Raw genomic sequence first — 69,102 nt, forward strand, 5'->3', positions numbered from 1 at the left:
GTTGTCATCTCTAGTTACATCCTTTCGCATGTGTCAATGTAAGACGTACTTAGAGGATGGTTGTTTCCTTTTTGTAAAAAAATTTTCTAACATGACAGCAACGTATGTACTAGTACGGGTTGAGAAAATGAGGACCCTAGCTAGTATGTAAAAAGTCTACCGAAATGAAAGTCGTTGAAACTCTAATTACTACTTGGTGTTTGTGACAGTGTGAGGAATGGATCCACTCGCCAACAATCTCCTACCGTGCTAGCTACTGGTGGTGCTGCATTCCCACCAACCCACAACCAAAGCAAACCAGGCCCCAACTTGACATACTAGTACAACTGCAAATGCTCTATCGATCCAATTGTTACGGTTGCAATCCATCCACACGAAGAGGGGCACTGCTGCAGTCTGTTAGTGTCAGTCTTCTCTGCAACTGCTGATGCTGCTCTACAAGAAGAAGATCGATCCATAAGATTCAGATTATTCTTCCGTCTTCTTCTTCCCCGGCCAGCCGGCGGTCGATCCAGATGATGCGGCCCTGCGCCGCCATCTGCGCGCTCCTGCTGAGCCTCCTCCTCCCTCCCTCCCTCGCCTTCCCGCTATGCACCGACGCGAGTCAGTTCACGCACTTCCCAACACCCCTGCTGTGCTGCTTCTTCGTCGTCTTCTTCTTCTTCGCCTGCTCAGCAGTCAGCTCAATGATGGATTGCATACATGCAGGGGCGCCGGTGCTGCTCAACACCACGCTCAAGTTCTGCGCCTCCTCCGGCAACACAAGCAGCAGCAGCAGCTGCTGCGACGCCGCCGCCGACGCCGCGCTCAGCACCCAGTTCAACGCCATGAACGTCTCCGACGCGGCCTGCGCCGCCGTCCTCAAGTCAATCCTCTGCGCTGTAAGCGACCATCCGTCCTATGCTTTTTTTTTTCAGTTGAGTTGGATTTGTTACTTTGCTCCTTGCTGTTATTCACCTTCGCATATAGATTGAACCTTTGCTTTCACTGACACATTACTCCACTAGTGGTAATTAGCAGAATGTTTACCGCAGAAATGCCATAATATTCACTTCAAAAAAGCTTCGAAATTCGCATGCTCACTTTGCTGAGTGCAAAATGCAATTCTACAATATGAAGAACAAAACTACCTGAGTACTGTACAAATTCTTATCTGTAACAATCATAGCATCTTTTCAAGAGGAGAACTGAATTTGGTTGCCAATACCATCAGACCTGAAATTTAGATGCCTCACTCAGAGGACTGAAATTTAGATGTCAATACACTTAATGAATTGAATGACTCCACTTTCAGAAATGCAGTCCATATTCTGCTGATCTATTTGATGCTGGGCCAAAGATTCGGACAATTCCCTTCCTCTGCAACTCCACCTCCTCAGCAACTTCTGCCCAGTCCAAGGAAACCACTCAGGACTACTGCGAACATGTCTGGGAAACTTGCAAGGATGTCAAAATAATGAACTCACCCTTTCAACCACCCCTGCAAGGCAGTGCACCGCCTCCCACCTCATCACCATCGAAGCTGACTGATGCCTGGCAATCTGAAAATGACTTCTGTACCTCGTTTGGTGGTGCATCGAATGATCAGTCTGTATGCTTCAGTGGCGACACGGTTTCATTCAACGCCACCCAACCTTCGCCCTCTCCTAAAGGGATATGCCTGGAGAGGATTGGTGACGGATCCTACCTTAACATGGCTCCTCACCCTGATGGATCCAATAGGGTCTTCTTGGGCAGCCAAGCTGGGAAGATATGGCTGGCAACTGTCCCTGATCAAGGATCCGGGGGTACTCTACAATTCGAAGAAGCTAGCCCATTCGTTGATCTGACTGATCAGGTGCACTTTGATTCAGCGTTTGGACTCATGGGTATGGCGTTCCATCCTGACTTTGCAACCAATGGCCGTTTCTTTGCCTCTTACAACTGTGATAGGACCAAGTCACCCAGCTGTACGGGGAGATGCTCTTGCAATTCTGATGTGGGCTGTGATCCCACAAAGCTAGGTACCGACAGTGGTGCTCAACCATGCCAGTATCAAGTGGTGATTTCAGAATATTCAGCAAAAGGTTCCTCGGCAAACGTTTCCGAGGTTTGCTCATCTCAACATGCTCTTCCGATCCATTCAAGTCTTGTCTTGGTATTCCCTAAACCTCATACGCACACATTCCTCTTTAAACATTTCCTGTTAGGCTACGTCTGCTGATCCATCTGAAGTTAGAAGGATTTTTACTATGGGGCTGCCTTATACATCACAACATGGAGGCCAGGTACTTTTTGGACCTGATGGCTACCTCTACCTCATGATGGGGGATGGTGGAGGAAAGGGAGATCCTTTTAATTTCGCTCAGAACAAGAAGTCACTCTTGGGAAAAATCATGAGGCTTGACATTGACAGTACGCCGAGTAAGTCTTTGAGCCTTGATGCCATTTGTCTACTTATTTAAACTGCTACTTTGTTTCTTTACTCGAATCAGCATTCCAACCTTTATCACTTTCCTTTAGTCGCTTCAGCTTCCACGGTTATGTCTCCATAAACTGCTCTTGCATTTCCTCTTAGTTAGTTTGCATGAAAACTTTGGCATCAGTACCAAAGGACGAAATGGCATCAACCACCACCTCCAGTGAGAATATGAGATTATTCCAATGATGCATCTAATTTTGGCCCTTAGTATCAGCAACTTAAGTTAGCAAAATATTAGACACATCTTTTATATCTTTCCTGTCCTGAGAACGGATTAGTCAAAGATGCTAGATGATGACTAGATGAGACTATGATCTTCTGATTTGGCAGCATTATTAGCTGCCATTTTTATACTGAACTAGGTGGAAGGTTGCGGCTATAAAATCTTGGAGGCACTTGTCACTTATAGAACTGATATAAGCAATTCAATTCATCAGCTTATAAAAGTATGGCTAACTGGTTTCTTTTGCATTCTTTCACACAAAGTTTTTTTTCCTTCTATGTTGGTATGGAGAGCTGCATCATGCACATGATCTGTCAATTTTTGTTCCTAAAGCTTTCTGTTTTTTTATCTGTTTCATTTTTAAGGAGCAAGTGAAATCAGTAACACGAGTTTGTGGGGAAATTATTCTATTCCAAAAGATAACCCGTATGCTGATGATAGCGAGTTACAACCAGAAAGTTGGGCACTGGGTCTTAGAAACCCGTGGAGGTGCAGTTTTGATTCTGAGAAGCCATCCTACTTCTACTGTGGAGATGTTGGGCAGGTACTATGCAAGACCATACGTAATAAATGTTTAATTTTCCAGTGCTAATTTGGGTTACTTCGTTCATTAGATAGCCATGTGTGCTCAGACTTAGTGTTCCATGCATTACTTCTATTCATCGATGAGGAACTGAGTGTGTGTATTTTGTATGCAAACAACACTTCATTTGTGTCTGTACCTTAATCCTGTAGGATCAATATGAAGAAGTGGATTTGATCTCCAAAGGCGGGAACTACGGATGGCGTGCGCTTGAGGGTCCTCTTGTTTACCATCCACCATGGGCACCAGGAGGCAACACATCACTTGACTCCATAAACGCCATCCCACCTATCATGGGTTACAGCCACTCTGATGTGAATAAGAACATCGGATCCGCATCGATCATAGGAGGTTATGTCTATAGAGGGTCCGCTGATCCCTGCTTGTTTGGAAGGTATATCATCATCGATCACTCGATATTACTAGCTCGACGCCTCCTGTACATTTTCATTTGGAACTTCTCTTGTGCAGTGCAGTGCAGCTCTGAATTGTTGGAATTTCAGCTGTAAGGTGTATATCTGTTAACGTGTTTTCAGGTACTTGTACGCTGACCTGTACGCTTTGGCCATGTGGACCGGCACAGAAACCCCAGAGAGCAGCGGGAACTACACCTCCACTCTGATTCCCTTCAGCTGCTCCAAGGATTCTCCGATCGCCTGTGAGACAGCTGCCGGGAGCTCTCTCCCGTCTCTTGGCTACATATACTCCTTTGGCGAGGACAACAGCAAGGACATCTATGTGCTGACGAGCAAAGGCGTCTACCGAGTTGTCAGGCCCAGCCTCTGCAGCTACACCTGCCCAACAGAGAAACCCGCGACAAACAGCGGGAGAACGCCTCCTGGTTCTTCATCAAAGGCGCCAGCCATGGCACTGAGCAATCAGCAGATGGGAGTGCTTTTGCTGTCTGTTATTATGTTTTGGGTCTTGATAAGATAGGATCCTGCTCTGAGTCAGTCATGTGCAAGGATGGATGGTACGCTCGTCGCTCCATATGTTACGAAGAAACCGAAATAAGAATGTTTCAGCTAGAGATCCGATGTGATATACTAGTACATAGCATGTAAGTGTTGGCCTGAACCTGCAGGTTACTCAAGCAGGGTCTTTAGTGGTATAAGTACATAGTCAGATATTGTTTGCAAGGAAGAAAACAGAGTGAGGGTGAAACTTTATTCATATATAGTATAGGACTATAGGGTGATTGCTGGAACATGTGTATATATGTAGCACATACATGTAACGAGTACTAGTAGCAGCAGGTGCCGGTGGTGGCGATGCTGCAGTACCTGCTTGGGTCCATCATGTTGCAGATGTAGGGCAGTCGTTGCCATCTCCATGACCTTGCTCATCATCTGATGGTGATCGGAGCCCGGCAGGCCGCCCTGCAGCTCCTGTACCGTGCTTCTGATCGCCCTGCACCTGCAGCTCGGTGGCATCTGCTCTGCTCATCCGCCATTTTCCAGGGCCAAGAGTGATGAGCATCGCCGCGACGGCGCCGTGCACTGGTGCTTCAGGTAGTCCCTCCACGCGTCCATGGCCTCCAAATGTGGGTGTGCGAGCGCGAGGAGGAGGAAGGACTTGAGGGCAGTCCCAACCCAGACTCTACTATAGAGTCTAAATCTCCTATTTATTGTGTTTTGCTGATGTGGCAGTATATTTATGGAAGAGAGAGGGAGAGAAATCAAGACTCCAAGTCTTATTTAGACTCCAAGTCTTCACGCAAATCAAGAATGAATGTGAGAGATAGTCATATAAATCAAAGTAACACAATTTGCATTGAGAAGTATAGTTTTTTGTGATGGAGTCTTTGAGGCTTAGACTCTAATAGTAGAGTCTGGGTTGCCACCAATGCTCTGTCTTGTGTATCATGAATTACGCGGCACAGATGCCGTGCAAGCTGTTAATTAAAGCTCTCCAACTATATTAGATGATGTTTCTTGTAATGAATCTGTGCCTTTTCGATGATGATATTATTGATCTATAGTACATGCCGTAGAACACCGGTAATTGTGGAGGCCAGTCGTCTCCTCTTTGGATTTGTTTCCACTCAGCAGTCAGAAACATGTGGTGGATCAAGCTAACAAGATGCATATGCCAAATCTCACTCTCTTTTCTGAAACTGAACCCCATTCTGTGCAACTTCTTTCTCAAGATGGGCAACAGAGCATCTCCAACAGTTTGGCGAATGGAGTTGGCATCCTTGATTTTTGGCAAAAGCCCTTAAAACACCCCTCCAACAGTTTGGCAAAATATGACAATTTGGCAAAAACCCTCTCTCACCGCGCATATATGGCAACTTAGAAAAGGGCTTGGCAAATCCTCTCTCTACTTGCATGCTGGGTACTGACCACGAAAATAAAGTTTTCTTCCTGCTTGCATGCTGCCTATTGCCTTTTTTTTTTCATTTTGCCAAGTTCCAAATAGCAAACTATTAGAGATCGAACTGTTTTTTTACTAGGCAAATAGTTTTGAGAGTTGGCAAATCACAAGATTTGCCAAGTAGAATATGACAAACTTTTGAAAATGCTTATCTCTCTAACAAACAAGTTCCTGAAAAGTAATTATAGTACTTTTTTTAGGGGAGTAATTATAGTAGTTGGTATTTTGGAAGGAAATAACTTAAAAAGGCCCATTAATATTGGGGAATGGCCCAATGAGGATGTTTGTTTGGTTGGCTAGTAGCCCATCATCATTGGGCACATCTGGTTCCGTAAATACTTTATTGTTTTCTATCTACTAGAACAATACAATGCATTGTTACGAGTAACATACTTTTACCCAGGCCTATACGAGATACTCTTTCATTGTATGTACAGGTCGTGCCTCGCGCGAGGCATTACTTCCAGATTTCGATTGATTTGTTCGAATTTCAATTAGAATTCCAATTAATTTGTTTTCTGATTAGGATTATAATTGACAGCTAAGAAATTATTACTTGCTTTGCTTTAGAAGTAGCAAGAGATAGAGATTATATAGTAGTAGTACATATCGTGATTTGTTCTAATGGAGCCGCGGGTCTCTGCTAAGAGTTTGTTTGACAGAGCTCTAAAACCGGCTCCAGCTAGAACTTACCAAAAGGTCTATTTTGGAGCAGCTAGAACTTACTAAAAAAAATAATAGTATTGTGGTCATTTGATATGTTCTTTATATTTTAACAGTTAGATGAAGCCGTTTTGCCAATTTTTTTCCAAAACAGTTTCAGTTTCAGTTTCATCGGAGAATCCGCTCCAAACAAATTCTAAATATTAGTTTTTTTTTTAAAGATTGCCTTGCCGGCACTAAAATGAAATAAAAAATGTTGACAGGTCAACCACCCCCCGTCGCTGCCCCACTACAAAGCGAAGTGCCCGCTGGCTGCCGGGCCGCCGGCTCGGTTCTTAGCCTGAGTCGCTGCCCGCTGGGGCCCACACCCACATCCACCGCCGGCGATGAAGGCCCTCATCTCCCAGTCCTTCCACGCCGCCGTCGACCGCCGCTGGCTGCTCCCCCTGGCCGTCGGCTCCGCGCTCTCCCTCCTCCTCCTCGTCGCCCTCACCACCTTCCCCCTCCCATTCCCCTCCTCCTCCTCCTCGGCCGCCTCCGCCCTCTTTGTCGAGCACAAGCTCGCCCCCACCCCGCCGTTCCCCGCCGGCGCCGAGCTCCCCCGCATCGCCTTCCTCATCTCCGGGTCCGCGGGGGACGCCTCCGCTCTCCGCCGCGTCCTCCTCGCGCTCTACCACCCCAGGAACCGCTACATCCTGCACCTCGATGCCGAGGCCCCCGTCTCCGACCGGACGGACCTCGCCGCCGGCCTCGCCGCCCACCCGGTCCTCGCGTCCGCGGACAACGTCCGCGTCGTCAACCGCGCCAACCTCATCACCTATCGCGGCCCCACCATGGTCGCCAACACGCTCCACGCCGCCGCCGCCTTCCTGTGGGGCCACGCTGGCGCCGGTGGCTCCGACTGGAACTGGTTCATCAACCTCTCCGCCTCCGATTACCCGCTCGTCACACAGGATGGTAAGCGCCCTTCCTTCTACATTCATCCGAAAATTTCTAATCCATAAAAACCCCGCCTTGGATTTGTAAATGTAACTCTTAAGCTTCCTGCTGCAGATCTGATACATGTCTTCTCCAAGCTACCGCGTGATCTCAACTTCATCGATCACACCAGCGACATCGGATGGAAGGAGTACGAGCTTCCTTCATCATGATTTTATTCGCTGACCACTGCATTCTGACAGGGGCCAATTCCTACCTTGTTGTTTCTCATGATGTACAGGTTTCAGAGGGCCAAACCCGTGATCATTGACCCCGGTCTCTACATGAAGAAGAAGGCTGATGTCTTCTGGATACCGCAGAGGCGGAGCGTGCCGACAGCCTTCAAGCTCTTCACTGGTATGTTCCTAACTGATAGTATGACCTACTAGTCAAAATATTCACATTCAAGCGTTAACCCATAGATGTGTAGAATTCACCATGCACGTTGTGCAGATTAGTATACCTCGTAACCTAACCTTGCCTTTGTTGTTTTCGGTGAGAATTGTTGATTTGCCCTTGCCAAGGTGGATGGAATTTCTTAAATCAATTTTCTTTTTTTGTAATTGAATGTGGTGTCAAATGCTTCAAACTGTAAACTCTCTCTGCCACGTCTTGCAACAGTGCTGGCTATTTTGATGTGTGAATTGTTGATACGTGGGTTTGTCACCAACTTAAATTAATATATCTTTTTTGCAAAGTACTGCATATAAATGCACTGTTTTTCTAGCTTCGTGATTTAAATATTGTATATTGTGGAAACTCCTCTAGGTAAAGTTTCCGTTCATACGTAATTTATTTTTTGTGATCTGATTGCTGTAACAAACATTTGGGATTCTGTTTATTTGTTGCCTGTAGCAGCAAACCAGCTATGCATCTCTTGCTTGCCTACTGCATATACTGGCTGTAATTAATTTTAAAGCTTATCCTTGTTTTATGTGTCGGTTATTAAGTTAGAAAATTGTGTCAATGAACTTGCCATAAAAGTATACTTTTTCCTTAATGTGATGGTCTACTGTTTCACATCCATTATCCATCATGTTTTTAATAGCATGAAATTAATTGATTCCAGTTTCTTATATAGTGGCTACAACTCAGATATAACTACTCTAGGTTCAAACAGCTTAAAACAGATAACTAAAAGATGCAGAAATGCAGAGCCTATCTCTGCAATGAAGATCAAGTTGCAGTATTCATCAATACCAAGAAGAAATAACTTTCTTTTTTAACCCATCCGTCCCCCAAAAACAAGTCATTCTAGGATCCAAAACTTATCACAGAAAACAAGTCATTTACCCTATTTAGAAAGTGCTTGTGCATGCAAGAATCAGTTAGTGCCAAATATGGGTAATAAATAGGGGCAAACATGGTCATTTTACCTCCTTATTAATCAGTCATAGAATTCCTAGAATGACTTGTATTTTGGGACGGAGGGAGTACTATCGAGCAAATTCTTTGGCCTTTACTCTTCATTTTCAAAAACCAGCAAGAGTAGTATCGCTTAAGAGCTTTCGTGGAATGAGGCTTGCTTTATTAGTTTGAGCCTTTGGGTAATAAGTGTTGCTTTTTGAATCTTGACCATGTAGATATAGAGTCACCTGATGATGAAATTGCATTGCAGGTTCTGCTTGGATGGCACTTTCTAGGCCATTTGTGGAATACTGCATATGGGGCTGGGACAACCTACCTCGCACGGTGCTCATGTACTACTCCAATTTCATCTCCTCGCCAGAAGGGTACTTCCACACCGTGGTCTGCAACGCCGAGGAATTCAAGAACACAACCGTGAACCATGACCTGCATTACATCTCATGGGACAACCCTCCAAAGCAACATCCACACTACCTCACGGTCGAAGATTTGGACAGGATGGTTGCTAGTGATGCCCCTTTCGCTCGGAAGTTCCATGCAGATGACCCAGTGCTAGATAAGATAGATGAGGAGATCCTGTCCCGTGGTGCAGACATGCCAACCCCTGGAGGCTGGTGTGCAGGAACACGAGAGAACGGGAGCGACCCTTGCTCTGTCATAGGTGACACCAGTCTCCTTCGGCCCGGCCGTGGAGCGGTGCGGCTGCAGCGGCTGATCACGTCGCTGCTGTCAGAGGAGAAGTTCCACCCAAGGCAGTGCAAGTAGGGCGTGATGCCTCTGACCCACCCAAATCTGAGCTATATATGAATATATACACGCATGGACTGCTGCCGGTGGCGATGCATACATGGTTTGTTCTGACTTGTAGGTCGTCGCCGTTTTGTCTGGCAGCTGCCATTTAACATGTACTACCATGTTGCCGTTGTACTACCACATTAGTCATCTGTCTGTAGAGCCTGTTGTATTGTATCTCCACTCCACATGTAGTACTTTATCATCCAAGGTATGAGCCTGGACACCTGGTTATCAATATATTTCAGTGCAACTTTAGGCGTCATTTATATTGCTAGACATAGTGTGGTTTTTGAATTGCAATAGTGGTTTCCTTTTGTTGACCAAACTTTTCGCATTCTGGATCGGTCTGTTGGGAAATACTATTGGCCCGATGGTGCTGTTGGGCCCATGCCGTTGGTGATGTTCCATAATGTAAAACAAGTTTTTTTTAAAAAAAGAAAATGATGTAAAACAAGTTGGTCAACTTGTAGTTGCAGTTGTCTTTGTTGCCGGCCGGCTCAACAACAAGAAGGCCGGTCGGTCCTCCAAGGTAACTAACCAAACCAGCTAGTACTGCTTGTTACTAATCAACAACGCGCCGGAGAATGAAGTCCGGTCAATGGATGGACGAACGGACGGCTCGGATCCGTCTCTAGAACCCTTGACAATCAATCAATCGATCTCCACAACCTGGATTAATAAAATATATTTACTAAGGGATCCGTAGCAGGCAATTGTAAAGACCACCATTTCCTTGGCCACAAAGCTTAAGACATTTCCGAGCACAAGAGTCTCTTCGTCTTCCTTGGTCCATCGGAATCGGAGAAGAAGATAGCTACAGCTACGTAGGAAGAAGGACGAAGGAATAAGAATCCATGGCGCAGCCGCCGGAGGGAGCGCTGATCTACGCGATGGTGGCGCGGGGCACGGTGGTGCTGGCGGAGCACACGTCCTACACGGGCAACTTCCGGGACATCGCCGCGCAGTGCTTGCACCGGATGCCGGCGGGGAACAACCGCTTCATCTACACCTGCGACGCCCACACCTTCAACTTCCTCGTCGCCGATGGATACGGTCGGTATCTACTATGATGTCTCTCCCGAGTCGCACCTTTAATTTGCTACATGCTTTGGCTCTATCAACATACTCTCTTCTGATATCCTTTAATTTGGACGGTGTCTACTATGTATGGCCTGTGCAACCACTGCTGCACCCTGATGATCATACGAGTGACTGCTTTGTGCTTTCTCTCTCTCCCGGAGAGAGACGGCACTTTGTGGCTTAGTAAATTCAGATAGTTTAGCTTTCGCCAATATTCAGAGTCGATTGTTCCAATTCAGAAGATGAGTTTGAATTGGCTTTTGTTAGAGACTTTGTGATCCTGCTGGCATGCAATTTCTGACAATAACCCACATTATATGTATATATAACGACTGAAATGAAAGCACAGGTGTATGGTTGCAACACAAAGCAAATAGCAGCTATACTAGATAGAGGTAGGGGATCGGAAACAAGTGTTCTGAGATCAGAGCCAACTGAACTGACTGTTATTGCATCGATCTGCAACCAAAATGGACTGCGTGCAGCATACTGCGTCGCCGCGACCGAGTCAGCTGGGTGGCAGATTCCTATGGCCTTCCTGGAGATGATCAAGGAGGATTTCAACAAGAGATACGCAGGGGGCAAAGCAGCCACAGCCACAGCAAACAGCCTCAGCCGAGAGTTCGGGTAATAGTAGTACAATCATATATAGCATTTCATATATATGCATGCTTGCCTTGCCTATCTTTTATTTATTTATTTATTAGATACGGATCGTCGGATGAATATATATGAAATGATGACAGGCCGAGGCTTGGAGCTCAGATGCAGTACTGTAGGGATCACCCAGAGGAGGTGAGCAGGCTGTCGAGAGTGAAAGCTCAGGTGGACCAAGTGAAAGGCATCATGATGGAAAACATCGACAAGGTCATCGATCGCGGGGAACAGATCGATGGGCTCGTCACGAGGACGGAGCAGCTGCACAACCAGGTCTGTGTCTGTTACCTTGTGTTCTGTTCTGTTCTGTTCTGTTCTGTTCTTTTAATTGTGTTCAGGTCACAAGATGCGCGATCCATAGTCAGGTCAGTAACTAGCAGCATGCATGCATGGTGTCTTTTGATTTGCTGCAGGCTGCTGATTTCAGGCAGCAAGGCACGCGGGTGCGCCGCAGGATGTGGTACCAGAACATGAAGACGAAGCTCATCGTCCTCGGCATCGTCATCGCGCTCATCCTCATCATAATCCTCTCAGTATACCATGGCATACGCAAGTGATCCATTCAGTTGTTCAGATGCAGTACTAGGTAGCTGGTTAATTAGAATAATGTTCATTTTGGATCCACTGTACAGGTTGGTCCTAGCTTGAGCCTTGAGGTTCATTCCACTGCACTGTCTTAACCACGCCCATCAGGTTTCTTGATGTCAGCGACCGCGGCCAAGGCCTTGGGCTTTATTTTCGCTCTTTCTTTTACAGGAGACAGGAGTTGGGCTCAGCTCTTCCAAATTAGCTAGGGCGATAGAATACGATTTTCATCTGTCTCGAAATCTAAACTTTCACAAATTATTTAGCTTATATGATCACGATTGTAATTTTCAAGTTGCCGATCATGATTTCTTATCAAATAGCGTAAGGTTTTCTGGTCGATCTAATTCGAACATTACACAAAAGGGAATACAAATTAGCAACTAAGAATTTCAATCAACATTTCCCTATGGAAAAGCATCGACAGCTTGATAATAACTTTTCAAAATTGTCTTCATTAAGTAAAAGAAACCTAACTGTTTCAGAAAAACACATTTCAAAAAATAACCAAAAAACACTAGGAACCCGGCAGCATCCTGCTGCCACCCGGATACTCCGATGGGAACACTGACTTCACCATCGCGACATCCTAGTGACCGTGCGGCCGGTTGGCATCGCCCTGTTTCCGTGTTTCGGTCGCTCCACTACCCTGCCAGATGCTCTATCTGCGTCACCGTAACCGCCTCATCGCCCTGAACTCGTAGGTATACCCCTTAGCCACCGGAGACCTCCCCATCGCCGGGAATGTCCAACCCTAGATCATGGCCACAATAGGCGCAACGTCACTAGGAGAAAAGGACTCGCCGAGAGGGTGGTCTGGTGGCGGGGCCCAGGGGCGGGCTCAGGATTTGAGAGGTGGGTATTCAAAATTTCAAAAGATGTGAAAAAAATATTTGACAGCCCAAATTTTATAAATTACAACAATAATTTCAAAATAAAGATTGAATTTATCACTAGTCAGCTTACTTTGCGCTCAGGTTTGATTTCGCTCAGGCCTGTGTTTCTGATTGCTCGCCCACACCCAAAGAACACGGACTGCGGAGCGGTAGAGCTGTGGAGGCCCTGCCGCCCCGACAAAGCGGCAGTGCCATGCTTTGGACACACGCACCACGCCATGCACGCCTGAGCCCTGCACCCCTTCCTAGCTACGATGCTAGCCTGGCCGCTGTCCGCGTCTCGTGGCCCGCCCGACTGCCAAGCCTGTGATGCCGTCCGTCCGCCCGGTCGCAGAGGCCCTACCGCCGTTCGTCCTCGCGGCTGATGAGCCCCTGCCTTCATATGTTCACCTGGCCTCTTTGCGCCCTCGCCATCCGGATCGCCGATTCGAGGAGCTAGGGTCTTGCAGCTAGGGATTGGGAATCGAGGGATCGAGAGGGCACACGAGCGCTTGGCCTGTCAATCAAGCTGGCTCGTTGGCTACCTGACCGCTAATGGACCTGTGGGCCGTCAGGTGAGAAGGGGCCGGACATAAGCTGCTATGATTTTCCAGCACGAAGCAGAAATTTGAAGTTTGGAAGCATATTATTTTGTGTAATATTCCTATTTTTGCTCCATATACATATATAATACACTATATATAAAATTTTTTGCCACAAATAATGTGTATTCAGTTGAATACCCTTGGTATACCGTAGGCCCGCCCCTGCGGGGGCCGGTGCCGGAGGTTGGTCGGATGACGGACAGGAGCTGCAGGATGGTGAGGCTGGTATAGAGATTCAAGATGGAGAGTTGTTGATTTACTCAACCATTCAGCTAGTTTTTTTTTATTTTTTACCTAGTCTTTTACCTCTTCATTTAGCTAAGATTTTTAACTAGTGTTTTGACTTTTGAAGTTGCCCTCACGGCCTCATTGCCGTGTCCCCGTTCTCACCGCTAACCAACGCCATGGGCAGAGGTAGGCCTGCTAATGGGTTGGGTTGAAATAAATTTTATGGGGTGGGTTTTGAAATGGAGTGTGTTTGGATGATTTAAAATGGGTTGTATTAGTTAATGGGGTGGGTCGGGGCGGGTTCTATATAAATGCGGGTTGGGGCGGGTTGGGGTGGGTTGAAATGGATATTTTTTACAAAATAGTATAACTATATATAAATGTGGATCCCACGTGAGAGCTGGACTCTGAAATTAAAACCACGTGTTTATATCAGAAAATTTTATCGAAATTGACTGAATTTTGTTGGAGATGACTCAGTACGACTGGCAGCTATTTTGTGCAAAACAGTGTGGCTAGAACTACTTGTGGACCCCACATGAAGAGCCGGACCCTGGAATTAAAACCTCGCGTTCACACTATAAAATTTTATCGAAATTGACTGAAATTTGTTGGAGATGACTCAGTACGACTGGCAGCTACTCTGTGCAAAGCAGCGTGGCTAGAACTACACGTGGGCTCCACATCAAGAGCCGGACCCTAGAATTAAAATCTCGCGTTCACACTATAAAATTTTATCGAAATTGACTGAAATTTGTTGGAGATGACTCAGTACGACTGGCAGCTACTCTGTGCAAAATAGCGTGGCTAGAACTATACGTGGGCTCCACATCAAGAGCCGGACCCTAGAATTAAAACCTCGCGTTCATACTATAAAATTTTATCGAAATTGACTGAAATTTTTAGAGATGAGTCAATATGACTGACAGATACTCTGTGCAAAGTAGTGTGGCTAGACATATATGTGGTCCCCACATTAAGTGTAGAACCACTAAATTCCTCTGCATAGTAGAACCCATGGGTTTTTATGGGTTACCCGCTTATAATGGAGCGGGTTGGTTAGAGTTGAGAAATTAACTAATTGGGTTGGGTGGGGTTGGGTATCTAAATATGTTAATTTTGGGTGGGGTTGGGTATGGTGCGGGTTCCAACCCATTAGCAGGGCTAGGCAGAGGCGGGGCCAGGGCGTGCTCCAGCACGGACCCCTGCCCCTTTTATCCCATGTAAATATTTATAGTATTTAGCTAAACCATTAATGTTCAGTATAATTTTAATCAACCTAGCATTTGTCCACTGATTAGCCCGGACTGAAGAGTCTTTTCTAGCTCAATTCCCTCTTAAAGTCTGGCAGCAATGAAACTTTGTAGCTGAAGCTCAATTCGTGCATGCTAAATTGGTTAATTTTTTTCTTTCCTCGCTTACTTAAAATATAATGCTCCATAATATATTTTAAAAATAAGTCCATTTTGCACCTTCAACTATCACAAAATTTTATTTTCATTCTTCAGCTATAATACCAGATAACGGAGATCATTGAACTATTTAAGCTAGAAAAATTTAGCTCCTTGAATGGTTTCAAAGATATTTCTACATTTTTCTACAAATTTTAAAAATCAACTTTACTATAAAAAAATTTGTAAATAGTTTGTTTTAAATCAGAAAAAATTGTAACTAGTACCAACATTTTTGTAAAAGTGTTATCTATCTATTGGTGTTCTACTTATCAATATTTTTGATCCAACTATTTATCTTTTTAGTGGTTTTTATTTATATCTGCATCTCTTATTTTTTGAATAAAGAAGATCATAATAGAGCAGCAACGGATAGGTGTAGAAAATTTTTTGTACTAGGTTCATATTCTACAATTTTCAAAAAATTAATTTTTATTTTTTAGATCAAACCAAATTTTAAAAGAAGGAATTTAGAAAATAAAAATATATGTTTGAAACCATCTAAGGGATCAAATTTATCTGATTTGAAACCATCTAAGATCTTGTTATCTGATTTCGTAGTTAAGGCTAGTTCAAGGATGAAAGTTTGACTCTTTCTTGTATTTAGCATTTATCTATTTTTTCCTAAATGTCCTAGAGTCATTGCTCCTCTTTACAATTTTATGAAGTGGCCGAGGGTTCGGCGTGATCGCCTTGGGTTGGGGGGGGGGGGGGGGGGGCGCCCGTAGACATGATGGATCCCATCCTTACTTTATTGATGAGGACTAGGGACGCAAGTTATATATATTTTGAATCATTAAGCAAATTAAAAAAGTTGTAAAATAAGCTAGAATAACATTCTGCATAAATAGTAATTTGAGAGAGAAAATGAACTAAAATAGCAATGCTATTATAATTAATTAGCTGACTAAAAAATACTATCAGGTATCCACTATCATCTTATCGAGGACAAACCACTGATTTCCAGTCATATGTCGATCTGGCAATGCAAATAAGTAAATTCAGCAACAAAACAAAACAGCTACTCCTTGCATTTCCAATTATAGATTGTTTTAGTTTTGTTAGATATGTAGATTTTGCAATACATCTATATATATAGATAGGTATACTTATATATATATATATATATATATATATATATATATATATATATATATATATATATATATATATATATATATAAGTCATTCTCTGTAGCCCGTCACAGAACAACTAATTCTGTGGTCGGATCAAATCGAGCGCACCAACCATAGCCCGCTGGCTCGCTCGCACCAAGTCCCACCTCGGCTCGTCAGCCAAACCACACGAGATTTCTATTGGGTTGGCTCCGAGCGACACGTCGACGCCCGAAATTACGCCCGTTTCTCCGTTGACCATCACAAATCCAAAGCCCAAATTCCATCCCGCCGGCGACGATCCTGTCCTGGCCACATTCGCAGCTTCAAATCCACACCCATCCTCATCCCATGGCTATCCGAGCACCGTCGGACAGCGGTGCGCTGCTGCTTTGTCAGGCGGCCGTCGCTCTCTTCCCTCCGCCCTCGCAAAGCCGGCGGCCGCCCAGCGACAGCCTGACGACGTCCCGGCCCCTTCATATGCGATGGTAGAACCTCCTCAAGTGGCGACCTGACGCTATCACCAGCAGGCCAAGGCAAGGACCCGACTAGATCTGCGCACGGGAGACCAGGTCGTGCTGTCCCGGCTTTCAAGCGGTTCTAGTAAGGCTAATCTATCTCATTTTGTTTATTTCATCCGATTTCTGATGTGCAGTAGGGAAGGGAATGAAGCTGAAGACTAAGGTCATATTAGGGGTCTGATTTCATCGTCCCTTTTGATTGGGAGCCGATTTCCATTGGTCTGATTACCCTCAAGCAATTGGCTGTTCTTGCTTTGGTATAGCCAGATCATGAGTTTCGATTTTACTCCTGATTGCATAGCTTCGATTTTACTCTGATATCTAGTTTTTTTAAGAAACATAACATGCTACTATTTCGAGAACTGTTAAATAAGATATGCATGAACAAAGTGTCCAATAGATTTTTGCTGGCTGCAGATGTTGTATCTAATCCCGAATAGATGCAAATGTCTGCTGGTTACAGTTCTACGGATCATTTTACAAATAGGATGTCGTGGTGACATGATATCCTTTCATTTGATTTTTCAATGGTATTGTATTTACGATCACTCATATAGCAAATGTGTGGCACGGTGTTTCCTGATGAGTGTAGATATTAACTCCCCCTGTTGTGTATGTGTATCGAAGACACTAGGATATGGTAATCGGATTTCCACTGATTTCTTGGTTAGGAAATAAATATGGCATACATGGTTCATGGTTTCAGTACATGGTTCAGATATGCAGTATGGTTTTCCAGTAAATGAATTTGTTACTGACTATATCAAATTACCTAACAATAGACCTGAGTCTGAATGGAACCAGTGTAAAAGGCATGGCTCGTACATAGTCATTCCAGTCTATCTATTCATGGACCTGTCTACTCATTGGAAAAGGATTCGGTTCCATTCTCTTATTGGCTGCAAAGCTTGTTCATTCTAATGTGTTCATTGTCAAGTGCAAAGCTAGTTCATTCCTTATAATTTTATCTCATTACACTTCAGGGAAAGGTACATTTTAGGTCAGCTGTCTTTGCATGCTTTTACAAGCTGTTGTAGCCACAGCTTGCATAGCGTCCATGCTTTCATATATTTTTGTTTGGTTCCTTACATGCAGGTTTACTTCTTTATGCATCAGGCTGCACTGATTTTGGGTACCAAATATCTTTTTGAATGCTTCATCACTGTTATATGTAATATAGTAAATTGGCTATCTTCGTAGTACAATTCTCGTAATTTACCAGACCTTCGTTGACACTGCACAGTGGTAAATTAACCATATAATTTACTACTTTTTGGTTTCATATATTTTTGTTTGTTTCCTTGTAGGTACATGCAGGTTTACTACTTTATGCATCAGGCTGCACAGATTTTGGGTACCAAATATCTTTTTGAATGCTTCATCACTGTTATAGTAAATTGACTGTCTGCATAGTACACAATTCTTGTAATTTACCAGACCTTCGTTGATCCTGCACAGTAGTAAATTAACCATATAATTTACTACTTTTTTTAGTGTTGATTTCACTAGGTTTTACAGTTGTGATTGATCTGGATTTATCTGGATTTGGGTTCTTAGTAGAATGAAGCTAAAATTTTAATTAGGTGGGTTCATGTGTGGGTTCACGTGTTAGAATTTTCTTTCTCGTAAATCATAGTTAGAAATTAAGGACAATCATTGTTGTGTTACAGTAATTTTGACAAACAAATTATGTGGTGCATTTGTGCCGTTGAGCTTATTTCCTTCTGTTATACTTTTGAGTTCATAATTAGTATAGTCGCGGTACTAAAAACCAATACTCACATCATTATGGCCGCCAACTTATTTTGGCCTTTCTTTCGCTGAACACTGTTTACAATACCTTAATCTATCCCATTCTGTTTATTTCATCCGATTTGTTTGCATAGTAGGAAGCTGAAGACAGATTAGTGGCGAACACTGGAATAGTTCTTGGGTGCTGATTTCATTTTTATGACCTGAATAATTAGTATATTATTTAAGATTAACCTTATTTTTTGTGATATTAGGCAATCATACCTGGGAAAATACCAAGCACCTATCATACTATCAGTGCACCTACATTTGGGTGCAGCAAAACAGGCATGACCCATTAGTTTGATCTTGATCAGTTTGATCACTGGTAAGGCACCTACTACGACGCCCTGGCTAAGCCTGCTGTCGACAAGATGACTTCCGTGCCAATCCTTCTTCTGGTCTGATTCTGTTGGGGGCTAAGTGAGCAAAGCAACTCACGGTGTTTGGCACAACTTTCAGTTCTGTGATATGCATGTATCCAGATTGTATTTGTCGGAACAACGCCAGATAGATGTGAATGAACAGCAATTCATATTGCTTCATGTTCAGTGTCCTCTTCTTATGATGGCACTGTAGTTTCACAATGTGTATGGACATGTTTTTTTTTTTGAACGAACGGCCACAGACTGCACCATTTCTATTAATATAGAAGAAGGTTACAAGTAAAAGATCCCGGCGGCCATTTACAGGAGAAAAAAAAACAAAGCATGAACGAGAAAACAAGAAAGCAATAAGTACACAAAATTGCACGAGAACCTAAGCACCCTCCAGCAATGCAGAGAGATGCTTAGCTCCCGCAAAACTCCAAGTTCTGGCCTCTTCCTTGATCTTGAGCAGCATGATATGTACATGCCGCTCCGCACGCTTGAAGGTTCTTGCGTTGCGCTCAAGCCATAAGTCCCAATTCACAAGGAGAAGGAGCGAGCGAAATCCGCGGCCCGGAACCCCCTCCAAGGTTCCCATGCATGTGTATGGGCATGTTATATTGCAAATACTCAATCTGGCACTGTGATTCTATTTTCTTTGTTATTGTGGTAACTCAATGAAGACACTGGTATTTTCTCTCCTCGAATGACTTGACTAATTATGGGAACTCGCCAACAAAATTTCCATCCCATGGCATTCGATGAATTGTCGTAACAATTTCACATGGTGTACATTAGTATAATGTTTAGACAAGTCTGGGCCCAAGCGGGCTCTCCTTAAATTTTCACCATAACCGGAAGTCTCGTTTTACTATACTTCTCTAATTCTCGTAACTAGTAAACCTGCATGCACGTGTATATTAGCTTGCATGCATAGCGCGGAGAGATTACAGTGGAACTTTACTAGTCAACTGAATTAAATTACCATGGCTATCGGTGCTTTGCAGCGGCGCGCCGGCTCGGCTCCATCCCAGTCCGCCAGACTCGCGTCGCGTCTCGGAGCTGCATCCGCACGGGTTACTGTTTTACGGTCGGTGTGGGGCTGCAGATCGACGGAGATTATGGGTGGCTACACAATAATTTATTCTGTGCTTGTACGAACAAAGATAGAGACGATGACGCAATTACAAGCCAAGTAGCAATACGTCGCCAGCAGCATATATAAACATAGTAGAGTACATACACGCCGATAACGTTGCTAGCGTTATTGGAGTAATTATTAACCACGTACTACGATATCATGCATCATCTATATTTATAGGGATAGCGATGCAGAGATGCATGGGTCATCACGGGTGAAGGCAGCCACCTCCTCCGCCGCTGCCGCCACCGAGCCCGCCGCCGCCGCCACCACCACCGAGCCCTCCTAGACCGCTGCCACCTCCACCAAGCGGCCCAAGGCCTCCGAGTCCGCCGCCGCCGACACCTCCGAGTCCCCCGGGCCCGACGCCTCCGAGTCCACCAACGCCTCCGAGCGCGCCGCCGATGCCACCGACCGCTCCGCCCATGCCGCCGACGCCGCCGGCGCCAGCGAAGCCTCCGACGCCAGCGCCGTACCCTCCTCCCAGGCCGCTGCCCAGGAAGGTCTTCTGGTCGTTGACGGCAGCAGCGCTGTTGCTCTGGCCGACGTTATCACTGGCCTCCATGGTGGCCGTCTTAGTTGCCGGCGCCCTGCTAATACTAGGCACGTCTCTGGCGGCCTGAGCCAGAGGGGCGCGGAGCATCATCAGGAGCAGGCAGCTGCACGCCATTGCGACCGCCGCCGCACCACCGGGAGTAGTGGCCATCTCGATCGATCGATTGGTGTACAGAGTACAGACTACAGTTAGCTAGCTAGCTAGGTGGAGATCGGTTGGTGTCTCTCCCCTCCCCTCCCCTGGCTTGGCCCTGCAAGCAAGTGCAAGAGCTCGCTAGCAATGGAGGTTGTTTATATAGAGCACCGGCCGTGGTGGCACGAGGAGAGCAGGCAGGCAGTAATGGGCGGCGGATCAGAGGGTGGAATCGGCGGCCAAGTACAGGTGAGAGGTGAGTGAGACCAGTAAATGCAGCATAGCCACCAGAGGTTAGAGGAGCTGCTTAATGTAGGAAAGTAGGATGCGTATAATATGGTCGATGTATTGTATTGAGCCCCTAGGGCGGTATATATAGAGTACATAGCTTGAAGGGCAAGTAGCCTCTCCTAGAGATAAGAAAGGTTATCCCGGGATTACAATCAATTCTAAACTAACCATATCCGAAGTTGTCTAATATACTCTGACATCTCCCCGCAGTCGAAGCGGTAGCAACACGAACGGTCAGACTAGAGAACAATGGAGACGTATCCCCCCTGCAGTCGGAATGCCGGTACGAAAGCTTTAACTGGAGACTCATTCAGATGATAGCCCTTTAGTGCCGTTGTAGCCGAAGTCGAGGTGGACGTGGTCGAAGCCGTGGAGGGGGCGTGGATCGAAGCGTCATCGAGGTGCTTGAGTTCACAAACTCAGCAGCTTCTTGCCGAAGACAGCAGCAGGACGGTGCGGCGGATGACGATGGTAGACGGCGCGGTTTGCGACTTAGGTCACGCTCAGGACAGGGGTGGCGACGGCGCAGATTGCAGCAAGTGTCGCGCTCAGATCAGGGGTGGCGACTACGTCTTCCTTCAGGAACATCGGCGGCGATATCCGCGCGAGAACGGCTTGAGGCGCGGAGGCGGATCGAGCACCTGCTTGACGAAGACCGACGGCGAGTGGCGCCACCGCCTGAAAAGGCGACGACACCTATAGGGTGGCTTGATCACGAACGTCTTCGCTGCAGCCTGGAAGGGCACAGCAACAACCTCGTCCTTCGGGGGTGTCGACGATAAAGCGGCGACGAACGGCAGGGCGACGCAAACCCGATAATAAAATCGGGAAAAACTTAAAAAATCACAACAGCAGGGGGCCCGCGGGTACAATCTCGGGTGCACGTAGCAGTTGCCCGCCAACCACCTTACCTCTTCCCGTCGGTCAAAACAGAGAGAGACAGGGGAAAAGGGAGGAGGGCGAAAGCACATCGGGGATGGAATGCGCCCAAGCAGCGCTCCTCTCCGGCGCGCGCGACGAGCAGAGAGGAGAGCCGGTGGGGAGGGGTGGCAATCCGACGGCGCGGCGGCCCGCCACAGAAGGTGGAGAGATGACGCGGCGGAGCAGGACCAGGTGGGGCGCCGCAGCCCGACGACAGCAGACAGCGAGGTCGGGCCGCCACCCCAGCGGGTACAGCGGCGGCCGCAGGCGACGCAGCTAGACCGGCGAGGGAGGGGCGGCGTGCGGCCACCGGACGTGCCCTAGTGGTGCAGCAACATGGCGCCCCCCGATCTCCTCTGCAGTCGCGGGTTCGCGCGCAAGGGCAGCGAAACTGCGCTCTGGGCAGCGGTGGTGACGGCGTTGTATGAGTAGATGGGGTCACATTGCCAGATGCGCTGGCAGGGACGACGAGAACGGCGGTGCTTGCGGCGGATCCTGGCGATGACCGGCGAGGTGAGTCCCTTTGCTGCTGGTTGACGACGGCGGCGGCGCGGATCAGAGAGATCCGCGGCGCATCCTAGGAGGGCACTGCCCTCGGCGGAGATCGATCTCCCTGGGGGCGGCGCGGGTTGCAGCGGAAGCGGCGGCGGCTAGGTCAGGATCTAAAACCTAGGCGTTTGATGCCATGTAGAAAAGTAGAATACATATAATGTGGTCGATATATTGCATTGAGCCCCTAGAGCGGTATATATAGAGTACATGATTTGAAGGGCAAGTAGCCTCTCCTAGAGATAAGGAAGCGAGATTACAATCAATTCTAAACTAACCATATCCGGAGTTATCTAATATACTCTAACACTAACTACTGGTAGCCAGCTAGCTAGCTGTATATGTTGCCACACTCCACACTACAGTAGCTGCTGCTGTATTGCATGGAGAGGAGAAGAAGATCGAAGACGGTAGCTGGAGCCTGGAGATAGATCGGACCGACAGCTTCCGTGCGGCTAGACGAGCAACCAATGCTTCATTCACGCATCTATCGTGACATGACGCGTCTGCATGCATTGCAGTCTGCACCACGGGTGGATCGGATCGGATCGGATCGCTTACTGTACTCGGAGGTGTTGCAAGTTGAGCGGTGGCTAGCTCTAGCTAGTAAATTACCGACCGACCAAGAACGAAGGCTCTGGTGCTCTGCTGCTCTGCTGCTCTGCTGCAAGCCTTCAGAACTCGGAGGTGGGGCAAGTTGAGCGGTGTGCATTGGCCTTGGCTAGCTCTACATGATTTGTGGTGCTCGTCAACTGACGCACAAACGGCGGCCGGCTGCTGTTTGATCCCAGAGATCCAAACACAGCTTGATACTACTCCCTGCCAAAAAATGCAAATCTCGCAAGTTAAATAATTTTAAATTTAATTAAAATTTATATAAAAATACTAATATTTATATTTTCAAATTGATTTAATAAAAACAAATTACATAATAAATCTAATAGTACTTATTTTATAGTATAATTTTCTATATATGTGTAAAAAATATAATTTTACAAATTTAGTTAAATTTAAAATTATTAGACTCCAAGTAAAATGAGAGTTGTATTATTTTTGGAATAGAAGGAGCAGTACAATAGTATCCTAACTTCTCTTGATTCATTCTACGTACAATAGTACTCTGGTACTAGGCAAATGGACTGTATCCCCCACAGTGTACCCAAACCCTGCAGCAACCAGAAAGCTATCAGTAATAATGCTAACTAGGCGCGTTGCTGGGGGATTTTTTAAATAAAATTTTAACGTGAAATTTGAAAGTACAAAAATTAAGATGATTGCATGGCAACATTCACAAAAAAATCGATGGAAAACATAAATAGATAGCCCTAGTGGATGTTGATGTGACATTTGATATAATGGGTTCCTATATGATACAGATAACTTGCATGTTAAGAGAAATAGAGTTAATGACTTTAGTGGGTGTCATCTATATATGCTATATAGATGATATGAATTTTACTTGCATGTTATTTTTTATCAAGATCTGGTAGAAATCGATAAACTAACAGAGGTAACATCAATAGAATATTTGATCACATTATAAAAGAATAGATGCTCAAAGAAATAGAGTATGCATATGAGTCTTTACGTTAATAGATTGAAAGCATTGCAAAAAATAGAGTATGTATATGACTTTACATTAATAGATTAAAGATTAAAAGTATTGCACATAGTAGAGGTCATATGGACATTTTCTTGTTTATTGAATCTCGTAAAAATCGATAATCTAAAAGAAGAAACACCAATACAATATTGATCACATTATAGAAGAATAGGTGATGAAAAAATAACGTATGTATATGATTTTACTTTAGTTAATTAAAGATTAAAAGTATTGCATATTGTAGAGATGACAACATGAACATTTTTTGTAATTAATAAGGTAGTTGAAAGTTAGTGGGACACTTAGTGGAGAATGAGGTGGACATCTTGCATGGAGAGAGAAATATTTAGCGGGTGCTATCTATATAGGATATATAGATACGTAGTACTACTGAAATCAGTCAAAGTAATAGTGACATCAGTTTTGTTTATTGACCTTGTTTGGTTCCCTTCCACTATTCCTTAGCACACGCAAGCCGAGAAAAGAATTTCGCATGTATGGAGTACTAAATGAAGTTTATCTGTAAAACCTCTTTATGGATGTGTGTAACTTTTCGCGATGAATTTAATGACAGTAATTAATTGATGATTGACTACAGTGATGCTATAGTAACCATCTTCTAATCACGCAGTCAAAGGCCTCATTAGATTCTTCAGGGTTCCTAGTGCAGGGGTTCTGAAGTTGGTTTTGTAAACTGACTTTGTTTGACACCGTAATTAACGGTCAAAGTTAGCTATAGTTTCTAGCGCTACCTAGCGCCAGGGAACCAAACAAGGCCATTACTTGCTTAAGAATGTAGCAAGTGGTACAACGTACGGTGCTGGCGCGCTCGGGTGGAGACCGGCTAGTATGGTCGAGTCTGAGTTGTGCGGAGTGTTGTTGTGCGGCTTGTGATGATATATCAATCCGATCTGCTAGAGTTGTTATGGATCGTGTCGATGTTCCAATCCGATCAATAGTTGAGTTGAGTATGTGTTGATATCCTAATTCAACTTGCTTGTATTGTTTTTCCTTTCTTTTGTTGTACTGATTAGTTTAGGTTTTATCTCCTTTTTAATATAGTCGGCGGCTCGCCTGGTTGGTTCGTTTAAAAAGAGTTAAATACATCAGTGGCCCTCGAACTTGTCATGAGGTGTCACTTAGGTCCGCAAACTCGCAAAATCGAAATCTGGCACCCTGAACTTGTTAAGTTGTGCCACTTAGTGTCGGTGCCCTGACCCGACGGTCCGGACCCAACCAGTGATGATACTGCGTGTTCCTCGTCCCAGATGTTGATGCAAGGGGCAATACAGTAACGCACGGGTTTATCCTGGTTCCGGCCGTGGAGCCGTACGTCCAGTAAAGGGGTGTGCGAGAGCACTGTACTATCTTGCACCGGGGGTGCTTGTAGTAGGGGGTACAAGCGAGGCGAGAGAGGGAGGGGAGCTCCCAAGTCTCCTCTAGAGGAGGAGTTGATTGAGGCGAGTGCCAATATCGGGGTTCAAAGGAGCGTATGTGCTCTGCTAGTAGTGCGAAGCGTTGTTTTCTACCGAGTGGGCCGACCCCCCTCTTATAGACACAAGGAGGGATTGTGTACATGCACAGGGGATCATGGAAGTCGTCGTCTTCTCCCCGAATCGCGGGGGTGCAGTGATCGAGTACTGTGGGAAGTACACTTTGGGGCATGGCGCCGGTCGTGGCAGTCGTCCTGGGCATCGTCATTGACTCCATCTCACCGGACCAACGGTCCCGGATCCGCTTCCCGCTCGGGGACGGGTCCGGTGTCACCACGTGTCCTAGAGGTGGAAAATGCTCAGCACCTGTGGCCGCGGACCCGGACCCCCGCGAGTGGGTCCGGGACCTCCACGTGCCATCCGGACTTCCGCGGATGGGTCCGGGACCACCACGTGCCATCCGGACTCCCGCGAGCTCTCGGCTCAGCTAGCTGCTCGAGAGGGGTCCGGAGCCGCCACGTGTCACACAGACGCGGGCGCGGGCTGAGATCGCGCCGGCGTCCTGGCTCCAACGGGCGGCATGGTCGTTGCTGTGGGGGTACCATCGTCCAGGCGTGGCGTGGTGGTGTTCCGAGGGTCCTACAGGCCAGGGTCTTGTCCCGGTCAAGGCCGGAGCCGCTTCCGAGGGTCGTGCCCATGCCGTTCGAGGGCTCCGCGGAAGGGAAAGTACGAAGGAGGTATGGGGAGTTGGCAGTATAGTAGCTGGAGCAGTGCCGAGCACGTCTTGCACCACATCGCAGGTTCCCACAGTGTCGCCACAGCGTTCGGAATGGCAGAGCAGTGACCAGAGTTGGCGGACGAGACTCCGGTCACAACCTCCGTACGGCAGGCGGGTGAGCGGAAGGGCCGTTTGTCCCTTCCACCGAAGGGTGGCCTCGAGCGAGGCAGAGATGATCTGTTCTCTCGAGGGCAGGCTCGCTACCCTCGAGCGAGGCGGAGACGATCCGCTCTCTCGAGGGCAGGCTCGCTACCCTCGAGCGAGGCGGAGACGATCCGCTCTCTCGAGGGCAGGCTCGCTACCCTCGAGCGAGGCGGACACGCGGGGCGCGGTCGAGGGCTTCGACGGGGAGTCCTTGAGCAAGGCGGAGCTCACCCCGCGGGTCTGAGAGGGGGATGCGGATGGGCCGCACTGCGTACGTGGGCCGCGTGTTGGGCTTCTTTGAGTCTTTTCCTTTCTTCCAGGTTGGAAGGAGGCTGTAGGCCTTCATGGGCCCGGTTGCTCAGCATGCGTTTGCGTTTTTAGGGCGGTTTTAGTTCCCTGATTAGTGTGCCCCTAATCATGGTACCCGACACTTAGGTCCATAACCCTTCAAGGGACATGAATATATGCAAAAAAGCCCTTAAATTTTATCATCTTCTGTATCTACGTCCTCCTCATCTCTTTCACTTCTCTCTCACCGCCGGCATCGGGAGGAGGAGCGCGCGGGGGCTCTGGGCGCTGCCGCTCATTGCGCTGGCGGCGCCGGCGCCCGGGGTGGTGCTGGCGCAGGGGAACCTGACATCGCGGTCGGATCTCCACTTCTCCAGGGGTTGTACACGTTCCGGGGCTCCCTCAGCCTCCGGCCGCGGGACTGGCCGCGGCATGCGGACCCCTGCACGGCGTGGGCGGGCGTGGGCTGCCGCGGCGGCTCCCATCTCCGGACGGCGGCAGCACCAAGACTAGATCTGGGCGGCCGTGCCCCGGCGCCGCTCACGGCTCTGCCGGCCTCGTTGCGCTGCACCGGCCGCGGCGCGCCCCTTCGCGCGCGCAACCCTGCAAGCCGCGGCCGCTCGTAGGTCCACCAGGCCACGACCATCCAGCACCGCCGCCGCTCGCAGGTCCACCCGGCCACGACCATCCAGCACCGCCGTCGCGCGTAGCCCCGCAGGCCGCGGCCGCGGTCGAGCGCCCCGTCCCCCCCCGGTCGCATGTAGCTCCGCCAGCCGCGGCGCACGTGGCTGGGCCGCCTGAATCCGCGCTTTCAAGTCGACGGGCTGCAGAACCTCACTCAGCGCCGCCGCCCTGGGAGGAGGATGGAGGAGGGAGGACCAGGGGACGGCGGATCCGGCGCGCGAGCCAGCTCGATCCACGTGGGGCCCCATGCTCCGCCACCGCGGTCCTCCCTCGCAGCGGAGCTTGGCCGCCGGCGCCATGGAGCCGTTATGGCTGCCGCCGCCATGTTCACGAGCAGGAAGGGGCGGATCTCGGAACTCGGAGCAGGGGGCGGAGCTCAAGCAGGGGCGGTGCCGAGCAGGGGCCCGACCGGAGGGTCTGGCGTGGCCAGAGGAGGAACAGCTCCCGCGCGCTCTGCTTCTGGCCGGGGAGGGAGGGAGGAGGGGTGTGCCGGGACGGAGGAGGATAGCCACACGTGAGAGGAGGAGGGGCGCGCCGGCAGAGGGAGGAGCGGCATGCAGGTTGGCGGCTCACCGGAGACGGGCGCACAACATGGAAGCCGGTGGCTCGCGGCTGCGAAGCAGCCCTGCCTCCTCTCTCTATCTATTCCTCAAGGATGTGAAGGTAGAAGATAATAAAATTTAAGAACTTTTTTTGTATATATTCATGCCACATGGCGCCATCTCAAGGGGTATGGATCTAAGTGGCACAACTTAACAAGTTCAAGGTGCCAGATTTCGATTTTGCGAGTTTATGGACCTAACTGACACCTCATGACAAGTTCGAGGGCCGTTGGTGTATTTAACTCGTTTAAAAAATATGCATACCCTACTATGCTTTACTTTTGACTTCTCCTTCTAACAAGTGCTAGCTAGTTAAGTAGAAGAGTTGTTTTTTACTAAACTCAAAAAAAGAAGAGTTTTTTTGCTGACACAAAGGCCTTGTTTAGATACATAAAAGTGCACCTATAAAATACTGTAGTATTTTCGTTTGTATTTGGTAATTATTGTCCCACTATGAATTAAATAGGCAAATTATAAACAAACTGTATAATTAGTTATTTTATTTAGCTATATTTAATACTTTATGTATGAGTTTAAAGATTCGATGTGATGAAGAATCTTGTAAAGTTTTGGAATTTTGAAGGGAACTGAACAAAGGCAAAGTAGAGGTCACTACTACGATTGTTCGCGCATGCAAGCTTCTTGTTGCAGTTGTTCTCTGACTAGTCCCGTGGACCTGTATGTAAACATACTCGGACTGTGTATAGGTGCACCAACCAGGCTACTACCACAGTGCTCTATCTGAACCAGCGTTTAATAGGCCGGGGCTCCTATGGATGACATGTCATCCATGCAAGCCCACCTCGTTTGCAGTTGAAGCAGCGACCTCGGTGGAACTCAGCTAGCTGGGGGCATGCCAGTATGGGATGGAGTCAAGTCACCTAGCTAGCACTGAATCTTATCGCCCCGCCGGCCAACAAATTCAATTCACATCATCGACTTCTTGTGCGCAAATTAAATTTACGCCGCCACCGTGTTCTCAGGATCAAAAGGTATCATATACATTTTAATTTTATGCAATATAATGTCAAGACAGATCTCATAAGCATCACCAAACATAAGGAGTTCAAAAAGATCCTGAATGAAAACGGACTGGGAGGAAAACAGCCAAGAATCGTGTGCTATAGTTCATGGGAGGCTGAAAATAGATTGATAAGTGCTCGATATGAAAACGGTTGAGTTCAGTTGAATACTTGAATGGGTTATTATTATTACCTTCACCGATGTTCAAACTGGTAATAAACGGATGAAAATAGCATAGTAAAATGGTAAAAAAAACATGTGTTATAGTCCACGAGAGATGCTAAAAATGGACTGAAGGGTGCCCAGCATGAAAATGGATGTGTTCGATGCAATAGCTTACAAGCTTCACAAATGTATGGAAGCATATTCAAATAGGTGCAAACGGATCATAAACCGGTGAAAATGATGGCCCATCAGGTGAGGTCAGCTGGTGGTGGTGCCCCTGCCCCTGATGACGCGGACACGAAGCACTCCAGTCTCCACCATGGGAGCCTTGGAGTGACACGAAGGCGCAGGCGTCGGAGAGGCCGACCCCGTTGCCCTGCGCAAACTCCGTCCAGCCGGCGCACATCATGCCGCTCTGCTTGGCCGACACCTTGACGCTCACCGGCCAGCGCCGCTGCTCGTCGTCACCGCCGGCTACCAGCAACTCGACGTCGCGCGACGACGTCCAGCCAAGGCGCTCGCAGAAACTCTTGCTCAGGTCCAAGTAGCGCAGCTGGTAAGGCCTCTCGATGCGGCGCCAGAGCGTGTCATCGTCGCCGGTATCGGCCGTGCTGCTTGGCGACCGCTTCCTCCTCTTGACCCCGGTGGCCTCTGGCCGCCGTCGGCACTCGGCCGTGGTCTCTGTCGTCGTGCGCTTCTGTTCAGCTGCTTCATCACGGAATCCATCGTCGCTGAGGCAGCCGGAGGCGTCGAATAGGTCGACGGCGAAGTCCAAGCCGCCGCGGTGCTCGAAGACCAGCAGCTGCCCGGCGGAGATGCCGTTGGCCGAGACGAAGCCGAGCCACCCGCGGCCCGTGAAGGACAGCCGATGGTCGCCGTCGCGGTGAAGGTCCACGTCCCACGACCTCGCCGCGGGATCCCGCAGCTTGCCGGCGGTGGCGGCGCGCCAGGGACGACCCGCCGTGAACTTGGGCGGGATGGACTGCGATGGATCGATCGATTATATATGTTGCAGCGCATTGGTTGGAGGGCATTGATTTTAACTCATTCATCTGACGACTTGATTTAATTTGCACAGAATTTAAAGAAACGCGAGACGATACATACCAAGCTGAGTTCGAAGAAGCTAGCCAGGCAGCAGGATCTTGGAGAACTTGCGCCGGCCGCCGCCTGCTCCGTTGGTTGTTGCCATAGCCAGACGAGACGATATGATGGCAGCGCGCCGCCGGCCTTCTTGAACGAGGAAGATTAATTAATTAATTCCGTGATTTCCTTTATTTTGATTGAAATTAAATAAAGAAACAACCACTCCTTAATTCCGGGCCTAGTTTGTGCTTTGATCTGTTTAGTTGCATGCACTGCGGTGCCAATGCAAGGATTCGTTTCCATTATTATTTGGTTTCCTTCCTCATGCATGCGTGAGTGCAAAATCAATTTATTCATTACTGCTCTTCCGTTCACAGATGATATCTTATTTTAAAATTTGAAAATTTCAAGATTGATAGTCTTATTTATTTGAGCCCACCCACCTATTGCCTCTCGGACCCTACTATGTCCATATTAACTGACTAGGAGTAAATTTGTGCCTGTTAGACCGAAACTCTTTTAGGAACACTACTACAGAAACCCTAATTTGTCCCGGTTGGAAAACCCTTGTTGTCCCGGTTTCCCAACCGGGAACGCCAGGCCGGGACAAAAGGGGTACTTTTGTCCCGGGTTTGGCAACCAGGACAAAAGGCTACCTTTTGTCCTGGTTGGTGCTGCCAGCACCACGTGGCTAGCGCACTCTTTTGTCCCGGTTGATTTTTCTGTTTTCCTTTTCTCAATTCTTTTTCTATTTCAATTATACTTTTGCATTTCAATTAAACTTATGTATTGGAATTCAGTGTGTATGATCTCCACTAATATATATATATAATTACTTATATAATATTTGTCCTAGATAGTTTTCATATATAAATTAATTCACTTATATATATATATATGTATACACATATCTATACATGTGAATTCCTTTACATATGAAAATGTCTAGGACCAATATTATATATATACACATATATATTATTGGAGTGCTTATATATATAATACATACATACTCATAAATATAAATTTAATACATACACACACATATATATTTACATAGGTATATTCGTTCTTAATTATATATATACGCGTATATTATCATATTTGTTGCGATTGTCAATATTAGATAGTCCATCATAGTAGAATTCGCCTTTGGGATCGAGGACTTGCTCAACAATAAATCCGGGCAATTGTTCTTGAATCGCCATAATCTTTTCCTCCGGTATGAATTTATCGCGCATCTCCTCGACCTATGGAAAAAGGAGATAATTAATTTCAACTAATTAAAATACGAGTTCAAATATTAACAAGTTTTTTACTTACTTCCTCCTCCCAATCTGTCCAGGCCCTTGGAGGACCTACCAGACCATGGATGTTCTCGCATACATAGTATGTGCATAAATTAGTGCCTTGTTTCTGCCTCATACACTTTAAGAGAGAAGAAATTATCAGGTATTTACATGAATATATAATAAAACTAATGAATCGTGCAACGAATCATCCAAGTGCGTACCGCAAAATCTGTCTTGATCTTCAATTCCTTGTCAAATTTGCCTGAATGATTTTTAGCGAATTGTTTCCAAATCCTGTGCATGATTAGAACAATTATAGTCAAGTAACAAAGTGATTCAAATTATCGGTCATCGACGGAGTAGTGGTAGAATTACTTTTTCATCATGTTAAGAAGATTTTCGTATTGTTCTGGATTTCTCCTCAATGAGTCCATAACCACGAGTAGGCTCTTCTCGGGAATTATGACAATTAGGTCAGATTGAGTATTGTTCTGGAATGTTCCCTCGGCCGCTGCTTGTATGGCGTCCTGTAGTCTCTGGGCTGCTCGCTGGATGTTTGGCCCATAGATGCAGTCACCAGTCAATGGGTCCAAGCTTCCCCCGTGACCATAAAACCAGGTCCTTGACCTTTCAGGACAGTTCATGGTTGTAGGTTGGATGCCTCTGTCAAGCAGATCCTGCTCCATCTTCTCCCATTTGGGTATTGCAAGCTTGTAGCCTCCTTGGCCTAGAGTGTGATGGTACACTTTCTTCGAGGCGTTGTCTTTGGCCTTCTGCACCTTCTGAAGCCAAAGCTCTGAAGACTTGTATTCCAAAAATGCATCCCAGTGACCCCTGAGCTTTTTGAGCTCGCTGGTAAATACGGGTGTGGTCCCGGTCTTGATATATTTCTTCGTCAAAATTTTCTTGAATGATTGCAGCTGTTCGACCATCTTACTAAGGGTCCAGCGCTTGCATATCTCTTCGAATTCAGCTGGAACCGTGAAGTTTTTCTTAAGCTCCCACCAGCACCATTCTTTCTCTTTCGGGTACCGCATCCCGTTCCTCGCTTGGATTGTAAGCTTTCCAGAGCCTAAAGCTGATCGGGATGTGGTCCCTTACAATACATCCGGATTGTCTTATGAATTTTTTGGCGGCAACTTCTAGAGCGATCGGTTTGCCATCTGGACCAACTTCCGTTATAATGAACCACCCTTCTAGTTTTTTTGTTGGGACTCGCTTCGTCTTTTTCTGCTGCGACGATGATCCAGACGGCTATAAAAACATTCATAGTATTCATATACATTCAGATGAAAATATGATTGTCACTACAAATAAGTATAGTTGTGATATGTACATTAGCACTTTATTCAGCAGCATCGTCATCCTGAATAGATGGTGGCTCAATTCCATCACCGGACATATTCAAATATATGTCGGTATTGCTGCCATCATTAGCTTGTTCAGGGACATCTCCTTGATCTTCGGCAATCATATTCAACAGGAATTGTTCGTCTTCCGCGTCTGTGTGTCGCGGGTCCATCGTAACTAAAATATGAATACAAATAAAACCCTTAAAAAATTCTCTAAGTAATTCACATCAATATTGACTAAGTAATTCTCCAAGTATGTCACTAAGTAATTCAATGAAATATTCACTTATTAATTCACACGGTATTTCACTAAGTAATTCACTAAGTCATTCTCCAAGTAATTTACTAAGTCATTCTCCAAGTAATTCACTAAGTCATTCTCTAAGTATTTCTCGAAGTCAAAATGCAATTTTCTACAATATTTTGTAGTCGCTAAGTAATATACATGAAATATTCAAGAAATATTATAAACTTTTGACATATTTGCGCAATATGAAATTGTATTTAAAGGTGATAGGAATGTTCATGTTATACTTTCCTGCCTCAAACTGCTCCTGCTTCTCGAAGTGTCCCGCGGAAGGTGGCTCCTAGTACTCCTCCGACTGCTCAACGTCTACTCACGATCGCAACGCCAAAACAAGGTCCTGCACATACACATACATGCAAACAAAGACAAATGCTAAGAAACAGTACAACAATACATAAAAACAGCAAACAAAACTGAGCTAGAACTATTCTACGCATTACAACGATCGCGTGGACATAAAGAACGCCTAAAACGGAGCTAGAACGCGAAATCTAGGGCTAAAACAAGGTCCAGGGACTAAACTGCGAGAAAACTGGAACTACAGGGGGTTCTGCCCAAAAACCAGGGACCTAAACATAATTAAAGGTTAGATCTAGGGTCTAACATGGAAAAATATAGGGGCCGGACTACGGACCCAAAAACTGGAAAGCTCAGGGGGTTCTGTGAAAGATTCTGGGCTAATATGGAATTATTTTTGAACTAACGTGGACTGCGGGTTAATTCAATAAAAAGCCAGGGACTCTTTAGCAAAGTTTCCAGGCCGAACCGGTACCAAGGGGTCCGGATCGTCTGATCGCGATCGAACGGCTCGGATCATAACGGTTCAGGATCTAATCGTGAGCGTTGGATGCGGATCGGGCGGCCAGGGCTCATCGGAGCGCAGGTCGGCGGCGGGGTGCTGCCGGAGTTGGCCAAACTCGGTCCTCTGGGTTGGTATTCGAGCGGGAAAAGGGCCAGGGAGGCTCAGTGCGGCACGCGTAACCCACCTGGGGTCACAGCGGGGCTCGCCGGGGCACGGACTAGCGGGCATAGCTGCGGGGGCGGATCTGCGGCGGCGGGCTCGCCGGCGAGCGCGTTCGCGCGCAGTTTTGGGCACGGGAACACGGCAAAAGGGCGTGTGCGCGTGCGCAGTGCAAGGGTGACGCGAAACCAGGTTGGTGCGGTGCTGTGCAGGGCCGCAGGGGCATGGCCGCATGTGGAGCAGCGGCGGCGGAGCGCCGGTGTTCGCGTTCTGGCTGCAGGGGTAGCTACGGCCTACCGAAACCGGCGTAAAAAGGATCAGGGAGGCAACGTGGTGCTCATGGAGGGCCTGAATTGGAGGATGTTGCAATGCAGGATGGTCGGTGTCGAGATCCGGCGGCGGCGCTCGACAGAGCTCGTGGGCGAGGTCGTTGCATGACGGCTCCGGGCTTCTGATCCCCACTAGCGGGTTCTGCGTCGCGATGCGAAGCCAGGGAGGTGGTCAGCACGGCTGGGGGACACTGGCGGCGAGGAAATTCCACGGCGGAGTGGAGGCAGGGGCGGCGAAGACGAGGTGGCACGGGGGAAGGACGGCGGCACACCGGTGAGCGGCCTGGCGGGGTCGTCGTCCAAGGCGGCCGGGGCGTGGAGGCGGCGGAGCTCGGTCGGCGCTCGGGGATGGTGGGGGATGTCGACGACGCTCGGGGACGGCGGCGGAGCAGATCAAGAACTGTGACCAAGTGTTGGAGGAAGGCGGAGGAAGAAGGGACATATATAGGAGGTCCCCCTTTTGTCCCGGGTGAAGCCACCACCCGGGACAAAATGGCCTTTTTTCCCGGGTCGTGGCTCCACCCGGGACAAAAGGTGTTTTTGGGCGGGCCGGGAAAATTCGTAGCCCACGGCCCACCTTTAGTCCCGGGTGGATCTACCACCCGGGACAAAAGGGGCCCGTTTTCCCTCATTCCCGCCAAATCTTATGTTTGTTTTTATTTCTTTTTACTTCTCTTTTAAAATAAGCTTTCATTTGTTAATTCAGTTAATAAAATTATGATTCCAAAAATTATGGAACAAAATTTCTTATCTCTATATAAACTTGATACACGCAACAAAAATAATTAATTTTCATTCAAGTGATTAGGTCAACGAAATATCTAACTTTTTTGAAATCATATTTGTTATTTTGACCATGCAAAAATATATTAGGTGAACAAATTTTTTTAAACTGTTGCTTTTCGACAGAAAGTGGATTCTATCATGATATTAACATTTAAAAAGTCAATTTTACATAAAGTTAAGCAATTTCATGATATTAATGAGTAGTGTGTGAGTTTGAGAGATAGTGTGTGTTAGTGAGATTGTGTGTGTTAGTGAGAGAGTATAGTGTGTTAATGTGAATATAATTTTCTGAAATAAATAAAATTAGTTGAGTAATTCATTATTGAATGAAAATTATAATTGAGTCTGATAATTAAGTGAAAAATATAAAAAAATGATATATATTTATATAACACATAAAGTATAATTGTACAGTACATATATAATAAAAGTATTCGAATTGCGATTACGTTTTTATAGAATAATATAAAATGATTCAAGTACATGAAGGATTAGTGGTAACAGACTTTCTCTTCACAAATGTCCCTTGATTATGATCACGGCGCAAGTATGGAGCATCATCATTGGCTAGCAGGATGCATGGATCAACATTTACTTCGAAAGGTGGAATGGCAAAAAAATTATTATATTCTTCTGACAAGTCTGTCTTGTCCTCCACTCCAACGATGTTTCTCTATCCTGATAGAACTATGTGTCGCTTAGGCTCATCCTTTTGCTTGTTTATCCCCTTCTTTGGCTTGCTGGACATGTCCTTAATGTAGAAAATCTGAGCGACATCCTGAGCTAGGACAAATGGCCCGTCTCTATACCCAAGATTGTTGAGACCAACTATTGTCATCACATACTCATCTTTTGTTACCCCTCCTCCAGATAGCTTAACCCATTAGCAACGAAATAGAGGCACCTTGAAATTGATACCGTAATCCAGCTCCCATATCTCTTCAATGTAGCCGTAATATGTGTACTTTTTTCTATTATTGTCCGTGGCATCCATACAAACACCGCTGTTTTGGTTGGTACTCTTTTTATCTTGGGCTATCGTATAAAATGTGTTTCCATTTATCTCATACTCTTGGTATGTTAAGATATTCCAAGATGGTCCCCTAGCCAATAAGAACAGTTGTTCACTTATATCCATGTTATGCATTAGATGCTTCCGTAACCAGCTGCAGAAAGTGTTCATGTGCTCACGTGTAATCCATGCCTCTGACTTTTTCGGGAAATTGGAGAGCAGAATTTTCTTGTGTTCCTCGATATATGGGTCAACCAAGGATGATTGTTGAAGAACCGTATAATGCGCTTTCTTGAATGAGAAATCATCTGTGCAGACATAAGATTTCTTTCCTAATGTACCCTTTCCAGTTAGTCTCCCCTCATATCACGATTCAGGGACTCCAATCAGTTTAAGGTCATCAATAAAGTCAACACAAAAGTCAATGACCTCCTCAGTTCCGTAGGCACTGGCGATGCTTCCTTTTGGACGAGCTCGATTACGAACACATTTCTTGAGCACCCCCATGAACCTTTCGAATGGGAACATGTTGTGTAGAAATACTAGTCCGAGGATATCAATCTCTTTCACAAGGTGCACTAGAAGATGTGTCATGATGTTGAAGAAAGATGGTGGAAATATCAGCTCAAAGCCAACAAGACATTGCACCACATCGTTTTGCAGCTTTATCAAATTCTCCGGGTCAATTATCTTCTGAGAAACTGTGTCGAGGAAGGCACATAGCTTCACGATGGTTAACCCGACGTTATCAGGCAGAATCCCCCGCAGCACAACTGGAAGAAGTTCGGTCATAACCACATGGCAGTCATGGGACTTGAGATTTGTAAATTTCTTCTCTGCCAAATTTAAGATTTTTTTTATATTAGATGAGTATCCAGATGGAACCTTTACACTGCTCAAGCAGTCAAACATAGTTTCTTTCTCTTCCTTGCTAAGAGTATAGCTGGCAGGACTTAAGTATTGTCGTCCATTATCTCGTGCTTCTATTGTATCTTTTGTCTTTCAGTACACTCCCAAGAATGCTATCAGGTTGACGGAAAAATTCTTCGTGAGGTGCATCACATCAATTGCATGACGAACATCTAAGACTTCCCAATATGGTAACTCCCAAAATATAGATTTATTCTTCCACATGGGCGCCATTCCGTTTTCGTTCGGAACAGGTTGGCTACCAGATCCCTTTCCAAAAATAACTTCTAGATCTTTTACCATGTTGAAGACGTCTTTACCACTACGGTGCATCGGTTTTGTTCGGTGGTCCGCTTGGCCTTTGAAATGCTTGCCCTTCTTTCGTACCGCATGCCTGATGGGAAGAAACCGACGATGACCCATGTATACAACCTTCTTACAGTGAGTCAACCATATATTATCGGTATCATCTAAATAGTGTGTGCATGCTTTGTATCCCTTGTTCGAATGTCCTGACAAGTTACTAAGAGTAGGCCAGTCATTGATCGTTACGAACAGCAATGCTCGTAGGTTGAAGTTTTTCTGTTTGTATTCATCCCACATCCGTACACCTTCATCGCCCCAAAGCAATAAGAGTTCTTCGACCAATGGTCTTAGGTACACATCAATGTCATTTCCGGGCTGCTTTGGACCCGGGATAAGCACTGGCATCATGATGAACTTTCGTTTCATGCAGAGCCATGGTGGAAGATTTTACATACAAAGAGTCACATGCCAAGTGCTATGACCACTGCTCATCTCACCAAAAGGATTCATGCCATCCGTACTCAAACTGAACCTTATGTTTCTCGCATCCAAATCAAATTCAGGGTACATTCTATCTATTTTTCTCCACTGCGACCCATCAGCGGGGTGTCTCAACATCAAGTCTTTCTTGCGTTCCTCTTTGTGCCATCGCATCAACTTAGCATTATCTTTATTTCTAAACAGATGCTTCAAACATGGTATTATAGGCGAATACCATATGACCTTCGCAGGAACTCTCTTCCGGGGAGGCTCCCCCTCGACATCTCCAGGATCATCTTTTCTAATCTTGTAATGCAATGCACTGCATACGGGACATGCATCCAAATTCTCGTACTCGCCTCGGTAGAGGATGCAGTCGTTGGGGCATGCATGTATCTTTTTCACTTCCAATCCTAAAGGGCAAACAAGTTGTTTGGCTTCATACGTTGTGGTAGGCAATTCGTTGTCCTTAGGAAGCATTTTTTAACAAGTTTGAGTAATTCACCAAATCTCTTGTCGGATACACCATTTGTCGCCTTCCATTGCAGCAACTCCAAGGTGGTGCCAAGTTTCTTCAATCCATTTTGACAATCTGGGTACAACAACTTATGGTGGTCCTCTAACAACTTCTGGAACTTCAACCTCTCCGTTTCACTCTCACAGTCTGCCTGCACATTGTGCAATGCCTGTCCCAGATCATCACTGGGATCATTTTCTTCTACATCTACTTCGGGCTCTTCCATGGGAATATCGTCATCGAATGCACCGATTCCAGCATTCCCGGGAAAGTGGTCATCAAAATCTTCTTCTTCATTGTCTTCCATGGTAACCCGCTGTTCTCCGTGCTTCATCCAACAAACATACTTCTCCATGAAACCATTTGCGAAAATCTGGCTGTGTAAGATTCTTGAAGATGAGTAATCCTTGTTATTGTTGCAATGAACACACGGGCAGCACATAAAACCATTCTGCTTGTTTGCCTCAGCCACAGACAAAAAATAATGCAAGCCATCAATGAATTCTTTCGAACGTCGGTCAGCATTGTACATCCATTGCCGGTCCATCTGCATTTTAAATAAATCGATTTGAATTCTTTACACGTATCGAATAAATAAAATATATCAAACCTAAATTAAACTAAATGTAACATAACATGAATAATTAAAAGGTCTATAATATCCATCATGCATCTTGATTAATTAAAAGGAGTACTTAATCCATTATAGAACTTAACAAAGGAGTACTATACATGAAACTTAAAAATTCGGACAACAACACATAGGTTTTCAACCGTCCTTGCGTTGGAACGCAGAATGCTCTAACAGATTTCTTGCTGGCGCAAAAGAAGATGGCGGAGCTTAAACCTCCGAGTTTGGTGGTGATGAACCGTAACGCCGCAATAAATCCTCAAGATCAAACGGAGGTTCCTCGCCCCTTGCCATGCATTCTCTATATTCTTTTTCCAAATAACGGAGCGTTGCCCTATGAAAAGCACTAGGTTTTTTGGACCGACGACCTACTCGAGTTATGCCCTTCTCTCCAGAAGGACAATGATAACCCCCACCGGCGCCACTCCCTCCAGCTGCTGAAGCCATATTTTACTGAAAAATACATTTATTTTCCACAAAATTATAAATTATTACCATTACAATGCAAATATTATTTACTATTACAATTACAATGATCAGATTAATAACTCTTGCAAATAACAATGAAATCATATAAAAAAGACGAAATGTATCATTAATTGAAAGAAATCTCTAATTAATTGAAACAAATCTCTATAACTTCTAATTACTTTTACACCCTTCAGTTCCGGGAGTACACTCTTTTCAATATCCAGAAACCCTCTAAAAGAAGAAAAAACTTTTATTTCTGAAAATATATATGTCAGTAACCTCAACCCTGCGGTGATGACACTGCCTTTCGGGTGGACACGGTGCGGTACAAGGATGTCACCAATCGACCAGTCGCAGCACTAACATTTACGATTAATAGGCACATCACTTGGCACAGCCAGCGTGCTCGTTGGTATGCTCTCAGTACTACAACGGTCATGCTGACTGCGTCAAATGCTGTCTTCTTATCAATCGGAAGTGCTGGTGATACGACCAACTAATTCGCGACGTCCTTATAACACATCGTGTATCCCCGAAAGGTAGTGCAATCACCGTTGGATGGAGATTAACGACGTATACTTATTTCGAAATAAAGATTTTTTAGCTTCTATATGGTTTCAATGTGAGCCTGAATAAATACATCACTAGAGTGTCAAAATAATCCATTCATAATACAAAAAATTATAATATAATCATTTCATTAATTCATTCATGAATAAAAAAATCAACTATCCACAATATGGTCATATATACAAGTACATCACATGAAGTGTCTACACTCAGTCTAAAAATTTCTACTATCCACATACTCATCTAAATCTAAAAGAAAATCACACATACATATGCAATCTAAATGTCCAAGAAATGAGCTAGCTACATATTTTCTCTATTTCTAAAGCATGAAATGAGCTATACAAACCAAGGAAGAAGAGAAAAACAAGCCACAAACCTTTAGCGCCGATGGATGGACGGAGAATCAAATATCTTCACAAATGTGGTGAAGAAATGAGCAAAAATTCCTCTCTCCCGAGCCAAGAACAGTAAGAACAAGTGAGCTGAATGGCTCGGGCGGGGGAGAGGGAAGGGGATAAAGGGGCCAAGGAATTTTGTCCCGGTTGGAGACACCAATCGGGACAAAAGGGGGGCCTTTTATCCCGGTTGGTGGCTCCAACCGGGACAAAAGGCTGCGCGGGCCTTTTGTCTTGGTTGGAGCCACCAACTGGGATAAAAGGCCACCCTTTTGTCACAGTTGGTGCATCCAACCGGGACAAAAGACCCCTGTCCCCCCGCTAGCCCGGCTAGCCGTTGGACCTGGGACAAAAGACACCTATTGTCCCGGGCCCAAAGGCTGCCGGGACAAATGGCCTGGAACAAAGGTCTGTTCTGTAGTAGTGGAAAGAAAAAGAAATTCATATACTATATACGAATGGATGATACATATATCATAAACAAGGAATATGAAGCAGGTATAGTAGGAATCGAACCCGTAATCTCAAGGTTACGAGCTTTGTGAGCTACCAAACGGCTCCACCTTCTTAAACTAAAGAGCGAGGAACAAAACTAGTGGATAAAAGGGCGCCTCTCTACCATATCTATACAAATTGGGAAACAACACAATGTGACAAAAACTGGCGCATGCAAAGGGAGCATTAAAAATCGCTTCTTTTAAATAGGTAAATAATGACGGCATAAGTAGGATTGATAAGTAAAATTTCATGTCTTTATTATTGTACCCGCTCCAAATAAAATTACCATCTATGAATAGAGGGAGTACTATGAGTTGATAGCCTGGTTTCAATCAACATGATCGACCTAGGCAGTCGGCAGAGTAGTAGACCAATAATGAATGTGGACTCACAATTAGCATCTATTGGCGCTGGTACTCTTACTAAAGTCTTTTAAGTCTTGGTTAAAATTTAGCTCATCTCATTAGCACTTTTGTTTGGATAGATTAGTTATAAAATTTAGCATTTTAAGGTATTAGCATTTGGATCCAAACACCTCTTAATCTTCTTGTACTAAAACCGAGGCAACAAATAGGACCCATGTCTTCTTATGGATTTATGATAAGAAAGAGGATTTTTTTTTTTTGAAGAAATTGCAGGAGCACCGCTTTGTCTTTTAAGCAGGGAGAAAAAAGAGATCAATAGTAGTGCTTACAACGATGGTATTACATAAATAAAGAAGCTCAGACTCTAGGAATAACTTAAACATTAAAAGAAAATAACACTAGTTTCCTGCAGGTCATAAAGCCAATCTCAATAGAAATGTTATTAGTATTAAATTTGTTGACATGACAGAAAAGAGAAGGAGGAGTGTCATAGGATGTGAAAGGAGTACCATCACCATAACACTCCTCCGGCTCGGTTACCTAGTTTAGAGTTTTAGTAATTGTGCTATGACACTCCCCACTGAGATTGGTCTAAACCCGCATTGCATCTCAGCTTTGATCTTCTGCATCACCTCCCCATATGTCATTGTTTTTTCTCAAAGATGCCCTTGTTTATCACCTTTCATATGTTTTTTTTGAATAATTACCTTCCAGATGTGTCAGACTCGGAGCAGCAAGACTGCTTACAAGCCTAGAATGATCTAAAATAAGGAATAACACATTGTATGTATCTTATCCTATGTAACTACCCGTACAAGAGTAGAATTAGTCGAATATAAAAAAACTACTTGATAGACATGGAGAAGAACTCTTTTGGTAGTATTCACATGTAATACTATCCCCAGAACTATATAAGGGCGGGCAGGGACCCCTCAAAACATAACCTACATCCAAGGCAATACAAATCACAAATATGACGTAGGGTATTACGCATCTCGTGGTCCGAACATGTTTATAGTTTTGTGTTCCTTGCACCATCAGTTCCAGACCTTGATGGGCTTGGCGGCTAAACACTGACAAGATGTTCCATCCACCTGTATATGTTATATTACTATTTTATATTATATTACTGGATTTAATATTATTAAGTAGTACCCCTATATAGTTATTATGTTAGTAGCGGAGGATGGTGCATGTAGCTAATTTTTGGGGCATCCGCCTGTATGTACTGAAGCTGCTGAATGCAAAGAATAATAATGTAGCTAATTTTAGCAGAAAGAGTATAGAGTGCCATGCATGTAATTACTAGGTAGCTAGAGGTGATGAGGGAAAGAGAAGAAACACCCGCGCAAAATGCGTTCTGCCCCTGACGTTACCCAGCTCCCCTGCTCGACCCTAGCTTGTTCATCGCGCGGAAGAAATTGAATTGGACTCACTTTTTTTTTTACTCTGATCAAATCGATCCATGATCCTAGCTAGCTAGTTGTTGTTAATTAGTCGTGGGACGATAGATCTACGTCGACCCTGCAAGAGGAAGAGGAGGAAGAAGAAAAAAAAAGGGGCGGGCGGCCATGGATTGCACGATGACCAGCAGCATCCTGTCGGCCAACTACAACACGATCCTGTTCGAGTTCGGCGTCATCCTCGTCACCAGCAAGATCCTCCACGCGCTGCTCCGCAACGTCTTCCAGCCGCGCGTCTTCTCCGATCTCCTAGTGCGTCGCTCGCCCGCCCGCCATGAATGCTTAATTTGCTTGCTTGGTGTTCTCTCCTGCATCATATATATATCCACGGTGATCTCATCTCATCTGCATAATGGCGGCAGCTGGGCATCGTGCTCGCCCAGTTCCGGGTGCTCTCCCTGACCAACGCCATCAACCTGGTGTTCGGCAAGATCGGCGGGTTCGTGTTCGCGCCCTACCTCTTCGCGCTGGGCGTGGAGATGGACCCCGGCACGCTCCTGGACGCCCCCACCGCCGACGCCGTCGTCGCCTACGCCGGCATCATCTCCACCTCCGTTCTCGTCACGCTCTTCCACATGCCGCTGATGAAGGCCACCTCCGGCGTGGTCCACGAGCACTCCCTGCGCTCCTTCCTCGGCCTCGCCGCCGTACTCGCCAACACCGCCTCGCCCGTCCTCACCCGCCTCACCACGGACCTCAAGATCGCCAAGACCGCCGTCGGGCGCCTGGCCGTCGGCGCCGGCCTCGCCTCCGACATGGTGACCACCATGCTGATCGCCGTCGGCAGCATGATCTGGCGCGACGCCGGGGGCGACTCGCCCGTCGTGCAGCCGGTGCTCACGGCCGCCGTCCTGGTGGTGGTGATCGTGTCGGCGTTCGTGTCCCGGGCCATGGCCGAGTGGGTGGGCGGGCGCAACCCGGAGGGGCGGCGCATGCGCGGCTTCGACCTCTCGCTGGTGGCGCTGGCGGCGGCGGCGCTCTGCTGGCTCAGCTCGGCGCTGCGGCTGGACGTGAACATGGCGGCGTTCCTGGTGGGGCTGGCGTTCCCGAGCGAGGGCCGGGTGTCGCGGCTGCTGGTGAGCAGGATCAACCTGGTGCTCAGCTCCTTGGTGCTGCCGCTCTACGTCTGCCACGTCTGCCTCTCGCTCCGGCAGACGACGGACGACATCGAGGCCACCGGGCTGGGGCGCGCCGAGGGCTTCCGGGCCTTCGTCATGGAGCTGCCCTTCCCCTGGTGGAAGGTCTTGTTCGTGACGGTGATGGGCACGCTGGGGAAGCTGACGGGGTGCGCGGCGGCGGGGCTGCTCCGCGGGCTCGGGTGGCTGGAGGCGCTGGCGCTGGGCATGCTGCTCAACGTAAAGGGCTACTTCCACATCTACTGCGCGCAGGCGGCGTTCGACGCCGGCATCATCACGGACAGGTCGTTTATGGCCATCATCTTCATGGTGGCGCTCAACGTGGCGGTGACGCCCATGGTGGGGGTGGGCATCGCGTCCTGGGCCCGCCGGAGCGTGCAGTGGCAGCTGATGGCGGGGCTGCAGCACCACGACCCGTCGGCGGAGCTCCGCCTCGTGGTGGGGCTGCACAGCCCGCAGGACGTGCCGACGCTGGCCTGCCTGATGGAGGCGCTGCGGTGCGGCGGCGAGCTGGCCGCCTACGCCGTGGACATGGTGCAGCTGACGGACCAGACGGCGGCGGCCATCGTCGGGGGCGGGGGCTTGGACGGCGTGACGGTGGTGGACGAGGAGGTGTCGGAGATGCGCAAGCTCATCGGTGAGGCGCTGAACGCGTACCAGGCGGAGTGCGGCGGGGGCGTGCGGGTGCGGCGGCTGCTGGCGTTGTCGTCGTTCCCGGACATGCACAGCGACATCTGCATCTGTGCCGAGGACGCCATGGCGACGCTGGTGCTGCTGCCCTTCCACAAGGCGCAGCGGGCGGACGGGAGCATGGACGCGGGCCACTTCGGCTTCCGGCTGGTGAACCAGAAGGTGCTGCAGCTGGCGCCGTGCTCGGTGGGCGTGGTCGTGGACCGGGGCCTCGGGAAGCAGGAGGAGCAGGCGGTGGTGGTGGTGTTCATCGGCGGCGCGGACGACCGCGAGGCGCTGACGCTGGCGGCACTCATGTACAGGCACCCGGGGGTGCGGCTGACGGCGCTGCGTGTGGTGCAGAACGCGACGGCGCAGGCACGCGCCAGGGCGCGGACGAGCCTGTTCGAGACGAAGGCGAGCCGGCGCGGCGGCGGCGCAGCGGCGGCGCTGGGGCTGGAGGAGGCGCAGATGCAGGTGGACAACAAGTTCTTCGCGGAGTTCTACCGGAAGCACGTGGCGGGGGGCGGCGGCAGGGGCATGGGGTACCTGGAGAAGCACGTGGCGGACGGCGCGGAGCTGGTGGCGGTGCTGCGCGACCTGCAATCGGAGTACCGGCTCTTCGTGGTGGGGCGCGGCCGCGACCGGAGCTCGGTGCTGACGGAGGGGCTGGACGAGTGGGCCGAGTGCCTGGAGCTGGGCCCCGTCGGCGATATCCTGGCGTCCTCCGACTTCTCGCCCACCGCCTCCGTGCTCATCGTGCAACAGTACGACGCCAAGAAGCACTACAAGGTCATCGACGACGAGTTCATGCCCTTGTAGCTGCCTAGACCGGTGTATGTAATGGAGCTGTAGATGGTGTGTAATTTGTCAGGACATACTACTGCTATTACATACTGTATGTATGTATGTATGTAGTTTTCTTTCTGTTCTTTTAATCTGAAATACAAATACACAACTGCGAATCTGCCTTTAACTCATTTTTTTTCTTTTTGTTTTGGTGGAAAACTGTGAATCTGGTACTGTATTCTCTTTTTTTGAACAAAATAAAACAACAACAACAGCAGCAACAGCAACAATGAATCTGGTACTAGAATGCAGAGGCGTAGCTAGAGGGTGGTCCGGGTGGGCCATGGACCACCCTAGGAATCCAGCCCAAGGCACATGACCCTTGTTTAGCAATTCAAATCGATTGATTCTGAAGAAAAAAAGACATTGCTCCTGGTGTTCATCACCTCCTTTCGCTATGGCGATGTTCTGTATTCAATTTTTCCTCAAGACAACAGTGTGACACTTACTGAAATCCAATCATAGAGGGTCAGAAAACATGCCACTGGACCACCCTAAACTGAAATCCTAGCTACGCCACTGCTAGAATGCTCTATTACTATGAGAATTTAGTGGCTTGCCTTCCGTGAATAACTGGCATTGAAAGATAAGAAAAGATACTGTGACAAATGTACTGTAGCAGTTCTGGTAGCACAGAACACGATTGCAGGGATACTGTTTTCATGGGGACTGTTCATGCAGATCTGATCGTTGATCTTGCGATCGACGGTTTTCACGCCTTGAGCAGGTTAGTGAATCTGATCCAGAAACAAAGTTTGCAAGGCCTCGATCAGCAGCAGTATTTGTTGTTGGGCCTTGTTTTGGGCCGGGTGGGTTTGGTGGTAAGGCCGTACGTACGGCGTCAGTCATCAGAAGGAAAGAAACTGATGAAGAGCTAGCTCAGCTGGTTGCTTGCACTCTCTTTCCTCTCTCTGCCGGTTTTCCTCCGTGTCCTTTCTCCTGCCGATCGGATCCCCTTCCCCTGTCCCCCTCCCTCTTCGCCATCTCGGCTGCTGGATCTCATCGAGCGGAGCGATCAATCGGCCGCTTGCCCGGGCCCAGTCCTCGCCCATCTCGTCTTCGGCTCGATTGCAGCCAGCCAGAGCCAGGTCGGATTGGCATCCAGCTCATCGATATCCCCAAATCGATCCATCCATGGGGCGGCTGCTGCTGGTGAGCCTGCCGGCGACGGGCGCCGTCACCTACCGCTGCAAGCACTGCGACACGCCCCTCGCCTACGGCACCGACATCATCTCCAGGGTTGCTATATACGTACTAATTTGCTTGCTTTCTTTTTCTTGAATATTGCATATGATATAATTGAGAGTTTCCTTAGCTTCTTTCTTTCTTTCTTTCTTTCAGAATATATATTCTTGCTTCCTTCCTTCTTGATCGATCGATCGATCCATGTTCCGTTTGGTTCGATCCCAAGTGATGATTGACTAATGATTGCCGCCTTGTAAAAAAAACAAAAAAACAGCTTTTCCGCTGCAAGAACGGCAAGGCGTACCTGTTCGGCAAGGTGGTGAACGTGAACGTCGGGGACAAGGACGACCGGGTGATGACGACGGGGATGCACACCGTGTGCGACATCTTCTGCGTCGCCTGCGGATCCATCCTGGGCTGGAAGTACCTGGCCGCCGCCGAAAAGGCCCAGCGCTACAAGGAAGGCAAGTTCATCCTCGACAGGGGCAGGGTGGTGGCGGCAAGTCCCGCTGCTGCTGCTGCTGCCGCCGCCGCCCATGGGAATGGGATGTGGCAGGACCACCAGCAGCAGCAGCAGACGAGCGGTGACGACGACGGCGACGACCAGGACAGCGATGAAGAATCTTCTGACCACCAGGATTGATCTTTGATTCCTGAGCATCCATCCATCCATCCATGCTTGTAAATACTTCTGCTGCTTAGTTCAGGCTGCCGTGCTAGTGTTTCTTCTGCTAGCTGTTTAATCTTTCTTCTTCTTCTTCTTTGAAATTGAGTGCATTTCTAGCCTCCTGCTGCTGCTGGGGGTGGTAGTGCCAGTGACTAGTCGTACTGTTATTAATATGATCCATCCATTTATCAGCAAGCTAAGCCCGTGTTGATAGAGCGCAAATTTTTTTTTTCCACGGAATCTTGCTAATTTGAAGAACTAAATGAAGTCTATTTACAAAACTTTTTGCACAGATGGGTTGTAAATCGCGAGACGAATCTAATGATGCTAATTAATCCATGATTAATCCATAATTAGCGGATGGTTACTTTAGCATCATTGTTGCAAATCATGGATTAAGTAGGCTCATTAGATTCGTCTCGCGATTTACAGTCCATCCATACAAAATTTTTTGTAAATAAACTTTATTTAATACTCTATGTATGTGTTACAACATTTGATGTGACGTTTTTTTTGTGTTTACGGGTAAAGATCTCAACAGGAACTAAGCTCTTCCATCCATACTGCTGGAGTTGTTGACATGGCAAATTGGGCAATGCAATGCAAGCTCTGTTTCTGTTTCTGTTGCTTCAGCTTCACTCTGCTCTGCTAGGCTACCACTGCATGTCTTGATCCTCTTCGTCAGAGCAACATACACGCATCCACTCTCACTTGTCAGAGCAACAAAGTCTGCATGTCTTGATCCTCTTCGTCAGAGCAACATACACGCATCCACTCTCACTTGTCAGAGCAACAAAGTAGTAGGATTTGAGTGCCTAGAGTTGGGCGTCAAGGGCCTGCTTGGATGGTTGCCAAATCTTTGGCAGGCCAAAATTGACCATGTTTGAATTTAGGTAAAAAATTAGTTAAACAATAAAATTTTAATGTCCAAGGGTTTTTTACGCCCTAAATAACTCATCCGAATGAGAAATTTGTTCTTTACATGATTTTTAGTTTAGATTCAAACATGGTCAAATTTGCCAAAATTTTGGCCTGCCAAAAGTTTGGCAACCAACCAAGTAGACCCCAAGTCAGTTGACCATGATGCATCCATATCATCGTGCTTCTCGATGCTTCCTCAGCAGAGCTTGGGACACATGTCGCGCCGTTATTGGGCCTGCGTGCAGCGCCCAAGTTGGGCCCACAAGCGTGGGAGGCGGACACGTGTGCATACATGTCACACCCGATTTTAAGGACAAAACCGAATGCATAGCTATATGTATGCCAGGATCAAGTTTCATACATATAGAGACATCATAAGTGAATAATCAGTAACAGTATCACGTAAAAGCAATAATTAAAAGATTATCAGAGTTATACAGCTTATCCTGGAAACGGAGACTCCAAACTTCACAGGCAATCGACTGGGGGTTGCGTCCGCCTAGAACTCAGCAACATCTTCAGAAATCTTTATACATCTTCTCCTTCTGAGCAGCAGTAAGCAAGGGTGAGTATACTTATGGTTGGTACTCAGCAAGGCCACAAGAAATAACTAGAAAGTGATTTAAATCCATCTTTAAGTTTATTAATCATGTGAGGGTCCAAGCCGCTCTTGACCGTGAGCACGGCTAACCGGTTAGTTTTAACTCTGCAGAGGTTGTACACTTTCACCACAATTCGCGTAAAAGTTCCGAAGAACTTTGAACCCAACCACGCATATGTGCTGATCAGGCACAATACCACACTTCCGAGGTGTGATTGCATAGGGACGCTACGAGGCCTTTACAAAGAATCCCTATATGTATGTGTTGGTCCCTGCCGTGCGGTCCCTCAGAAGACGCAGCTTCCTTCACCCGCTCCACAACACAAACTCATAACCACCAAGCGGAACAACCCCAACACAACATATAGTTCATCTAATTACTTAGCCAAGACCAGAGCCATATAGTATTGTGGTTGTACGGTTTTCTTGGGTGGTTCTCCATGTTCCAATTAAATAATATCATCTTGTAAATAAAGCATAGATAAAAGTATGGTTAGAGTCACTTGCCTTTCTCCAACGAAAAGCTACTCTTACTGCTCTTTAGCTTTTGCTCACTTGAAACTCTCGATCTTCAATCTTCAAACAGCGATCCTTCTACTCGGAGAAATCAACGAGCAACCATACAAAGCAAACAAAAAGATACAACAAAGAACATTACACCAAACAAGATAAAAGATTTAAAAGAACACACTAAAAGATAGGGCTCGCTGCTACGGTTACGAGAGCGCAAGAAATGTGGAAAACGGAGCTAAAACGACGATTCTATAGACTAAACAGGGCTTCAGGGATCTAGACGCAATTAACTAAAGGGTTAAGGACTAACAGAAAAGATTCGTAAGGCACAACAAGTGTGCTCACAGAGGAGAAAAAGGTTATAAAGCTATTGCACACGTCACAAGAATCACGTGAGCGCAAGAATCGCTGAAAACAGAGTTAAAACGAAGAAGTTATAGCCAAAACAGGGTTATAGGGGCTTATTTGTAAAGAAACAGAGCTTCCAGGGGCTAGATCTGAAGAAACAAAGGACCTAAACATAATTAAACCTAAACTTTAGGGGCTATACTGCAAAAACCTAGCTTTGGACGGCGGGTTCAATTTTCTGGAAGATCAGGGGGCTCGGTGAAAGAATTTGGACCAAACTTAAATTACTTTTCAACGCACGCGGACCGCGGGTTGAATAAAGGAAACAGGGAGGACTATTTTGCAAAATGCCACGGTTGACCGGTTAGATCTAATCGTGGTCGTGGATCGCAGATCGGACGGCCGGGAAGATTTGGGACGGAGCTGACTGCGGCGCAAGCCGGCGGCGAGGCGTGTGCGGCGGCGCATCGCCGGACACGGCCGGATCGGCCGTCCTAGGCTCGGCTTTGAGCGCGGGTAGGTCAGGGAGCAAGCGCGCGGCTCGAGCAATCGATCTAGGGCAGCGGCGCGGGCTAGAGTGGGCGGCGCAGAGCTCACGGCGGTAAGGGGCGGCGCAGCTGCGAGGCGGTGCTCTGGGGTGCTAAACCCGGTGAAGGAGATCGAGAGGGAGGGGGAAAAACGGACGGCGAGCTTCCTTACCACAAGGCGAAACTCCTGAGAAGCTCGAATTCCACGCGGAAACGGTGGAGCGGCGGCGAGCTAGGGCTAGGGTAGGGCTAGGGCTAGGGCTAGGGTTTCGCGAAACGAAAACGACGGCGGCGGCTGGGTAGGGTTCCAAGGTGTGGGCGGCGCCTTTTAAATAGGGGCGAGGTGGGGCCACCTCGGCGTGCGCGCCAAGGCGCGGACGGCGCGGCGGGGCGCTGCCGGACTCTGCAAGAGTCCGAGCTCGTCTCGAGCTCCGGGACGTCCCCGACAGGCGGGCCCCGCCTGTCGGTGGGCTGCGGGAGAGGAGGCCGAAGCGGGCCGGGCTGCCGGAAGGAAAAAAAAGAAAACGGGCCGGCATGGAGATTTCTGGGCCGCGGGAAGGGAGGAGGAAAAGGAGGGCTGGGCCGGTTTGGGCTGAAAACGAGTTTTCCTATTTTTCCTTTCTGCAAACGGTTCAAACAAATTCAAGTTGAATTCAAATTCGAAGAATTCAAATTCAAATTGAACCACAACATTAAAACAATGCAAGGGTAGCATGAGTGCACAACAAACAAAACACCTTCATTTAATTTTATAAAAACAACCAATTATCATTTATTTTTACTAAATTCCCTGTGAAGAAAAGTAAATGTTGAGAAAAATTTTATACTATGAGAAAATTGTTGTTTTATTTTTAATTTTAATCACATCCTGAAATTCAAAAATTTGAGGGTGTGACAATACAGTATGATCTAGCACCATCCGAGGTAGCCGCCGCTATGCTAGCCGGCGGCGAGCGCATGCAGCACGGCTCCATTGCCATGCGCCACGCGTCCGCCACGTCGGCGCTCTCGAACACGTGTCCCGTCGCTCCTCCGGTGTGCTGCGGCTGCGCAATATATATAGCCCATCAACATCAAGCAAATTCAATTCAGTCGACCGCTTAGCTTGGCTTTGCTTCATCGTTGCATTGGATCGTTCAGATCATCAGCCGCAGCAGGAGGATCGGAGGACATGGCGGCTTCGGTTGCGCGGCATCAGCTTCAGCAGCAGCAGCAGCCGACGGGGGCGACGAGCATGATGGCGCGGGTGGAGCGACTGGACCTGGTGCTGGGCTACCTGGAGGAGATGATGCAGCAGCAGCACCGCCGCAGCAGCAGCAGTACCGGCGGCGGCCTCATGACGATGACGAGTGATGACTCGTCGGCCGCCAGCACGCCGAGGGGGAGCAAGAGCTGGTGCCGCCGCCCGGCCAAGGAGGCGCTGGAGGAGGCGCAGGCCAAGGGCACCCTCGTCGACCGCATCGCCTTCCTAGAGGACCGCGTGCTCAAGGTAAGGTGTACTAACACGCAACCTTCAGTTCATTCCATCACTACCAATTAATCACTACTCCGATCCAGTAATTGACCTGCTGCATATGCCTGTGGCAGATGGAGGAGGACATGGACATCATCACGCCAGAGAAGACGATGACGATGAGCGGCTATGGCCACGACGCTATCTGCAGGGATCATCGCAGCAGCAGCAGCAAGAAGAAGGGGCTCAAGAGCTTTGTCAAGTCCTGCGTCAGAGGCAAACTCAAGACCAAGGACTAGCAACTGCAAGCTACCACTACCACCTAGTATATACTATCAGCATAACATATATATAGTACTAGCTAGTATGTTGTGTGTATGTGGAGCATATGTGTATGTAGCTGCCACCGGAACACTACTCCATATATATTTTCCTTCAAAAAAAAAACTACTCCATATATATTGCCCCATGCGTATCATGTTATTATGTACTCCTACTACAAAATGCTACGTCGTCTTGCCTTGGGAAACAGTGCAGACTCGGCCGGCTCAATTTTTTATCTGCTCACATAGGTATTACTCCCTCCAACTTGCAAAATCTTGTAAAGATCGTTGGTTTAGCCTTTAAATTTTCGCACATAAAAGTTGTGTTTGTTTAGATTGTAGTGAAGTTTATCTAATTAAAGCAATATCAAATACTAAGAAATAGAAAATAATTATATTGAGAAGGACATGATGCTAATTAAGAGATAAAGTATTTAAGCAGATATTATTTTTCTGGTTCAAATGTATTTGTATTTATTTTGATCGAGAAAATTAAATAAATAGTATACGGTTTCCGATCACAATTTTTATAGTTAATTAAAATAACATGATCATTTTTCATTACTAGCTAGTTTTCCCCTACTAGTGATAAAGTGTGATAAATTTCTAAACGAGCAGTGTGGGATGAAGTAGTACTGTTTTACACTTGGTATAGCAACAATTCTACACCCGAGTGTTAAATTACTGAACAATCTGATCTGAATGTAGTATTGAATGGGGCTATCCGATTACCGAATCAACCAATTATTTTCTGTAAAATGGTGTAAGTAAATTTTTACAGTAATTATGCATGCACCAGTAGTTAAATTACTGAACAATTTAACTAGAAACTACTAAACACTACTACAAAAGCTATAATTACTGACGGTTCTATAGGATTTTTAATGGAGGTTTTCAAACCGCCACTACTCAAGTGACGCTAAAAATAGCGATTATCACCGTCGGTTATGGAACTGCCGATGTTAACTGGTTTTCACTGGCGGTTATTTTAAAGATTCTCCAATATAAATGGTATCTATATCTAAGGTTTGCAGCATGAATCTTCATTATAAATGATATCTATATCTGAGGTTTGCAATACAAACCTCCATTACAAATGTTATCTATACCTAAAATTTCCACTAAAAATAGTTTGACGTTCGCAACATAAACCTCCACTAAAAATAGTATCAACAACCGCCAGCAATACAAACCTCAACTAGAAATTGTATAGCCGCAAGTAAAAAGTTTGTGGACGCTATTTCAATTTGGGACACATACACACATCAGCACAAACACAAGACAACATGTAAGCATCTAGGCCCTCAAGGTATGTTTCGGTGATTAATGACAACCATTATTGTGACTAATGAGTTTGTGCAGCTTAATAGATCATTATCGCTCATTTGGTCATATGTCAAAAGAGGCCCCTCAATTTCGGTTATTCTAAAAGGCGATCTCGGTTTTCAACTTTTATATGTCAAGGCTAAGGATCTTTCTAGTCCTAAGTGTCACAAGGTTGAGAAGGACACTTAGGTTAGTATAGGTTTTATAGTTTTGTAGTGATCGCACTATTAAGAGGGGTTAAGGCTTAGTAACTTGAGCATGGACATGGTCATTTGAAAATGGATGCACACTATGGTCACTCAGGTTTCTAGAAGTTCAAATAAGTGGTTCTCAAACTATATCTCAAGAATTTTTGGATTTCATTCAAGACTCAAATCAGAAAAGACAAAATCAGAAAAAGTCTATACACCGGTTTAACCGACGCTCTCAATTTTCTATACGTCGGTTAAACGAAGTCAGCAGAGTCTGGACAAATTCAATACACCGGTTAAACCGACGTGTTTGAAATTAACGTCGGTGCATTGGTCCAGAGTTGGTTTTTCCAGGGTATTTCAAGTTCTATACACCGGTTAAACCGACGCTGTTTAAATCAAGACGTCGGTGCAATTGACCAGTGAGATGGTTTTTCAGAGGAATTCAAAAGTTGTACTCACCGGTTAAACCGACGATAGGTTTGAGTTAACGTCGGTGCAGTTGTCCAGAGACTTGGTTTTTCAGTGGTTCAGTGGACAACTACACTCACCGGTTAAACCGATGCTACGTCGGTTAATCTGCCCCAGTTGTAACGGCTAGTTTTCAGAAGAGGCAGTTTACATTCACCGGTTAAACCGACGATGACAAATGGAGGGACGTCGGATTAACCGGCGCTACGCAGTTTTCTGGCAGCTTTTCTCCAACGGCTCTATTTGTGTGAGCTGCCTATATATACCCCTCCAATGGGTCATTTCGCCCACTCTTGACACCAGGCAACATCCAAACACTCATACCATAGTCAAGAGCCACCTTGAGCTTCATCATTCACATACTTGTGCATTCAATCAATCAAGAAGCAAGATTAAGGACTTGAGTAGAGAGAAGCTAGTGTGCATCCGTTCTTGGTGATCGGTTCTTGCTCAAGTGAAGGCCTTAGCTTGTTACTCTTGGTGATTGGCATCACCTAGGCGATCTTGGTGATCGAGGTGTTTTCTCGCGGAGCTTGCCAAGGATTGTGGGAGCCCGGAGAAGAAGATTGTACGTGGCTTGATCTCCACCACGCCGGGATGGTGAACGGAGACTCTTAGTGAGCGCCCTCGTCTCGGTGACTTGGGAGGTGACAAGACTCTTTGAGAGTGTCACAACGTGGATTAGGGGTGTGTGCCAACACATCGATACCACGGAAAAAATCCGGTTGTCTCTTGTCCACTCTTTATATTCAAGCATTTTCTTTCATGCAATTTATTCATGAGCTTGACTTAGAGATCATAACTTAGCTCTACCTTGCTAGGCTTTACTTTGTTTTTATCTCTCTTAGCTTGTGTAGGTAGCTTAGTTATCCGGTTGGTGAATTGGTGCCCTACTAGCTTTGCATAGGTTAAGGTTGCCTTACTTTGTTTTAGAAATTGAAAAAGGCCCAATTCACCCCCCCTCTTGGTCCATCGATCCTTACAATTGGTATCAGAGCCTCGTTGCTCATTTGGATCATTAGGCTTCACCGCCTAGAGCTATGGCCAAGATGGGTGGTTCGCCGCCCCACTTCGAGGGCAAGAACTTTGCTTATTGGAAAGTTCGCATGGCCGCATATCTTGATGCGATTGCCCCCGAAGTGTGGTTGGCCACTAAGACCGGATTCACCGGAACTCCCACCGCCGAACAATTAAAATGGAATGCCAAGGCTAGAAATGCAATTTTCGAAGCCATTAGTGAGGAAGTCTTTGCTAGAGTTAATGGCATGGACTTAGCAAGTGATATTTGGAAGGAGCTCATTGAAATTCATGAAGGCTCCACTAAAGTTCGTGAGCAAAAATATCACTTGTTTAGAGCTAAGTATGATTCTTTTAAAATGCTAGCTCATGAAAATTGCAATGATATGTACTCTCACTTGAATGTCATTGTCAAGGACATTAATGCACTTGAAATATCCAAAATTGACAGTGCCTCCATCAATCGCAAGATTCTCATGCTCCTCCCGAAGCCCAAGTATAACATTATCAATGCTATGCTTCAAAAGGAGAATTTTGACACAATGGAAGTAGGAGAACTTGTGGGCGAAATTCGTGCTCATGAGATGAGTATCCTTGGTATGTCCGAAGAGCCAACTTCAAGCAAATCAATTGCTCTAAAGACCAAGGCAAACAAAGCCCGCAAGCTCAAGATGATCAAGCAAGATTCAAGCTCAAGCAATGAAGAAGATGATCATCATGAAAGCTCATCCGATGTTGAAGATGATGGAGAGCTCGCTCTTATGATGAGAAAGTTTACCCGCTTGAATGACAAGATCAACAAGAAGGGGTTCAACTTTGACTCTAAAAAGGGAATGTTCCGGCCAATGGATGTCAAGAACAAAATTTGCTACAATTGTGGAGAAAAAGGTCACATCCGTCCAAATTGCCCCAAGCCGGACAAAAGAAACAAGGATCACAAGAGCAAGCATCGCCATGATTCAAGCGATGATGAAGAAGAAGAAAGGAAGAACAAAAACAAGAGACTTGGGAAGAAAAAGAGCTATGACAAGAAGACCAAGCTCTTCCCAAAGAAGAAAGGGCACACCAAGAGAAGCTTCTTGGTGGAAAAACAAGAGTGGGTGACGGATGTCTCATCAAGCGAAGATTCAAGTGATGAAGAAGCCATAGTCACCATCGCCCTCACAAATGAAGAACCATCACTACCTCCACCTCCAATGTGCCTCATGGCCAAAGGTAACTCTAAGGTATGTGAGAGTGAAGATGATAGTGATGATGAGCTTGACCCTAATGAGTTTGCTAATCTTATTAATGAGTATACATCCGTCATCAAGAGGGAAAAGGGCAAAGTCAAGGTTCTTGAGAGCACTCGTGCCAAGTTAGAGCTTGCCCACTCCGATTTGCTTGGCAAGTACAATGACTTGCTCAAAAAGCACAATGAGTCACTTGTACTTGCTAAGCAAGTTGAAGAGAGCCACAAAAAGCTTAAACAAGAGCATAGGGAGTTGGCTCACAAGTATCAAGAACTTGAATTTGCCTATGAAGCAATTGACCCAAGTCTTGAGAACTTTGCTCATGAAACTATTGAGAAGGTCAATGCTTCTACTTCATGTGATGACCTACTCATTAATGCAAATGCTACTAATGCTTTGTCCGAGCTTGCACCTTCTAGGGAAAAGGAATTGATGGATCAAGTTGCAAGCCTCAAGAGTAGTGTGGAGAAGCTCTCAAGAGGAGAATACATCCACAAGGAGATTCTCTTCAACAATGCCCGTGACTATGGCAAGAGAGGTCTTGGTTCATTTCCGGAGCCAAACATAGCTACTACTCCTTCTCCGGAGATCAAGATAAGCTTCATCAAGGAAGTTGGTTCATATTGCCAACATTGCCAAGTCACCGGGCACCACACTAGGGAGTGCACTTTACCATCACGTCCTCTTCCTAAATTACCCAAGAATTATTCTTCAATGTTTCAAAATAACCATTTTCTCTTGAGTAAAGTGAAGGGCAAGGTGAAGGCCAAATTCATTGGCAAACTCACTAAGGAGTCAAAGAAGAAGCTCCCCAAGCAACTTTGGGTCCCAAAAGCTCTTGTCACACATGTGCAAGGCCCAAAGCTTGTTTGGGTTCCTAAAACTCAAAAGTGAATTCTCATGTGTGTAGGTGAACTACAAAGCCGGTGGAAAACATTGGGTACTTGATAGCGGTTGCTCTCAACACATGACCGGTAATGATAGCATGTTCACCTCCCTTGAAGACCCCGGCGATCATGAACACGTCACCTATGGTGATAACTCAAGGGGAAAAGTTTTAGGTTTGGGTAGAATAGCAATTTCTAAAGATTTATCTATTTCTAATGTTTTGTTTGTAGAAGCACTTAGTTTTAATCTTATTTCAATTGCTCAATTGTGTGATCTTGGACTAACGTGTGCCTTTGACAAGAATGGTGTTGTAGTAACTCATGAAAAAGACAAGTCATTGGTATTCACGGGGTTTAGACATGGCAACATTTACTTGGTGGATTTCTCTTCAAAGCAAACAAGTACCATGACATGCCTCTTCACCAAGTCTTCTCTTGGGTGGCTTTGGCATAGAAGAATTGCTCATATTGGCATGAGCAACCTCAAGAAAGCCCACAAGAGAGGGATGATCACCGGCTTGAAGGATGCCACGTTTGACAAAAACAAACTATGTAAAGCATGTCAAGCCGGGAAGTAAGTTGCAACACATCATCCCATCAAGACGATGTTGTCTACCTCCAAGCCGCTCGAGCTACTTCACATGGATCTCTTTGGTCCAACTACATACAAGAGCATTGGTGGTAACCTCTATTGCCTAGTAATTGTTGATGATTTTTCACGTTACACTTGGGTTATGTTTCTAGGCGATAAGGGTGAAACTCCGGAACTCTTCAAGACATTTGCAAGAAGAGCTCAAAGGGAGTACAACTCCCCAATTGTGAAGATCCGGAGTGACAATGGCACCGAGTTCAAGAACATGAAGATTGAAGAATGGTGCGATGAAGAGGGCATCAAGCATGAGTTTTCCGCCACCTACACGCCTCAACAAAATGGAGTGGTGGAAAGAAAGAACAAGACACTCATCACCCTAGCTAGAGCAATGTTGGATGATTATGGCACGTCCGAGAAGTTTTGGGCGGAAGCAATCAACACGGCGTGTCATGCATCCAACCGAGTATATCCTCACCGACTCCTCAAGAAAACTCCATATGAGCTCATCACCGGGAAGAAACCAAATATATCATACTTTCGAGTCTTTGGTTGCAAATGCTTCATCTATAAGAAGAAAAGGCTCGGTAAGTTTGAAAGTAGATGTGATGAAGGTTTCTTTCTTGGTTATGCATCAAACTCCAAAGCATATAGAGTATTCAATCAAACCTCCGGGTTAGTTGAAGAAACATGTGATGTGGAGTTTGATGAATCTAATGGCTCCCAAGAGGAGGTTGTTGGCTATGAAAATGTAGGTGATGAAGAGATTGATGAAGCCTTGAAGAATATGTCCATTGGGGATATCAAGCCGGAAGAGGTGCATGAAGACAATGATCAAGGGGGAGGACCTTCCTCATCTACTCCAAGCACCTCCACGGCGCCCCAAGTGGATGAAGATCAAGAGAAAGATGATACACAACCTCAAGAAGGTGTGCCAACGCCAACACCCCAAGTTCAAGAACAAGAAGAGCAAAGTGTACCACCACAAGCACAAGTCACCCATGATCCACCCCAACAAGCATCCACGCAAGTACCGCTAGTGAAGCATGGTCGCATCTCCAAGGATCATCCAATTGGTCAAATCATTGGTAGTCCATCAAAGGGAGTACGAACTCGCTCTAAACATGCTTCATTTTGCAAATATCACTCGTTTGTTTCTTGTATTGAACCCACTAGCGTAGAGGAAGCGCTTGAGGACTCGGATTGGGTGATGGCCATGCAAGATGAGTTGAACAACTTCACCCGCAATGAAGTTTGGGTCCTCGAAGCTCCTCCGAAAGACAAGAACATCATCGGCACCAAGTGGGTCTTTCGAAACAAGCAAGATGAACATGGGGTGGTGATACGCAACAAAGCAAGACTTGTGGCAAAAGGGTTCTCTCAAGTCGAAGGTTTGGATTTTGGTGAAACTTTTGCTCCGGTCGCAAGACTTGAAGCTATCCGTATCCTTCTTGCTTACTCTTCACATCATAACATTAAGTTGTATCAAATGGATGTGAAAAGTGCATTCTTAAATGGCGTTATTAATGAACTTGTTTATGTTGAGCAACCTCCCGGGTTTGAAGATCCGAGGAATCCTAACCATGTTTATAGGTTGCACAAGGCACTCTATGGGCTCAAACAAGCTCCAAGGGCTTGGTATGAGAGGCTTCGTGACTTCCTAATCATGCAAGGCTTCAAGATCGGGAGGGTGGACACCACGTTGTTCACAAAAGACGTCAACGGGGATCTTTTCATTTGTCAAATTTATGTTGACGATATTATCTTTGGCTCAACTAATGATTTACTAAGCCATGAGTTTGCTACCATGATGTCTAGGGAATTCGAGATGTCCATGATTGGCGAATTGACCTTCTTCCTTGGTTTTCAAGTCAAACAAATGAAGGAAGGGACATTCATCCATCAAGAAAAATATACTAAAGATATCTTGAAAAAGTTCAAGATGGATGAGTGCAAGCCAATCAAGACACCCATGGCAACCAATGGGCATCTCGACTTGGATGTGGACGGTAAACCGTTTGATCAATCCCTCTATCGTTCTATGATAGGGTCTTTGCTTTACCTTACCGCATCTAGGCCCGATATAATGTTTAGTGTGTGCTTGTGTGCCCGCTTTCAAGCTAACCCAAAGGAGTCACACCTTTCGGCTGTGAATAGGATCCTTCGGTATCTCAAGCACACTCCTAGCATAGGCTTGTGGTACCCCAAAGGCGCTAGTTTAGATCTCTTGGGATACTCGGATTCGGATTTTGCCGGAAGCCGTGTGGATCGCAAGAGTACCTCCGGGGGTTGCCACTTGCTTGGGCGTTCTCTAGTTTCTTGGTCAAGTAAGAAGCAAAATTCCGTGGCTTTGTCCACCGCGGAAGCGGAATATATAGCGGCCGGTGCATGTTGTGCCCAAATCCTATATATGAAGCAAACCCTTTTGGACTTTGGTGTGAAACTAGATAGGATCCCACTCCTTTGTGACAATGAAAGTGCCGTAAAAATTGCCAAGAATCCGGTTCAACACTCTCGCACAAAGCACATTGATATTCGCCATCACTTCTTGCGTGATCACGAAGCCAAGGGGGACATTTCCCTTCAAGGTGTGAGATCCGAGGAGCAATTGGCGGATATATTCACAAAACCTTTAGACGAGAGTACCTTTGTTAGGCTAAGGAATGAGCTTAATGTGTTAGATGCGGCAAACGTCATGTAAGTTGCCATGTCATATAGAAAAAGGCATACATATAGGACACTTGTCTAACCATGGTAAGATAGTGATGAGCAAGGGTTTAGCTAGAGGTGGTGGTCCACTTGTTTTCCTCTAGGCTTGTAGAAAGGCTCATCATGAAGAAGCTTCCCGTGGGTTCAAACTTGACAAGTAGATCTTAATTTCTTGTTATGCATTTCTTGTCATATAGATGTGCACTTCATGTTTACTATACTTTCGCATGTGGTTGTAGCTTGCATTATCATTGCATGCGTAAGGGTCACAAAGGAGATCACTTGATGAAAATGAGACTTGTTTTCATATACAAGATCTTAATTCATGAAAAGTGAAAAGAGCAAAGTGTTAGGTGCGTTATTGCCTAGTGAGCAATGTCATGATGAGTTTGAAGCTTTCTATCTTCAATATTCCTATGACATGGCTCATACATTTTATTTGGCGCTTTGTCTCTCTTGCGGCTTTTTCTTGTGTTTGAAAAGAAATTTATTTAAGCAAGTGTGCTATCCTATTTATTTTGAGGGGTAAAGTCGCCTATGCAAGTCCATTAACTTGAGTTCTTTTGAATCTTATAAGTTTATTGGACTTAGCATAGAAGAGTGAGCTGAGTGTGGGGTTTTTGGCTTCACCGGTTAAACCGACGTTCAAAGGATCTATACCCATCGGATTAACCGGCGTTACTAAAGTTTGTCTCAGCTCAGTCAAGTTTCAGGCGTTCAACCGGCGTATACAAAAGTCAGAGCATCGGATCAACCGGTGATAGTAAATTCAAATCAGACCTAGCAATCAACCGGTGTTTTGATCAATCAACCGACGAGTACACTCTTGACAGCATCGGTTCAACCGGCGTTCAGTTTCAGATCTGCAGAAGCCTCGGGTGAACTGCACCGACGCAATCAACCGGCGTTCAAACCCTACGCGTTGGATCGACCGGTGTTAAAGAAAATCGCGGGTCCCACCTGTCATATATGAGTCGTGCACGAGCCGCCGCCTCTCTTTCCTCTCCGTTTCGCCCGCATCCATCTCGAGCCGCCGCCTGTCTTCCCTTCGCGCCGCCGCCGTCTCTCCACACCGCCGCCGTGCGCCCGTGCTGCCACCACCGTTCCACCTTGCCGCCGCCGTGCGCCGTCACTCCAAGTCGCCGCCGCGCACCCTCGCGCTCACCCAGCGCCGCCTGCGCGCGTAGCCGCCTTCACCGCCGCACTACACCTCGCCGCCGCCTGCGCCTCACGCCGCCACCACCGCTTTCCTCACAGCCCACGCAGCCTCGCCGCCGCTCCCACACGCCTTGCCGCCCACGCAGCCGCGCCTCCTCACCATTCACGCCGCAGCCGCAGCCGATCAGTGCACGCCAAGTGTTCGATCGTTTGTCTGATTGAGATGGGTCGCGAGAAGAGGAAGGGTAAGGAAGTTGTGGTCGAGAAGCCCGCTCGCAAGCGGACTCGTGCAGAGAAGGAGGCCGAGAGGGCCGAGATGGTGGCCAAGGCCGCCGAGGAGCAGGCATCAGGCCGTGCTCGTCCGTTCCAGATCAGGGAGGACCCCAGAGGCAGAGGCAGAGGCAGAGGCAGGGGCATGGGTAGAGTGAGAGGTGCCAGGGCCACCAGAGCCGCGACGGCAGCAGCAGCAGAGTCAGATCAGTCAGATACAGCTGCAGATTCTGACTCAGAGGCAGCACAGTCAGAGGGGCAGAGTTCTCCACAGCAGTCGTCTGAGAGAGGTTCCCCGGCAGCGACAGAGCGTCGCACTGGACCGAGGACTCGGGGAGGACACCAGCCACAGGAGCCCCGCAGGTCAGCAGCAGCAGCAGCAGCTCGCAGAGCCGAGGCCCTAGAGGCCGAGCGCGCAGTGTTCCGTATGGACACTGTTGTGCGTCTGGAGCCAGGTGTGATGCTCCAGAACTTGACCCGAGCCAATGCGGCCAAGGTCAAGAGGCTCAGGTGGAGTGTTGACGAGGAGGTCTGGTTCCCAGTGACCCGAGATAGCAGAGTCGACAGGAGGTTCTGGACTTTGCTACAGGCCAGCTTCTACAAGACTTTCCAGCGGAGGGGCCACCGGATCTTTCAGCACAGGGTTCTTGACTGGGTCTCACTGAGGACAGCCGCAGGGGGAGCAGATGTGAGAGCACACTTTGCTCACTTCAGAGGTCTGCCCAGACTACTAGAGATGGAGCAGAACCGTTATATCGAGGACTGGGTCAGAGTGTTCTACGCTACAGCTTGGATAGCCCCCGAGCGCAGAGCCGTGCACTTCATGTTTGGAGGGCAGGACTTTGGTTTATCGAGGGCGACCATTGCTGGTATACTTGGAGTTGACCTGGTCGACGTCTCGCTGCACGAGAGGGTTTACGGGGACTCAGATCCACCCCGCAGGGCGATGGTTGGCGGGATTGCTCCTTCTCACGAGGCGATCACTCAGTGCTTCCGCCAGCCGTTCCCAGCCTCTTACGCCAGAGTGCCGAGCTTGCTGACCCCAGAGGCTTACGCTGTTCACATGGCACTCCGGAGGACTCTGTTACCGAGGAGTGGCTACCCAGAGGGGTTCACAGGTTTGCAGCAGCTCTTGCTCCTACACATCCTCACTCACGAGCCATTTGATATAGTTGACTTTATTCTGGCTGAGATCGAGGATGTGATCACTGATGGGATGGGTGTGGTGCGACAGTTTCCTTATGCGCACTGGATCAGTTACATATGCTCCATGATAGTGCCAGCAGAGTCACCCATCAGTGCCCCTTACCGTCACGACGAGGCTCCCAGGTTCCCTGTCTACCGACCCACAGCTCCACAGGACAGGAGGAGGGGCAGACACGCAGATAGAGCAGCGATGGCTCGACTGTCACCGGAGGTTCAGGCACGAGTGGCAGAGGAGGATGAGGCACTCCTAGCAGCAGAGGCACAGCTTCCCGGGGGAGATGATGAGATTCACTGGTCTGAGCTTGAGTCAGACTCCTCCGACGACGTTGAGTACTTTCCTTCAGCTGCCCCAGCCAGTCACGATCACGAGGCAGGAGGTTCAGGAGAGCCAGCTCCTCCGACTTCAGCAGCTGCTACAATCTCTGAGTCTCAGGTGACTCAGCCGTCCAAGCTCACTTCACTACTACAACAGCTCGTGACCCAGCAGAGGGAGGATAGACTTGCTCAGGAGGAGGCCAGGAGAGCCCATGAGGCTCAGATTGCTGCTATTCAGAGAGAGGCAGCCCGAGAGCGTGCAGCGACAGAGGAGCGTTTTGTCGGCCTCATTGACAGAGTTTCACAGAGGACAGACGCTCAGTTCCAGCAGATGCAGCAGGGCATGATGGCGATGTTCGGGATGATCTCCCAGCTTTACTCTCACACCGGACTCGCCCCACAGCAGCAGCAGCCCGGACTTCAGGGTGTAGGAGCACCTCAGCTTGCCGTTACACCAGCTCCAGCCCCTACTGCAGCTCCAGCTACCTCAGCGACACCGGAGACCACGTTCTCGATGTCCGCATTACTTGGGTCTGCCGGTCGTCCACTGTTCTCTCCATTGACAGCGACCACACTCTTTCAGGACTCACCAGTCAGCGGTTCAGTCGGTCGCCCTCCCTTCCTCACTTCAGGCAGCACCTTCAGGGGGAGGAGCAGTAGAGGAGTCCATGCTTCCACAGTCGACGCAGCCGGCAGCTTCAGCGGTCACTTCTTCGGATATTGATACTTCTTCCGCTGGCCCGGTTACGACTTCTACGGATCCTCTACCAGGCAGTGCCAGCACGAGAGCCTCCACGACAGTCACCCCCCCAGTGAGCTCAGACCCAGACCAGCAGCTTCCGTCTGTCACCGAGGGTGAGAGCTCTCCGTCCGACGACGACGACCCGGACCGCTTCCTCGCCGTACCAAGACAGCACGACCCGTAGCTCGCCTTTTGGTGCTTTGATGCCAAAGGGGGAGAGGTGTTAGGGGGAGCCACAGAGTTAGGGGGAGGGTAGAGCTAGAGAGAGCTCGTAGTTATCAGGACTTTGATTCTCTGTATCACATTTGGTGTTAATTCATGGATATGTACATTTGTCGCTTGAGTATGCCGTTCTTTGAGACATATCTATGGATTTCGTTTGAGCCGTTGAGCTCTTTGGTCCTGCTTTCGAGTTTGCTTGTGTTTATCCTGCTTTATCTTTCTCGCTCTCTCGTTTTTTATGTTTGTGTTGTCATCAATCACCAAAAAGGGGGAGATTGTAAGCATCTAGGCCCTCAAGGTATGTTTCGGTGATTAATGACAACCATTATTGTGACTAATGAGTTTGTGCAGCTTAATAGATCATTATCGCTCATTTGGTCATATGTCAAAAGAGGCCCCTCAATTTCGGTTATTCTAAAAGGCGATCTCGGTTTTCAACTTTTATATGTCAAGGCTAAGGATCTTTCTAGTCCTAAGTGTCACAAGGTTGAGAAGGACACTTAGGTTAGTATAGGTTTTATAGTTTTGTAGTGATCGCACTATTAAGAGGGGTTAAGGCTTAGTAACTTGAGCATGGACATGGTCATTTGAAAATGGATGCACACTATGGTCACTCAGGTTTCTAGAAGTTCAAATAAGTGGTTCTCAAACTATATCTCAAGAATTTTTGGATTTCATTCAAGACTCAAATCAGAAAAGACAAAATCAGAAAAAGTCTATACACCGGTTTAACCGATGCTCTCAATTTTCTATACGTCGGTTAAACGAAGTCAGCAGAGTCTGGACAAATTCAATACACCGGTTAAACCGACGTGTTTGAAATTAACTGTCGGTGCATTGGTCCAGAGTTGGTTTTTCCAGGGTATTTCAAGTTCTATACACCGGTTAAACCGACGCTGTTTAAATCAAGACGTCGGTGCAATTGACCAGTGAGATGGTTTTTCAGAGGAATTCAAAAGTTGTACTCACCGGTTAAACCGACGATAGGTTTGAGTTAACGTCGGTGCAGTTGTCCAGAGACTTGGTTTTTCAGTGGTTCAGTGGACAACTACACTCACCGGTTAAACCGATGCTACGTCGGTTAATCTGCCCCAGTTGTAACGGCTAGTTTTCAGAAGAGGCAGTTTACATTCACCGGTTAAACCGACGATGACAAATGGAGGGACGTCGGATTAACCGGCGCTACGCAGTTTTCTGGCAGCTTTTCTCCAACGGCTCTATTTGTGTGAGCTGCCTATATATACCCCTCCAATGGGTCATTTCGCCCACTCTTGACACCAGGCAACATCCAAACACTCATACCATAGTCAAGAGCCACCTTGAGCTTCATCATTCACATACTTGTGCATTCAATCAATCAAGAAGCAAGATTAAGGACTTGAGTAGAGAGAAGCTAGTGTGCATCCGTTCTTGGTGATCGGTTCTTGCTCAAGTGAAGGCCTTAGCTTGTTACTCTTGGTGATTGGCATCACCTAGGCGATCTTGGTGATCGAGGTGTTTTCTCGCGGAGCTTGCCAAGGATTGTGGGAGCCCGGAGAAGAAGATTGTACGTGGCTTGATCTCCACCACGCCGGGATGGTGAACGGAGACTCTTAGTGAGCGCCCTCGTCTCGGTGACTTGGGAGGTGACAAGACTCTTTGAGAGTGTCACAACGTGGATTAGGGGTGTGTGCCAACACATCGATACCACGGAAAAAATCTGGTTGTCTCTTGTCCACTCTTTATATTCAAGCATTTTCTTTCATGCAATTTATTCATGAGCTTGACTTAGAGATCATAACTTAGCTCTACCTTGCTAGGCTTTACTTTGTTTTTATCTCTCTTAGCTTGTGTAGGTAGCTTAGTTATCCGGTTGGTGAATTGGTGCCCTACTAGCTTTGCATAGGTTAAGGTTGCCTTACTTTGTTTTAGAAATTGAAAAAGGCCCAATTCACCCCCCCTCTTGGTCCATCGATCCTTACACAACAGTTCACATGCAGAATATATTAAGGTACAACACAAACACAAGACAACAGTTCACATGCGGAATATAAGGCCAGTCAGATCCATTTCAGAAAGTTATAGAAGTTCTATTTGCTCATTTAAGTTACAACAAGTATACTGAAAAAAAATCATGTTCAGCTAGGATCATAAAACTCGCCAGTGTTTATGGACCAACGCTCCAGCTTACTTCATGTATCTGATGAACAAGATGTTTATGGAGTATCTCGACAAGTTTGTAGTGGTGTTCATTGATGATATTATGGTGTACTCTAAGAATGAGGAAGAACATGAGGTACACTTGAGGCTTGTTTTACAGAAGCTCAGGGAAAATCAGTTGTATGCTAAGCTGAGCAAGTGTGAATTCTGGCTGAATGATGTTTTGTTTCTTGGTCATGTCATCACAGATGGAGGAATTGCAGTTGATCCCAGCAAGGTCAGAGATGTACTAAAGTGGGAACCACCGCAAACAGTGTCAGAATTCCGGAGTTTCCTCGGGCTTGCAGGATATTACAGAAGGTTTATTGAAGGATTCTCCAAGATAGTGAAACCCCTTACGTCACTACTGGAGAAAGTTAAGGAATTTGTGTGGTCAGAGGAATGTCAAGCTAGTTTTGAGGAACTAAGGAAACAGTTGACGACCGCACCGGTATTGGTTATGCCAGATATTTACAAGAGTTTTGCCATTTATTGTGATGCATCTCGACAAGGCCTTGGTTGTGTGCTGATGCAAGAGGGACGTGTGATTGCATATGCGTCTTGTCAGTTGAGGAAACATGAGCAGAACTATCCCACGCGTGATTTGGAATTAGCAGTAGTAGTACATGCTTTGAAAATTTGGAGACACTATTTGTTGGGACACAGGTGTCAGATCTACATGGATCATAAGAGTCTGAAATACATATTCACTCAGAATGATCTCAACTTGAGGCAGAGAAGATGGTTAGAGCTTATAAAGGACTATGATCTGGAGATACACTACCACCCGGGAAAAGCCAATGTGCTTGCAGATGCCCTTAGTCACAAGAGCTATGTGAATGCGACACTGGTTAGTCAGATGCCTCAAGAGTTGCACAATGAGTTTGAGAAACTCAATCTTGGGTTCGTTGCTCATACTAAAGGGATCACTATAGAAGTGGAACCAACTCTGGAACAGGAGATGCGGAAAGGTCAGCTTGAGGATGATAGAATCAAGGAAGTAAAGGAGTTGATGGAAATAGGCAAGGCACCTGAATTCACAGAGGATGAACAAGGAACAGTATGGTTCTGAAAAAGGATATGTGTACCAGATGTAGAACATCTTTGTGACAACATTCTGAAGGAGGCTCATGATTCAGCTTACTCGATCCATCCTGGTAGTACCAAGATGTACCCGGATTTGAAGAAGAGATATTGGTGGTATGGTATGAAACGTGATGTTGCAGCTCATGTGGCTTTGTGTGATGTGTGCCAGAGAGTCAAGGTAGAACATCAGAGGCCAGCTGGTTCGCTACAGCCATTGAAAGTGCCAGAGTGGAAATGGAAAGAAATTAGTATGGACTTCATTGTGTGATTGCCCCGTACAAAGGATGGTTATGATCCGATATGGGTCATTGTGGATCGATTGACCAAGGTAGCTCACTTCATTCCAGTGAAGACTACTTACACAGGAGCACGATTGGCAGAACTGTATATATCGAGGATTGTTTGTTTGCATGGAGTACCTAAGAAGATTGTATCTGACAAAGGTACTCAATTCACATCTCGGTTCTGGCAGAAATTGCATGAGTCAATGGATACAAAGTTGAATTTCAGTTTGACTTATCACCCAGACTAATGGACAGACAAAGAGGACTAATTAGGTGTTGGAGGATATGTTTAGAGCTTGTGCTCTAAAACACAGAGGCAGTTGGGATAAGAGCTTACCGTATGCGGAGTTCTCCTACAACAACAGTTATTAGGTTAGTTTGAAGATGGCACCGTTTGAGGCATTGTATGGCAGAAAGTGTAGGACTCCGTTGTATTGGAGTGAGACAGGAGAAAGCCAGTTGTTCAGCCCAGAGATCATCAAGGAGGCCGAACGACAGGTGCAGGTTGTCAGAGAGAATCTGAAAGTGACCCAATCTAGGAAGAAGAGTTATGCAAACACCCGATGTAGAGAGCTGACATTCGAAGGAGAGTTTGTGTATCTAAAAGTGTCACCTATCAGAGGTTTGCGCAGGTTCAAGGTCAAAGGAAAGTTGTCACCTCGTTACATTGGCCCTTTCAAGATACTGGCACAGAAGGGTGAGGTGGCCTATGAACAAGAGTTACCTTCTCAGTTGTCGGATGTGCATAATGTATTCCACATATCGCAATTGAAAAAGTGTTTGAGGGTACCAGAGGAGCAGTTGCCACTGGAGGAGTTAAATGTGCAGGATGATTTGAACTACACTGAGTATCTGGTCAAAATTTTGGACACATTGGAAATGATTACTAGGAATAAGAGGATACAGATGTGCAAAGTTCAGTGGAGTCACCATGCAGAGGATGAGGCTACTTGGGAATGAGAGGATGAGTTACAGGCAGAATTTCCCCAGCTCTTTGCTAGCCCAGCCGAATCTCGAGGACGAGATTCCTTTTAAGGGGTAGGTTTGTAACACCCTAATTTTCAATTTCAAAATTCAAATAATTTTAAATTGAATTTGTATAGGTTCGATAAGGTTTATTTCAATTTACCTTGTTTTTTAGAGCATTTATCGAGAACCTTAAATAAATTATTTAAACATAAAAAGAAATATATGGTTAAATAGGCTTTGTGCATCTCATGCTGCTTTTGCATCATTTTATTGCTTGTTGTTCAATTTGAAT

At 46.8% G+C, this 69,102-nt stretch overlaps 8 protein-coding genes and 1 long non-coding RNA gene across 11 annotated transcripts; 7 read left to right on the forward strand and 2 right to left on the reverse strand.

Moving 5' to 3' along the window:
- The first annotated feature begins 230 nt into the window (after window positions 1-230).
- On the forward strand, window positions 231-4,600 carry LOC120667161 (HIPL1 protein-like). Of its 2 annotated transcripts, XM_039947215.1 has the most exons (8): window positions 231-603; window positions 709-881; window positions 1,295-1,473; window positions 1,513-2,089; window positions 2,190-2,403; window positions 3,050-3,228; window positions 3,420-3,661; window positions 3,804-4,600. In XM_039947215.1, the coding sequence occupies exons 1-8, from the start codon at window positions 516-518 to the stop codon at window positions 4,201-4,203; spliced, it is 2,052 nt and encodes a 683-aa protein (XP_039803149.1). In that variant the 5' UTR covers window positions 231-515; the 3' UTR covers window positions 4,204-4,600. The 2 variants fall into 2 exon arrangements, with proteins under 2 accessions (XP_039803149.1, XP_039803148.1); XM_039947214.1 differs by having other exon boundaries at window positions 1,295-2,089.
- Window positions 4,601-6,628: 2,028 nt separating this feature from the next.
- LOC120667162 (beta-glucuronosyltransferase GlcAT14B-like) lies at window positions 6,629-9,709 on the forward strand. The gene is made up of 4 exons (XM_039947216.1): window positions 6,629-7,263; window positions 7,360-7,435; window positions 7,526-7,641; window positions 8,903-9,709. Exons 1-4 carry the CDS (start codon window positions 6,693-6,695, stop codon window positions 9,415-9,417), a joined length of 1,278 nt encoding a protein of 425 aa, XP_039803150.1. The 5' UTR covers window positions 6,629-6,692; the 3' UTR covers window positions 9,418-9,709.
- A 469-nt stretch (window positions 9,710-10,178) lies between these two features.
- Window positions 10,179-11,927, forward strand: LOC120667163 (vesicle-associated membrane protein 721-like). Its single transcript, XM_039947217.1, has 4 exons — window positions 10,179-10,500; window positions 11,013-11,154; window positions 11,274-11,457; window positions 11,598-11,927. Exons 1-4 carry the CDS (start codon window positions 10,302-10,304, stop codon window positions 11,739-11,741), a joined length of 669 nt encoding a protein of 222 aa, XP_039803151.1. The 5' UTR covers window positions 10,179-10,301; the 3' UTR covers window positions 11,742-11,927.
- Window positions 11,928-16,249: 4,322 nt separating this feature from the next.
- LOC120667165 lies at window positions 16,250-18,942 on the forward strand. The gene is made up of 2 exons (XR_005672087.1): window positions 16,250-17,696; window positions 17,872-18,942. It is a non-coding gene; the product is annotated as an uncharacterized LOC120667165 (long non-coding RNA).
- Window positions 18,943-20,021: 1,079 nt separating this feature from the next.
- On the reverse strand, window positions 20,022-20,534 carry LOC120668090 (acanthoscurrin-2-like). The gene is made up of 2 exons (XM_039948035.1): window positions 20,141-20,534; window positions 20,022-20,032 (listed from the first exon to the last, which is right to left on the reverse strand). The coding sequence occupies exons 1-2, from the start codon at window positions 20,532-20,534 to the stop codon at window positions 20,022-20,024; spliced, it is 405 nt and encodes a 134-aa protein (XP_039803969.1).
- An 8,701-nt stretch (window positions 20,535-29,235) lies between these two features.
- Window positions 29,236-38,596, reverse strand: LOC120668091 (putative B3 domain-containing protein Os04g0347400). The gene is made up of 2 exons (XM_039948036.1): window positions 38,540-38,596; window positions 29,236-30,015 (listed from the first exon to the last, which is right to left on the reverse strand). The coding sequence occupies exons 1-2, from the start codon at window positions 38,594-38,596 to the stop codon at window positions 29,236-29,238; spliced, it is 837 nt and encodes a 278-aa protein (XP_039803970.1).
- A 4,278-nt stretch (window positions 38,597-42,874) lies between these two features.
- On the forward strand, window positions 42,875-45,393 carry LOC120664102 (cation/H(+) antiporter 28-like). The gene is made up of 2 exons (XM_039943106.1): window positions 42,875-43,018; window positions 43,129-45,393. The coding sequence occupies exons 1-2, from the start codon at window positions 42,875-42,877 to the stop codon at window positions 45,391-45,393; spliced, it is 2,409 nt and encodes an 802-aa protein (XP_039799040.1).
- An 888-nt stretch (window positions 45,394-46,281) lies between these two features.
- Window positions 46,282-47,494, forward strand: LOC120667166 (protein yippee-like At3g08990). Of its 2 annotated transcripts, none has more exons than XM_039947218.1 (2): window positions 46,282-46,671; window positions 46,880-47,494. In XM_039947218.1, the coding sequence occupies exons 1-2, from the start codon at window positions 46,555-46,557 to the stop codon at window positions 47,246-47,248; spliced, it is 486 nt and encodes a 161-aa protein (XP_039803152.1). In that variant the 5' UTR covers window positions 46,282-46,554; the 3' UTR covers window positions 47,249-47,494. The 2 variants fall into 2 exon arrangements, with proteins under 2 accessions (XP_039803152.1, XP_039803153.1); XM_039947219.1 differs by having other exon boundaries at window positions 46,288-46,659.
- Window positions 47,495-51,140: 3,646 nt separating this feature from the next.
- LOC120664016 lies at window positions 51,141-52,164 on the forward strand. Its single transcript, XM_039942976.1, has 2 exons — window positions 51,141-51,671; window positions 51,770-52,164. The coding sequence occupies exons 1-2, from the start codon at window positions 51,354-51,356 to the stop codon at window positions 51,932-51,934; spliced, it is 483 nt and encodes a 160-aa protein (XP_039798910.1). The 5' UTR covers window positions 51,141-51,353; the 3' UTR covers window positions 51,935-52,164.
- Window positions 52,165-69,102: the final 16,938 nt, after the last annotated feature.

The sequence above is a fragment of the Panicum virgatum genome, chromosome 3N (genome assembly GCF_016808335.1).
Source record: "Panicum virgatum strain AP13 chromosome 3N, P.virgatum_v5, whole genome shotgun sequence".
Lineage (NCBI taxonomy): Eukaryota > Viridiplantae > Streptophyta > Magnoliopsida > Poales > Poaceae > Panicum > Panicum virgatum.

Excerpts from the sequence above, each read along its gene's own strand:
- LOC120667161 (XM_039947214.1), top strand. The coding sequence starts at position 516 with ATGATGCGGCCCTGCGCCGCCATCTGCGCGCTCCTGCTGAGCCTCCTC. Across the intron at positions 604-708 it reads CCCGCTATGCACCGACGCGA|GGGCGCCGGTGCTGCTCAAC; the intron begins GTCAGTTCACGC and ends GCATACATGCAG. Across the intron at positions 2,404-3,049 it reads TGACATTGACAGTACGCCGA|GAGCAAGTGAAATCAGTAAC; the intron begins GTAAGTCTTTGA and ends TTCATTTTTAAG.
- LOC120667162 (XM_039947216.1), top strand. The coding sequence starts at position 6,693 with ATGAAGGCCCTCATCTCCCAGTCCTTCCACGCCGCCGTCGACCGCCGC. Across the intron at positions 7,264-7,359 it reads CCCGCTCGTCACACAGGATG|ATCTGATACATGTCTTCTCC; the intron begins GTAAGCGCCCTT and ends TTCCTGCTGCAG. Across the intron at positions 7,436-7,525 it reads AGCGACATCGGATGGAAGGA|GTTTCAGAGGGCCAAACCCG; the intron begins GTACGAGCTTCC and ends CATGATGTACAG.
- LOC120667163 (XM_039947217.1), top strand. The coding sequence starts at position 10,302 with ATGGCGCAGCCGCCGGAGGGAGCGCTGATCTACGCGATGGTGGCGCGG. Across the intron at positions 10,501-11,012 it reads CCTCGTCGCCGATGGATACG|CATACTGCGTCGCCGCGACC; the intron begins GTCGGTATCTAC and ends GACTGCGTGCAG. Across the intron at positions 11,458-11,597 it reads CGGAGCAGCTGCACAACCAG|GCTGCTGATTTCAGGCAGCA; the intron begins GTCTGTGTCTGT and ends GATTTGCTGCAG.
- LOC120668090 (XM_039948035.1), bottom strand. The coding sequence starts at position 20,534 with ATGGCGTGCAGCTGCCTGCTCCTGATGATGCTCCGCGCCCCTCTGGCT.
- LOC120668091 (XM_039948036.1), bottom strand. The coding sequence starts at position 38,596 with ATGGAAGAGCCCGAAGTAGATGTAGAAGAAAATGATCCCAGTGATGAT. Across the intron at positions 30,016-38,539 it reads CCAGTGATGATCTGGGACAG|TCCATCCCGCCCAAGTTCAC; the intron begins GCATTGCACAAT and ends GATCCATCGCAG.
- LOC120664102 (XM_039943106.1), top strand. The coding sequence starts at position 42,875 with ATGGATTGCACGATGACCAGCAGCATCCTGTCGGCCAACTACAACACG. Across the intron at positions 43,019-43,128 it reads GCGTCTTCTCCGATCTCCTA|CTGGGCATCGTGCTCGCCCA; the intron begins GTGCGTCGCTCG and ends TAATGGCGGCAG.
- LOC120667166 (XM_039947218.1), top strand. The coding sequence starts at position 46,555 with ATGGGGCGGCTGCTGCTGGTGAGCCTGCCGGCGACGGGCGCCGTCACC. Across the intron at positions 46,672-46,879 it reads TCTCCAGGGTTGCTATATAC|CTTTTCCGCTGCAAGAACGG; the intron begins GTACTAATTTGC and ends ACAAAAAAACAG.
- LOC120664016 (XM_039942976.1), top strand. The coding sequence starts at position 51,354 with ATGGCGGCTTCGGTTGCGCGGCATCAGCTTCAGCAGCAGCAGCAGCCG. Across the intron at positions 51,672-51,769 it reads TAGAGGACCGCGTGCTCAAG|ATGGAGGAGGACATGGACAT; the intron begins GTAAGGTGTACT and ends TGCCTGTGGCAG.